Source organism: Trichoplax adhaerens, genomic scaffold (assembly GCF_000150275.1).
Source record: "Trichoplax adhaerens TRIADscaffold_7 genomic scaffold, whole genome shotgun sequence".
NCBI classification, from domain to species: Eukaryota; Metazoa; Placozoa; class Uniplacotomia; order Trichoplacea; family Trichoplacidae; genus Trichoplax; species Trichoplax adhaerens.
Window position 1 is genome coordinate 1,716,941 of NW_002060949.1, and position 60,948 is coordinate 1,777,888.

Sequence of the window (60,948 nt, forward strand, 5' to 3'; positions counted from 1 at the left end):
TTATCATAACCATTGAGTTTCTAGCCATTAAGTATGATAAAATTTTATATCGATTCAATGCTATCCAAAACCCATTTGAATTTTTAATTTCTCTATAATGATCATCTTACACTCAGAATCCCTTAAGCTCTCTATAGCGGTTCTTTTAACAATCAATTATCCAGCTATCTTACAGCATTTTACTTACTTATTAACTTTCATATAAGAATACTAGTACTACTAGTCTTTCGAGTTAGTTTTATTATTGTATCCAAATGTAATGTTTTACTCAGATGGTTTAATATTAGATATATTGTTCAGATATTGCATATTATCTTAGAAATAGTATTGGATATTAACTAGTGTATTTATTTCATATAATATTAAATACACTAACTATATAAGTTATTATAATACCATGAGATTATAATTCAAAGATTTTAATGTTACACAACAGTATAATCGCTTAATAACATTACTGCATAAAAGGCGTATTTAGAACTTATTATAAACAGAAATAAGGAGTAAGTGTCACAACCCTCACTTGTGGCAAAGGAAAGTAAAGAACTCTAGTGTAGTTACTTAAAACTTGGGCTATTTCTCCCAGTACTTTCAGTTTCTATGAGAGAAGTATTTGAGAACTCGATTTCTCGGCTGATCTCCACAGACAACTGACTAATTATTACACTATTCTTCACGATATGAGTCTTGCCGTTTCTTGAGCAATTACTTTCTTTATTCTACAAACACACGCGCTTAAATAGGTTTCTACAGTGAATTCTGGTGTTAACGAGTGAGAATTCATGCTTTACAAGTTACATTAATTAGTATAATACCATTACTAAATATACATGTCGATATTCTCAGACTTAGATAGCTACAAGCTATCAGGTGTTAAGACGCTTAACCTTCGTCCATATACAGCTCAATTTTTAGAGATTAACACAACTTATAAACCTACAGTAAATTAACTGCTAACAACTTCTATTTTTATCTCATTTCTACCATCCTATTATCAGCTACAAGCGCATTAAAACATAGCACATAACCTTATCTTATCTATTCATAAGCATTCATTAATTTACAGTTACTTAATTAGTAACGGCGTACCGTGACAGTAAGAGCAAAAATTTAGTTCATATAACTAGTAATTATAAGTGAAATGGTGTCAATTGTAGTCATTGTCAGTGCTAGAAGCTTGAAAACACAAGTACCGAATTCTTATGACTAAAATTAGCTATAAAGCATTCTCTCGGACAGTACATATTGCACAAAATATGGCAGCTAATTGCTCTTACTTAAATTATAGCTATCTAATACATTCAATACATTGATCGTAACACAAATTAAATATTACCCTAAAATTGTGAAAAAGTGATTTAATTGCCTATTAGTGATGCTATTTGATAAATAAATAATAGAAAAAGGATTCATCATCTGATTTTCTCCTACCTCGAAGAACATAAATACCCAGCTGGTCTAGTTATAAATAACCCTTTGCTAATTTTTTTAATTTAATATGATAAATAGATACAGGAATGATATTTATATTACTTCAAATTTCAGTTACGAAATTACTTTCTAAATCAATTTTATTGCGAAAGTTAAAATCATGCGGTAAATTGGTAATATGTATGCCTACAGTATAGTGTCAAATAAATACGAAGTTTTGATCAATTAACAAATAAAAATTAATTATCATAAGCATTTTTGATAATATCCATTGCAATCTTGTAATGTTTGAGAAGTAAAATGACTTCCTAAACTAAAGATCATTACTAGTATAAACTAGAATTGGTTTTTAATAGATGATATAAAATGCAGGGTCATCGACTGGACAAAAAAATTTTTGCATCATTTTCTACTCAAAAACCTTGAAGTACAATATCTCATCATTCTAGCAGTAAGGTTTAATTTAATCAGTGCATCAGTTTTAGCACATTATTCTTCTAAATAAGTAGAAATCGGTAAAAAATATCGTGAATGTAACCGTTTAAAGATTCATTTCTCCTTCTTTTGCTTAATGGTATCATAAAGTCTTGTTTCTATCGATAATTTTTCACTCCTCTTATCATTGTATTTCAGTATAGAGCTTTCTTAAGTATATATATTATACTGACATATCATAATAATAGCTCTGAATAAATACTCGTAGGCATACGAGTCTCAATCAGTGATATAAAGCTAAAAGCTTACGTATATAAACGTTTGCACCTAATGAAAAAAATCAGTTATATATTATTATTGAGATCAGAACTAATTATTCATTCTTTATACTCTCTGATTGTTTTATTTTTGGCAACATGTACTATCGGTTTAATATTGCTAAGATCTCGATTAATTATTTACTTCTTTTGAAGCGTGTGCAATCTCTGATTTATCATTGATCTTAATCTTAAACCAGGAAATAGCTGTTTTGTTATCCACCCGAGAAATAAATTATTTATTCTTTTCTAAATTTATCGAGCTATAATCCTGGCATGGTATTAAACCACTGTATTTTATTGGGCAATATTCTTGATTGATCGACAATTTCAGTATCAGCTAAAAATCAATTCCAACTTTGTAAGACCAGTATAACAAGCTTGATATCCTGCAATATTGCCTCGTGATATTGATGATGACTTAGTAGAAATAGTAAACGTGACCATATGGTTGAAGTACTGTAGCAATATAGGTAGGGCAGATGATATCTCTGATAATTAAGTAAATAGATCAGATCAACCTCTAGTAAAGATAAGTCGACTCATAAGCCAACATCTGCTTATTAACGAAAGAGATCAAGTCGGCTTGGGTGTTTTAATCTTATTTGATAAATCATAAAATGGAAGGATAATTCTATTTCTTGGGCATTTTTGATCCTTTTTTTCGTCTGAAATAATTATAAACATGGATAAAAAAAGAACATTGGCCATTTTCTTCTTGGTAAGAACTACTTTTAATTTACAGTTTTAAAATAATATTTAAGCACAAACATGGACGTAAAACAGGGATCTACGTAGTTTTGTGTGAGAAATACAGTTTTTACCAGTCAGTTTTATGCAATTTTATTGGAAACGACAGTAATTTAAACCGAAATTCCTGCATAACTTAGACTGATGATTCGATTGTCCATAATAATTTAGAAACTAGGTTTTTATTGATTACCAGATCTAAATAAAATTATTTTGAGTGATTGCTACCGTTAAATAGCTTTAAATACCTTCTTTTTGCATCCGCACAGCTTTATTATTAGACATGTTGTCTTTTATCAGATATAAACGACCATAAGATCACTTTCAAATCGTTAGATGAAAAGTAATATTAGTAGCTCTTTAATAGCAAATTGCACAGGATTAAAATTAGCTAATCTACAGGACTTGATTTTAACTGTACTTTTGTACGTGTCATTAGATATATACATTAAAACTTAGAGCTCAACGTTTTCGTTTTAACATTGAAAAACTTTAATAGAAGGGTAACCATAAATTATGATTATAAATGCTTATAAAAGGAAAACTATCAGTCTTGAGATCGTTGCACTTATCGATAATTTCGTCAATTTTTTGTAGTAAAATACTTAAAGTTGATGTTTTCGTCTTGAAAGTTAAAATCGATTGCACTTCTTGATTCTTTCTTGGATTCTTCAACATTTCTACTGATTATTTTTTATTTCATTCTAACTTATTGATATATATTAAGCAATAATTAATTACTTAAATATGGTTTGTAGATTTATAGTCTATGGACAGGGCAAGTTGATGCGCAGGTATGTAAGAACCGGATATATGATTTTACCAATCCGATTACAGCATTGTTATACAAATTCTATAATTATTTCCATCTATGTTTTTTTTCAGGATCCAATAGATCAAGCTTCAGAAATTATGACCTATCTAGGCTGTTTGATGACTATTCTGAGTTTAATGGCGACAATTTTTACATATGCCATACTTTGGAGGTAATTAGGAACACGGTTTCAATTTCGATCCAAACTATTTACCATCGAGAATAAAATATCGTTTGATATATCGATATGATGGAATATAGAGATTTATTTATTTTACTTGATGTAAATTTGATGTGGCAAGATTTTAAGCTTAGCATTATGTAGATAAAAACATTTAAATTAGAGGAAGCATGAATTGATTGAACTTGATAATTAATATATTCTAAACTGTGCTCATGTTCTTCATCATTTACATATTACCACGGAATTGTGAAATGACTATAGTTACCTGAAGAGTAAGGTTACCATCATACGTCTCAATTTGCATATAACACTCTTGCTGACTAATATTTGCATCATTATTGGAGTTCGGCCTTTTAACGCATTAGTATCACAAGTAAGTTAAGTCAAAGTTCCTAATTATACAATGCCTTTAAATCAGCCTTCTTCCATTAGATTGATCGGTCATTTTATAATGATATAACGTATCGAGCTCATGATGGATTTTTCTACATTCAAATAATATAGATCGAATGTATCATTTTGGCCTGTTCTTCTCAATATCTTTTATTAGCATTCTTCATCTGGATGTTATTGGATAGTTTCGCATTTTACTATTCGGTTATTGGGTCTTATATGAAAGTTCGCTTGTTATGGTTATATGTTTTTGCCTACGGTAAGATTTATTTAATAGCGAGTAGATGGGTGTTTATCATCACTAATCGGTCTTAATCAATCTCTTATAACAATCTATAACGAAGAAATTACACTTATATATACGTATTTATTAATTAGAAATATCTACTTCAATCATACGTATTGCGTCGTCCTTTATGCTAAGGCCAAAACTTGAAATTAGTACCAGCTTTAAATTAATTCTTTGATGCATTTTAAACGCCCTACATGGATTTCATGAATCCATCTCTTTAACTCTTTATAATTAATTAATTAATTATATATATAATTCAAGTCTGTTTCAAATGATGTTGGTCATGATTTTATATGAATCGAAACAATATCTTTCGTCATTCTAGGATTTCCTGGTGCGATCGTAGCCGCAACTCTTGGGATAGTAGGCTATGATAAATTTACGAGTACTGTTGGGTTAGCTAAGATTCTGTTTAATTTGATTGATTTTAAATGACTCCTCCAATAATCTTTGCCCTCTGTACCTATTTTAGATGCTGGCTATCACAAAGGCATTTGGCAGTTTTAGGATTCCTTGCCCCTCTTTCTATAATCTTTATCGTAAGTAGCGAATAAGGCAATATTCCAATTTATGCCTAAGTTGATCGTTGACTGTTAGTCGGTGTCGAATCATCGCTTATAGAATAGCTCTTTCTCCATTAATTATTATTGTTATTATTCTACTTATACATTTATTTCTATTCCCTTTCCATTTTCAAATATAGATTAATATCGTAATCATCATACTGACTTATTATCGAGCTAAAAAACTGGCTACCAAGGATGGGAATTTATCCAAAGATGGCATGAGAGAAATTGGGTAATTGCTTCCGATGAGAGATTTTATTAAGCGCTTGCTTCTATAATCCTTTTAGAATTCAATCAATCCTACATGTTAAAATTATTAAAATAATTAATACCCGGTGGATAATTAATAATTAAATTGATCTTGAATGTATTCATTTCAACAATCCTTTTCTCTATCACTTTTAATGGTCTAGTATCACTTTACGCGATACAGCCATCTTGGTTTTTGTTTGCAATATCGGATGGATTTTAGGTAGTACTACTGAAATTGTTCCAGATCCTGCCGTAATCAATTATATTTTTATGGTTTTTACTTCGTTGCAGGTAAGAAATCATCATCTAAAATGATTGAAGGCATTGCCGTAGTTTAATATTCTATCAAATTAAATTAAAATGCATATTATGACAACATGATTGCTACTGTACTTTCATTTCACTATAGGGATTTTTCATTTTAATCGTTCATTGCCTTAAAAACAACGATGTAAGGATAACTTTTGATTTATGTGTTATCAAATGCAGTGGAAACGAGATGATTTCCTCTTCATCGTTTGCTGCTTATAACCATTTCTTCATACAAATTAATACATAAGACAAATTTAAAGCGTTATCTAATCAAATTTTTTATCCTGGCTATGTTAATGAATATCTCAGATCAGTAATGCTTTTAATAAGAAATTTAGCAAGAAGGAACCAATAAGTGTTGAATTATTAGAAAGACGGCGATCTCAGTAAGGGAATAAATGTACTTCTTATGTTCAGTTGGAATAATTGACAAAAATGGATATACAATAATAAATCTAAAGATCAGCTAATGTTTATTCTATCTATTTTGCTAAACCTAGCAAGATTAACCTGTATATTCTCTCTTGAATAAATGATAGAGCTATCGTTGAATCCGTAGTAGAATCAGCTCGCCCGTCAACTCCGGCACAATTTGTTAGGTAAGGCTTGCTATAATGGAGACAACTGGTTATGAGTATGATGATTAGTTATAACCGCAATATTTAAAGGTGTGGACTGAGTTAGATTGATTACCACTACGCTAGTGATCCTAGAATGGAAGTTTAGAAACAGTTACAAGAAAGATGGATTCAAAGGCATAACTTGGATAAGAGCTTACTATAATTCAGTTAATTATTTATAGCAATCAATTCCATATACAAAATAATTTAAAACTATGAGCGAAGTTAACTTAGATATTATTTCAATTATTAATCGTAATCAATTCCAATTACAATGCGATACTATTTAAAACTATAAGCTAAGTTAACCTGGATATTATTGCAATTTAAAGACAACTTCGTGGGCAATGTATTAAAGTTGAATTTTAAAAACGGACGAGATTTAATTTCATTCTATGTAGTAAAGTAGCATCTACCATCTATCAGCAATCTAAAATAACTTATCCACGTTTGATGTTTTAATTCAGTTCATATTAAATGTTCAGAAGACGGGTACTTATTTTCACTCTTTACAATAAATAACATGAAATTATTCAATATAACTAATTCGTGTTTGATTTTATTTAGACACTTTATACCCAGTAATCAAAATCATGGAGATCAAATCAAATTGCCTGCATTATCCAAATCCTCCGTTCGTAATACCAAAATCAGCTCCAATTTAGCAGTTAATAATAATACTGCCAGAAGGATGAGTGATATTGCAACGTTATTTCAACGTGGAAATAGATCTGGGGACGCTAAGAAAAAATTGGATAGAGAACCTTATGATGATTTAGACGATGATGAACTGGATAATAATTTTTTCTCTGGTCCAGGCTTTCAAACTGATCTAGAAAGTAATAAGCAAGAACAAGAGAAACAAAATTATAATCCCACTCAGAAACCAGTTATCCGATGCCAACCTTATTCATCTCATGATCAACAAAAACATGCCTACACTAATCCTAGTTTTCAGCCGGATGAAGAGCAAAGTAATATCAAGAAGAAAAGTAAGAGAATATCTATCCGAGCTCAATCGCAACCTACGCCATCAACATCATCAGTATCATCTGACGAAGATGTTGATAAATTACCCTTTAATAAATTAACCGCAGCTAATAGAAATGCACTGGAATTTCAAAATGGTAAATCTGATCCATCTGCTGTCATTACTTCACCAGCAATAACTATTACTACTCCCAGTCCAACAACAACGATAACATCTTCAGTAAATGCCGCAAGTCAAGCCAAAAATGCTAATCATGTTAAATTTGATAATCATATTTATAAACTAGAATTAGAGCAACGCTATTCCCATCAGTTAAAACATATTATTTATGAGGATTCAGAAGGAGAAACTAGCGATGGTATTGCTTCACCATATTCGATTGTTTCTACCGTATCTAGTCTTGGTGAAATATCACAAAATGAAATCGAACCTCCTCGGTCACGAATAAAAACATTTTCGGGTGTTGTGGATGTGTTTAAAAAGAAAGCGAGTGATAATGTACGATGTCAAAGTATGTCAAGTAAGAAATCTACCTTTAAAATTGGTAAATTAAGGTCTTAATTCCTTGTTACGAATGGCAGCGGGAATATAGAATGGCTTTGGACATAATTTTGCTAATTAATATAAATAATTCAAGAACGAAAGAAAGTACTGCCTTAGCACATGGAAATAAAGTAAATCCTCTAAGAAATCTGTTATTCTATTTACTAATAATTACTACATGTATAGATATGAATGATCTAAATACTAAAGAAAACTAGTAATTCTATGTGATATCAAAGAATGAACAAGAAGAAATCTTCATCTTTAACTGCTAAAGGGTATCGAAATAACTTTTAGCGGTTATAATTCGTTATTAGTTATCGCATTCGTAAATAGTAAATGATTTAAATATAGGAGAAAGCAAATAATATGCAGTACGAGTTAAAGCATGTTTGTTACTGCTAAGAAGTCTAACTCTAAAGTTGATAATTTGTGATTTTAGTTCCTTATTAATTAATACGATGAATATCAGACGTATAAATGATCATAAATACCTTAGCCAGATAAAATTAATGTAAAATGCCGTAATATGTTCACTTAAAGCATTAAATGCTTGGAATTGATAGTCAGATATATAGTATTAACTTCTACGTGTCATTTTAGTAATAATCCGACTTCAATACTATAGTATTTTAATACTATGCAAGTAGTTAATTGATTTAAGCCACTAATTGATGATCCTACTACTAATTAATACTCAGGACTTATTATACATCTAGTATATTAAGTAAACTAAAGCCGTAAAATCTAAGAGTTCTCACAGATTAAAGTAAATTCGATCAAAATTCTTGCTATTCAATCTCTTCATTTTATTATTATTGTTGACTGTAAATTTTAAAGTAATATCTCGATAATGGTACAATATCGCATATCGTAAAACATTTAGCTAGTTACAAAACTGTAGTCTTTAACATATTCTTAAATATGGATAGCTTTACAATCGATTTCAACAATACTCAAACATAGCTTGTTATATTTAGTTATTCATAGCACCTACAGTGTAGGTGCTACGGTCTTCGCTATTTCATACAATCATTTGCTATTACTTTGTCTATTTATGGTAAATGCCATATCCAATTCTACAATCCTGTTCTCTGTATTTGTTCTATCTCTTTATCTATAAATACCAATGATTTCTGCCTCGGAATTGTTAGTTGCACTTGTAAGTGTTAGTATCTACACTCTTTACTTCACAACAGATTATCCGCTGATCTACCTGTAACCGCCACGCTGTAGCTTATTTATTCTCTACAATAAATATTCCTCTTTCTAGTAAACCCCTGGTGTAATTATTGTGAAACATCTAAAGATTCCACATCCAAAGATTCTTTGAACCCTCCGTCATGAGAGCAGTATTATTTTCCTCGAGATAAATATAGAAAATTTGCTGTTAAGCGTATACTAGTAAATATTAGCACTATTTCAAGATTTTAATGCTAGTTTACAATTAGTATACGTCTATGCACGTAAGAACATATAAGAATATATGAAGCAAACCTAAACAATACAAACATTTCATCCGACAAAACGGCGGTCGAGATAGATTACTATTGCACTCTACGAATAAGTACTTGTTATTAAATAAATTTGAGTAAATAAAAGTATTGCTAATTGCTAAAGCTGCAGTTATTAAAAATTATAATCACATTTCCACTTCTTGAATCTATGATTATTGAAGTATTATCACTATTGAAAACATTTAACAAAAGTGCAGTGATTAATATCTGTTGGCAGACCTGTTATATTAAATAAAATTTCATTAGAATTTCTTATATTACGCGGTATTGGCCGACTCGTATTGGTAACCTTAATGACTAGTAATTCATATACGTGTATATCCATTATCAATTACGCCTTGTATTTAGCCTCAGATTATACCTGGATTCATAAATTCTTCTATCACTTAACGTCTTGAAAAAGATGATAATAAGATAGAATAACAACAGTTATGTTAGTAATGCGAATGTAGATAAGTTAAAATATTCACTCTTTCGATGATGTATACTAAAGAATGATACTAGATTTTATTTATACACGTATTAGAGAATTACAAGAATTGCTGCCTGGGCAATATCAGATCTCCATCATCACTTGGCTTAAATTGAGCGTTGATATTTTCATCAGTGACCTCTTCAAGCGTGGCAGGATCCCATTTTGGGTTATGGTCACGATCGATTAATACAGCTTTAGCTCCTTCATAAAATCTTTGGTCTCCGTCATTCTCTGAGTGATACGGTGTTCTATTAACAAAACATCAGCTAAGCAAGATGCTGTAGCTCTTTTTTGTAAAGTACGAATGGCGACTTTTAATACAGTAGGAGTTAATTTACGATAATGTTTGAGGCAATTTTAGTCCACTCTGAACCATCTTCTTCTAGTAGAGTAAAGATTTCTTCTATAGTTTTTCCATTAAAGCACTTATTGATTGTATTTATATACTTGGAAAGAAAACTCTCCACCTTTATACTATATTTTACCAAGTAACGATGAAATTGATTTTATTAATATTCGTTATGGAGTGATAAAACAAGTATGGCCTTAGTCAATGAGTTAATCTTAAAAAATATAAGACGAAGGGAATGCAAAAGATAATATTGTCATTTGCTATGGAGTAAAAACTGCAGTTATGACTAACTATACAAGTAAAGATTTGGCTTAATTTATTAATATGGTATGATATGGAATTGTCTGAGCATGACTTATTAAACTTTACGTATTCTAAATCGGCTTGTTAGCATATTCTGCATAACGTAAATATAAGTCTACCATAGCACTATTTACGTTACAGTTTTTACTGTTCCTAGCTTACGCAAATCGTTATTCTAGTGTTGATACTCTTTCATTATTGATTAACTTACCTTCATGTGATATTGATTTAGAATTTCTCGATTTATACGATCCGTAATATTATCTTGACTAATAAATTTCTCTTCTAATTCGCAGATATCTTGTGATCGAATATAGTGGGTAGCTATTGCAGCAAAATAAACATCTTTACCTTTTAATCTATTCTCTATTAACGAAAATAGAAAGTTTTACTAAGGAAGGCTATCGTTTTGTATAGTAATATTGGAATTAAATGATTGGATCTAATATTAATTTTTAAAATAACATCGATTTTCTCCTATCGTAATCGCTGTTTTTGCTTGTCTCGGTTCTGATATATAATATAATTTTATAGGCATAGAATGTATATCTATTTAACGCATCATATATGCAATCTGATCACTGCAGCCAAGTGAATTTGTTTCGAGAACACTATTAAACACTTATCATTTTTGAGACTATTCTATCCAAAGTCTTATCAAATATCAATAAGATAAACTTATAACATTCACCTGTAAGGCCTAAATATATGCCCAGTCTACCTTTCAATCGTAGTAAAAAGTACGATCCTTCTACATTCGGATACAGACCTATAGATGTTTTTGGCATGGCAAATATTGTACGTTCGGTTATGACTCGATAGAGCCCATGAACTGACAAGCCAACACTACCACTTATTGTTATTTCATCGATAAGGGCTACAAAAAGAGTCATCGAAATGCCTAGGGTGCAATTATTTGGACGGTGAAAAGAGGACAAAATACTTAAAGTATAACTTGCTAGCTTTTAAAGTCTCGATGAGGCGTTAATAAACGTTAGTTATGTCGTCTCACAGAAAGTACCGATAGACACGATGTTTTAGACGATACTAAATTGCATTCAGATGCAAATTATTTTTACTTATCGAGAAGAAAGAGAAAAGGATGAGAAGGATTAAACTAAGTTAATTCCTGTAGGAGAACTGTATCAACAAGAATAACCACAGATGAATATGGTGATGAATAACAGTAAACAGCAATCCCAGCGGTCGCGATGAAAGTATCATGGACTAACTATGATGACTGGAAAGTATGGCATGATTTACGCACTAGAGTAGATAATCTACCGGCATAGTAACTTGCCGGCCATTAAAACAGGAGTTTAGCATGTCCCACTGAGCAGGGAAAATCAATTATAATCAATTTGTTTAAATGATTGCATTTCTGAATCAATAGATTTGACGAGTATTAGCATCAACTTTACAATCCAGCTACTGTAGGCACAATCTGTGTGTTAAGATGAATATTTGCACTTTACTGTACTTGGATTCTAGAGAAAATGAATATTTCCGCCAGCAAAATATTTCTTTAAGCCTGCAATAAACCTTCGAGTGATCAATAATAAGATGGCCTTCTCACTGTATGATTATATTTGTATCTTTTTGTTTGTTTTAACTATAGCGTGTACTTCGGTTGAAGGTTAAGTTTAATTGGAGACTACACAATTGCAATATAAGAATCCATAGTTTTTCCCTCTCACCTCCGATTGGCCGTGATGGTATTAGCAAAAAATCGACTTCTACTTTACGTATGTTATATCAATTATAACAAGAGTACAGAGCATCGAAAAATTGCAAAAATTGCAAAAGCCATTCGTTGATATTCTATAGTTATTATATCGCCGATCGAACGGTATTAAATAACCTTTTAATCTATTACCCGTAACAAAATGATAAGAATACCATGACAAATAAATTTTTGCATATTCTAATGATTACATTATTGATGATTATAGTTGGCTAGTAACAAGTAACTTTATTCTTTTACTGTTAAAATACGTAGAAAAATTCCATTCATTTACGATATAAATTGAAGACATTAATTAGCATCCCCTTCAGATTGTTAAAACTAGTTATTAATACACATGAGTCTGTAGGTTTATGTGTTATATGAAAGTGAAGATGCTTTACCTAGCCAAATTGGAGCTACAATAGATATTATTATAATACTATATAATTAGCCGCTTCATAATATTTCGTAACTTTAAATAAATCATAAATATTATCTAATTATTGGATTATTTGTTATCACAAATTATAAATATTTATTTTATATCTATCATTATTTTATTGTAATGTAATAAATATATTTTTATTTTAGATATGTATACTTTACATATGAGTAAGAGTTACTCCAGACAGGATAATGAGAAGAAGTATTTTAGTAGATTCGATTTCTTACAAATTGGTATTTACTAAAATTTCATCATTATCCTTAGAAAGTAAATGATATAATTGTCTTGTGTGCTATTCATAATTAACTTCTATGGACAAGTGATAAGACAAATTATATCATCAATTAATGTTACGGGATTTAAATTTTAATCCGTAACTCTGATCAGCTTTTATTGTAATATTAATTACAATTATCATGCGATATGATCATGACAAGGGCTATAGGTAACCTTCATTAAGAGTAGGCATTTTAGTAGCTTTCAACTATAGTTATTCCTTTATCGCGTGTTAAACATTCATCATATTGCTGTTAATGATTATAGTGGAAGTTAAACACAGAATGCTCTAACGACTTGTTCGTATCCATGTCCAACATCAAAACTTCGTCACCTAATTATCTTATTGCTTGATCGCATAATAAATAATATCAATTAAGGTGTTATTCATCTTCGTATTATATAGCTAGCATTTTCGTTACTTAATGTGGGTTCTACCCGTATCGTGGTAAATCTTACACCATAACTTCATCATCACTGGACTGATTATCTTGTTGCTGAGTTTGAGGATCATCAGGTATGGGTATAACAAGAACAGTCGATAATCCTAACTTTGAATAGACCATCTCCGTAGCTTTAGCTGCACTGGATTCTTGATCAAAAGTCAAATAACATGTGCCCATATCATGTTCCTGCCATTGCATTTCTGCTGTTTTTATGCGTCCATACTGACTAAAGACACGCTTTATTTCCTTTTCTGATGTGGTGGCTGCAAAACCGATAATGGCAATCTTCCTCGATGGCTTAATGGACACCATTGCTTTAATAGCCGGCAGTACTTGGATCATTTTATAATCGATTGTGTGTGATTTTGTTACTAAAATACGTTGAAGTGGATCGGCACTTTTAAATTCAATAGTAGTAAAGGATTGGATAGTACCAATAACTTTGTCTAATCGCTTCTTAACCTTATCTATTTTAAAAACTTGACCAAATTGATTAAAATATTCGGTTAATTTGGATTCGTTGGTATTCATACTCAATCCTCCAACGTAAATTTTCTTCTCATCATAACTGTAGCAACTATCTTTTGGTAGTGGAATAGTTTTCCTTTCTTCCTGGCTAGTTTTACGACCAATTGACGAAGTAGTTGCTGCTCTTAAACGGATTTCGTTAATATTACTCTTATTTGATTTAGAATCTTGAGTAGCAGTTGAATTTAGTTGAGTGGCTTTATTGCCGATTAATGAAGTACTTGCCGTCCTTAAACGGGCTTCGTTAATATTGGCCTTGTTTGATTTAGAATCTTGAGCGGCAGCCAAATTCTGCTTCTCTTTCAACGCTGTTGTATTAATATTGATCTTGTTGGATTTATAAGCTGCAGTTGCAGTCGAATTTTGCTTTTCTTCAGATGTAGCTCTATTGTATTTGTGATCTTGAGGAATTATCGATTTCTGCTTTTCTTGAGATCTAACAGGACTAACATTAGTCCTATCAGATTTGTAGTCCTGAGTTGTTGTAGTTCGACTTTGTTTTTCCTCCGATGCCGATTCTTCCTCATGATTCAATTTCTTCTTCTTCAGCGAAGAGACTCTTCTAGGTGGTTGTAGTTGCTGGCTATGTAAAGGCTTACTCGATTTCAGAGCTTGTTTTCCATTATCATCGGCTTGAGATTGGCCCTTTGGTTCTATCCGTTTATTAGATATTGGGTCATTTTTAGCTGTGGCTGCTGGTGTTACAGATTTCTTCTCTTCTACTTTAGCTGAACTTAGTTTAATCCGCTTTAATGAAGATTTTCGTTTTGGTACTATGACTGAAACTGTTGGTTTATCCTTTTCTACTTTTGAATCATCATTCTGTTGAAGTTGATTTTGGTGATTCAAGACTTTCCCCTAATGTAAGTAAAGATAGGATGGCATCAAGAATGGCCTCAATTAGATGAAATGTAGGTAGAGAACTTTAGCTAGAAAAAAGTTAAGACCATTATCATGTCTTGCAAACCTCGATTTTATTATCAGCCACTGGTACTTCATTCAAAGTTCCATTCTAAATTTAGTAGAAATATTGATGGGCTAACATTAGTATCTTTAAAGTTTCAAATTCTCATTTAAAATCATCCTTTAATGTCGGTATACAACCTTAACGATATCAATCGTCTCTAATGACTCCGATAATTGATCGTTAGTGATATCCATTTTACTATCACTTTCATCTCTGCTTATGCTAATTTCAATGTCTGATTCTTGCAATTCCTCTTTGATTTGTCGCTTTGATAAAAATTGGACATTGGATGTAGGCTATACAAAGGATTAATTTGGAATTGTGAAAATCAAAATTCAACAAAAGGAAATTTTCAATTATTTCAAAATATTATTCTAACCATTAATTAAACTCAGTTAACTGTATATAGATAAGCTACATAAAAGATTAATTTAGAGTTAGGAAAATCAAAGTTCAGATAAGGAAATTTTTTATTTTGGCAAAATATTTTTCTAACTATTAATTGAAACTCAGTTAATTGTTTATAGATAAGACTGTATCGCAATAAATCATCGGTTTTATGGAGCTAATTTAATTAAGTAACGTCAATAAAATTACATTTGTTTGCTTGATTTTTTGCATCATGTTAGTGATTTTAGATTTATGTAATTGCGATTCTTGAACTGGTTCATCATCTAATGTTGATGAAAAGGTTACAGCTCTCCTAATTTACATTGGCAAAAGCAAGAAGTTTAGTACGAGATACGCTCAATGAATTAATTTAATATGAAATGATGTTATTTCATCAATTTCTACATTACTAAAAGAGTTATTTACGAGACATGACCATAACTTTACTTGTTTTTAGAGTTAAAATAAACTTGAGTGCATAACAAAGCTCTATAGTTTAGCATGAAAGACAACTATTAATCTTTACCTTTTTGTCTGTGGTGAGTGAGAGGTTGAGTAATTAGATGATGATTTGGGTTGACTGTCAGATTTCTTATTACTTTGACTCCTATCGGAATTAATAGAACAATTTACAGATTGGAATATTATCAATTACCAGTAATTTAAGGTAGGTGGAAAATAGACCTATAGGAAATTAGCCCATACAGGAAATATCTCACTACAGAAATTCGTATACATACGGATTTGTTGGCCTTCTACTTTTACTTTGCGTTTCTCGTCGACTTTTCTTACTTGCAGAATCAAAGGCATCTCGTAACTGTGTGTGTAGAGAATAAAACAGGAATTAATATTAGAGTACAGCAAAGGTAAAAATATTGGAGTCATTCCTAAAGAAGTAAACGGATTAAAATTAATTTATATACTTGATAATTTCTGGCACAGTGGAATACAAATATTATGAATCCCTAAATAGCACAGAATTAAATTTGATGGTTTTAAATCAAGAATTTTCCTACAATTGTCCTAATAGCATATCAAATATCGAAATGTAGCTTGCCTGTAATGAATTGGTTATAGCAAAGATATATTGTAATGCTACGCTATCACTTATAATAGTCAAACTTCCTAATATCCAGCCAACTCCGAGTAATGGTAATAAAACGATGGCTCCTTTAAGGGCAGTTCTAGCATCAATTAGAGAAAATAATAATTAATTTTGTATCAATCTTTATCATAATTACTGTCCAATGATCTTTTGCTATTTAAAATCGATATAGATCTATCAGGAATATGTGCATATATATTCTACCGAATAAAATGAATGATTGCGACAGATGAAAAAAATTAAACATGTATGGAACCAATCTTTATCATAAATATCACCTTTTTATACAAAAATATTCGTATTTGTGTTCATAATTAAAATATCAACCGCATATTAATAAATGTGAATGTTGTATGGTTACTAATAAACAACGAGGTCAGAATTTTATTGCTAGGATTAAGCAGAAGAAGTAATTAATGTCATCCAAACCAAAATGATAAAGCAGAAACTTGGTGATTCGATGATATCGTTGCAAATAAATGTAATTAAAGTAATACTTGAGGTGATTATCAAGTGTAAGTGGAATAAGTTTAGGTACTTAAGATGATAAAATAGAAAGCATACTAATTAGGGAACCAGAATATTCCAAAATCATTACAATTACGGTTATAGTGTAATGATATATCAATAATTAATAGAAGATGATAGCAGGGAAGCAAAGTAATCTATAGGCTTACTTTAACTTTATAAATCGATCTTCTTGTTTAATTTTAGAAATTTTCTGGGTGCTTAGCATTGTTTTGATAGCAATTGCGAAGACAAAGATGTTGATCTATTACATACAAATAAAAAAAGGCATTTTTGTTATGCTGTAAATTAGCCTAGATACCACAGCTGCTGCAATTTTAAAAATTCTAGCAATTGATAATAATGTAAAATTATATGGCAGCGTAATCTTATAATTAAGCTCAGCTTGAATTAAAACTACCGTAGAAGAAATTTTGTCTTTACTGGCTATTATCGTGTTAATATAAGTAATCAGATATGAGAAATAATTATAAGAACATATTAAAAACTATATAAATCAAAATGTTAATGTCAGAACTTACAATTACAATAAGCCCCATAGGAACTACAAAAGCCAAGAATATAGGCGGTTGGCTTGCTAGCCAACAGCTAGAAACGGCGTGAAGCAGTCAGTAGGAATTATATAAGACCTTCATCTTTATGATATTTATGCTTACGAGTATTTAAATAAGCCAGACAGTATATTGAGTAAAGTATAAATAATTATTAAACTTAGTGGCTTGCATACCGACATTAAATTAGAATCTAGCTATGAAAAGATATTGATACATCTACTCGTATATCTGTTGCTACTTAGATACGAAGAATTGTTAAGAAGCAGCTATACAGACATGTATAATGCACTAGATAACAGTAATTGCATCCATTTAAGGATTTTACTTGCAAGTTATAGGGCAATTTTGACTATACATTGCATAGCGATGATAAACTTAATTTCTATGGTGTCTCGTAAATCATGATCCCTTTGAAATATGAGAAATTATTGCAACTTACGCTCTCGGATTCAAGTAACCGTCTATTCCAGATGTACTTAGAGTGATGCCCAATGTTGTTGCAACTATGATCATTGGTATACCTAATATTTAACGTAAAGTATTTGCTTAATTTCCCTCATATGTATAGCTAATAATAGATAAGACCACTGTTTAAATAATTGGAAAGTGAGAGATGTTGCATTGGTCTTAATTTTTCAACTTACCGTAAGCAGGTACGAAATACCATACTAATTTTGAGCTAACGTCGAAAACTTTAACCAGCATTATATACATATAAATTCCTTCATTTAGCATCCACATAAAAGTCGCTAAAAGGACGTAATGTAATACAGCCGCCATAACAGTACAAAATACCTGAAGTAAATATTGGAGTAGGCCAATGAGATTATATAAAGATTGAATAAACGCTCACGGGCACGATAAATTAAAGCAACTTTAGAAAACTACGGTTATGATAGCGAACTTAAAAATTTTGATCCGCATTTATTTGGGATAGGTATTGTGTAAATATATTTACAGTAATAATTGCTACAGTACCTTACCTTATTTTGAACCGCTGTTAAACCGGATATGATCAAGATATTCGCAATAAGGAGATTAACAAATAGGTTCATGTTGATAATATTTTTGGTATTTGAAATTCGCCTATATTATTGAGCATAGAGTAACGGATGAAATGGTTGTATTCAACTATAAGAAATTAGCTGGTGTTGTGATTTGCCCACTCTCTAAATTTTATGATCTATCCATAGATGGGCATATGCATTGCAAGATAAATTTTACAAGTTTTAAAAGTATAGATTTGTATGGTGTTATTATAGAATGAAAATAAACGAGAATGTCAGAAAAAAGTGAAAACGAATAGTTTTATCATAGAATGACAATTTATACGATATATGGTATATGCGTATTTACAAGTTTTTAGTCTAAAAATGAAATAAAATGCCGGTTTAGAAGAAAATAGTAATGAATCAGCTGATAAAGTGTCCAGTAGTTTTTAGTCATAATTCATGTTCATTTTGATTTTTAAAGTATACATAGCTGTAAGCTTATTATTTTATTCCGACAAGCTTTTTAATCATAATTTACCTCCAAAAGACAATATGAGCGATAATGGTAATAAGCAACCCAAGGATAGAGAGTCCACAACCAACGTAAGTAATAATTTGTAATGCTAGTAGATCAGCTTCAGATAGCTGGAAAAAATTATCCCATTTAATAACCATTAATAACTTTATTTTATGCCAGTCTTTATTTCTTAATGGTTAGTAATCTGATAAAGTATGACAGTAAGTAATACTCGTGGGTAAGAAGTATTCCGTATAATTCAATTACCGGTTTATCGGATAATCTTAACAGAACTGCAAAATTAGTTAAATGATTGCAATAGCAGACAGTATGAGTTGTATTCGATTCTTGTCCTTTTTGACAACCTGTTTGCGACCAGCCACCTCCACTGAAATCATTGATAATAATTATTTAAGGTAGCCATTTTTCTATTAAATATTATTTGCTAACATCAAGACTGGTGGGAATGTTGATATGTTCATCTAATTTACTGCCTCCTGCATTCAGTATCGATTCATTCTTCTATTTTGAGTTATTTTAAGTTAAACATTTACAGGTAGAGATGTTCATGTGCTCAATGTAAGGAAAATTTAAAAAATTGGCTTACTAATCCACTCAATGCTGCATATAATACAGAATGATAATTTTAAGCTCAGATCATGAAATCACTATGGAAGAAATTGCTACAATGTAAGTATCGGCTAAATTAGGTGATATTAAACATATTGCACTGTCTAACAAAAGGTTCTATATTATCTAATCATCAAACCTTGCAGAAAATGCCCAAAAACTGCAAGTTACATCAGTATAATTCTGTGCTAGTGTGATCTAAAAAAAAGATTTTTAGTTAAATTTTACACTTTAGGTTGCAATTATGATATCATTATCTAGTTATGATCCATATACATCTTAATTATTTCACTGTAATATCGTTTGGTTTATATTAAATTGTTGTGACTACTAATATCTAAACTATCATATAACTAACATTCAGTAAGTAAATTTAGTCTATTTTGGTAATAGCATCAACTCAAATCTTTCATGCTGATCGCTAAGAGTGATTATTGAAATTACAGCTGTACAGTCTTCGTTATTTCCTACAATCATTTACTATTATATACCCTGTTCTCTGCATGTGTTCTCTCTCTAAAATTATTCAGTTGCACTTGTTAGTGTTAGTATCTACACACGTTACTTCACGATAGCTTACACGCTGATCTATCAGTAACTACCATATTGTACCTAGTTATTCTCTACGATAAATATCTCTCTTTCTAATAACTCCTCGTATCATTATTGTGAAATGCCTAAGGAGTCCACGTCCGCAGACTCTTCGAACCCTCCATCTAAACAGCCATCACTAGACTCTGGCCTACTAGGTCAATTTTTAAGCTTTACTCGTGGCTTCATTAATTGATGTTAATTTTATGAGATTAAAGAAAATTAGTCACTCAAAATTCTGGTTAATTGGGTCAATTCCTAAAATGTCCGTATACTTACATTTTCGTTAACAAATACTAATTTTATAGCGTCCGAGAAATTCCCTTGAATTGCAGGCGTTATAGTAGCCGATAAAATTTTAGAGTTAACAATTTCTGTAGCATTAGTATTCCTAAAGTTAAAGAACAAGAAATACTGTCAAATTTTGTATATGGTTATAGTAATTGTAGGTATTTACGACGATTGTTAAGTATCAATGACTATTTGGTGAATTAAACTAATGTCTACGCTAGACAATTATAATAGAACTTAAACATATATTTTGCTGTATATTATTATCAACGATACTTATATACTAATGAATCTATGTGACTATCATTTTTGTGTTTTACGACAGTTTAGAATATTCTGTTTGTCTATTATAAGCTTTAAAAGTGATAAGAAAAGACCTAAAGCTGCTTTGGATACATATAGATGAAAAGCAACTAAGTGTCAATCTATCATCGTTATTCGATAGAATGTGCCTACAATCAGACATAAAGCATAATATACTGTCCTATGTCTCATTCACTATACTCAGTTTAATTCACGATACCAGCTTATCAAATATTCAATGTTTTTAGCAATCCATGTGGCTGTTAAGAGTTAAAATAATTTTACCTGAAATTATCTTCGCGACGGCTAGGTATAATACTTCCAAGAGTTTTATAAGTAATTACCGATATTTTACCATCTGTTTGAAGGCATATTATTAATCCATATCGAATACTTGAATAGATTGCTCATGTAGCATGAATATTGTAAACATCTAGACTCTGTAAAGTAGCACCTCACTAATATAGTGACTCATTGGCTGTCAGATATCGATTGAATGACTGAAAAGATCAACAAGTACTTACTAATATTTGATGTCAAGTTAGCTGGAAAGATAATTTTTGAATTGCCTAACCATGGATAGAGAGCTTGTTGGAAGTTATCATTACTTTGTAGTTGGGGTAATTCTAACCCATTAGTAGAGTTAGGATTGGTTACAACTACCTGCAAAACTGCGCAGAAAGTACCATAATACATAATGTCAGTTTATAACTTAACTTAATATTAATCAAGGCGGAGAAAGAGAAGCTAGTACCAATGTTATCGGTTGTAATGGATATTGTATTAGCGCTACCAACATCAATCCGATCTGCCATTTCTTCTAAATTTTGCATAATGAATGACGATCCAACTTGTTTCTAGTGATAAAGATACATGATCAGGTATATAGGTGAATGCCGCTTAAACTTATAATTTAAAGAAGTTAAAATCATCATGAGAGGGATTATTAAAATATAAAGATCTAATATCGTGTGCTTTAATGGTATACTATATGATGTTATTATAGTTAAATAATAACTACCTGTTGGATTTGTTTCCACTGAATGGTATTCGAAATATCAAAGAGATTGCTTCCTATACCAAATAGCGTCTACATATTGAAAAATACGAATAATAATTTTAATTAAATTTTAAAATATTTTATACTTCTTATGATGACACATAACGCTAAAAATAGGGAGGACATGCAGACTTCCGTTATTGATAAAAGAGAGAAAATGGGTATTGTAATAAAAGTGACGATAATTGATGATAACGTAAAATGATAAAATTGAATTTATCATGCTAGACTAAATCAAAATATAATTTTATATTGACATCTTGTAACTGTACGTTATCGACCGTTCAGATTTTTAACTTGATGTTCAGAATTCTATGCTGAAATATCTCAAACGATGGTATTTACTTAGTAGAACTCATATGCAAAATTACAGCTAATTCTATAAAAGTTTAACGTAGAATTCTGAGCATCAAGTTAAAAATCTGAACGGCCTACTGTACAAGTATATCGTCGGCTACTAATAGAATTGCCTTTAATTCTGATTCTACTGGTAGGATTAGGACTTCATTAATTCTCTTTAAAACAGTCCCCGATATTAGTAAATCGCCACCCAAGAGGCTAGTTTGATTTGTTGCTTCAAGTAGTGAATTAGATAAAGATTCTACTTGAGTAGGATCAAGTTTTGGATTTTGTGCCTATGTTGATAATTGTAATAGAAATAATTATTAGTTGTAATCTATTGGTTGATTATTTCATATAATCTATGTTTGACCAGAACTAAATTAAAGATTTCAGGTTAATATTAATAACTTTATCAATCTTATTTGGTAGTTATCTTGGATTTGTTGCGCAATATATGAGTTGCTTTCTAAGATAGAATTTTCTATAATCATTACCTTGCCTAAGATGGATACAAAAATAGGTGATTGACATCCTACAGTATTTACATCGCTCCAGGTTGGAAAAGTATCACCAGAAATATGTAAACATTGACGTGTTGCACTTCCTAATACAGATACAGAATAGCTCAGTGTCCAGACTATTTAGATATTAAACAAAACCTAATCAGTTTTGGTAGTAAGTTATGATTACGTTCATACCATTGGCTGGTGAAGGGCATGGCGCTCTAGCAGTTTCGCCAGCAGCTGTTGTAGACCAATTTATATTTGTATTTAGCTCGGCAGGACAATAAAAGGTAGCAGTAGTAGCGTTCTCAGCTGAAATATAAATATATTATCGGTTGTAAGGAGCTTTACAAGACAGTATAAATGGAAATAAGTTTGTTCATGATGTAATGGAACTGTATCAAGCGTAATTAATATAAGGTTGGTTAACGTTGAATGAGGTTTAAATATATTCATACAACATAGCAAATCTATAGTTAACAAAAGGATATATGGTATATTGACATACATACTGTTGTATATATGTTATTATATTAAAATTTACTTGTAATACTTTATCTATAATATAATATGCGAATGTAGCTAACCTATCGGAATATTATGTAAAATATAGAAGGGATGATATGTCGTATAGGTCATGCTAAATCTAAAGTATAAGTGCGCTGTATGAATACGTGGTAAAATTAATTTTATAAGAATCGTAGATAATGTGTGCATATGCAGCATCATATAATATATTGAAAAGTAAAGTAGATTAGAATGATTCCATACTACGTCTGTGAAGAATTGGGGCGTTAACTTACTTGTTTATTAAATTTATTTTATATACTGCATATATAACATGGATGTAATATGCGTTCTCTATATTGAATTTGTATTGCAAGATGTGACATTTGAGTACAGTGCATAAGCAGCCACGATATTGTTTTTGGAGCGAAGATGTTTTAGAGTTATATCTTGTATAGAGAAGGTATTCTAAATATGCTCATATACCTTCAATATTTATAAATATGTGTTACAGCCTAAACCAGTTTAGGCCACCAACTCGCAGTGAAATGTACTAAGTACTGTATGATATGCTTGATTATTAAAATATATTTATTCGAGTCTTATACCTTGTATAGATGATATAGTTGTCGTTGGTATTGATGATGATGATGCTGGCTGAGTGGTCGATATACTGCCTGTATTACTGATGGTGAAGCTTGCAGTTTTATTAAATCTACTTGTACTGGTTACTTGACATTGGACGTAGGTTCTTCCTAAAGGAATATTATTGATGATAAGTCTTGATTTATTTCCTGTAATTGTGATAGACCATGGATAGCCTGGAATTAATCAATAATCCTTAAATTTAATAATTAGACAGCTTTTCCTTATGACCAAATATGTGTATATCGGCATAATAGATATTGCATCTTATTGATAGGTTTTTAAAGCAGAAGATGAATAGTCACGAGGACAGATAGAAGGAAATAAATTATTGTCGAGGAATAATACTTCTATATCCGTAAATTAATATAATTCAACTATGATTTCATAATCTATCATTTCATCGAGATACAGTAAAAGTAAAATTACGCGGATTTTCACCAACCATTTGATTATCTGTTGATATTTTTGAACTTTTTTACTACTATACAAATATTAAATTTTAAAAGGTGATTGCTTCACGTAATTATGATCATTCCAGTATTATTACATATGATGGTCATCGAATTTAAAATGCTATATACGTATGTAATAATGTAAATATATTGCATAGATCAAGATCTAAGAAGAAAAAGTTTTTGCGCCTCTTTGCTCTATATGTATTAGCTGGCTAACGATATCTTTTTGCTTTACATAGACTTGAGCGTAATATAACAACAATTGAATCCACCTGCATAACATTTTGCAAAGTGACCGGGCATTTTGCAAACTACCCGGTCAGTTTACAGGATTGAAAATTTTGCTGCAACAATGGTTGCAATTCCTTCGGATTAAAACATTTAAAATTGTTGTTGCAAAATGACAGCTACTGTAGCTAAAGCATTTGTAAAATGACCATACTGCATAACATTTTGCAAAATGACCGATTTCGCATCCGGTCTCGTATATATATAGTACAATACATATATCATAGGCCAGTGACTTACTTGATGTTATTGCAGTATTATTAATAAACCATCGAAAATTATTAACATAGGTAGGGGATGTTGAGTCTCCAGAAGTGGCCGGTGTTAAAGTGGTAATGCAGTCCAAGGTTACATTATGACCGGTTAAGATGACCGATGGCTTAATTAGCTTAATTTGAATCTGCTGTATTTGCGGTACTAATTCAATGCTATAAGAAATAGTTTGAATCCTGGTTTTTAAAACACAAGTGTAATTGCCAGCATGATTTAATGTTACGGCAGGGATTAGCAATGCTGATTCATTGGAGTAATGCATAATGTTGATACCAGCTTGAGTGGCAATTATTGGTGAGATCGATGTCCCTTTAAAATACCAATTCCATTTGGAGTTTTCAATGGAAAGTGGAGCTCCAAAAGTTAAGCGAAGATCAAAATCTTTCAATATTAGCAATTCTTGTGATGTTGGAACTACTTTGTTATTGATTTGTATTGCCATTTTCGTTACATTAATAATATCTAACGACAAGTGCAAACATTATTTAAGTTAGTAACGAGGAGAAAGTTATCAAATGTGTAATAGGCAGCAAGTGAACATATAATGTAAGATATATAGAGTAAAAGGCTGACATAAATTTTCATTACCTGCTTCATAAGCCATTTCAAATCCTTTACCGGTAATATTAATATCGGTCTTAAAAGCTACATAAGCGATATGATACATGGATGAATAGATTGTCTTTGGGGCAGTATTGCCGCAGAGTCGTGCAATAAGTTGGCCATTACTTCCTGGAATTTCGTTATCAAAAGTATTAAATATCTCCACCCAATCAAAGCGGCATTGATTACTATATTCAATATCTAACACCAATATCTTAAATAAAATCCTGTATGATGTTACAATATTAATTCTCCAGCGGCAATCTTCGCGTGGCGCATAATTTGCAGGATAATTTGGGGAAGTTATCGTTCCAGAATTGTTATAATGTAGGATATCATTTCCACCATTGCATATTGCACTATTTACAGCTATATATTATATGGATAAAAAAATCGGATATGAAAGTCATTGCATTATTGAAACTATTAAGCAGTTAATAAATTACTTTTGCTCCCACCTCTCGGATATCGAATTAGTAATGGATAGCGCCTCTTAGGATAGATAGCTGAACTAGAAAGGACCTAAAAATACAGTTTTAGTTGCTGTTTTGAATATATATCGCATCACCAAATCAAAGGCTAAATTACGACTAATAGTTGAGCAAGGAGGCGTAAAAAAATTATAGAATATGATTATCTTTTTAGTCATTATCGTGATTATGGAGGTTATTGTCCGATCGTGAAAATTAAATACTATATTCATAGAGATAGCGATAAATAGTCGAGCTAAAAGAGGCCCAAATCTAGAAAATGTGACTGAATAATTGGATTTATTCCTTAATTATATGACTGAATGCAAATTACTAAGTTAAAATAAGTTAGGATAAATAGTTAAATCAGAAAGAGCCTAAAAATCGGTAGAATTCTATTATACGCGTATGGACAATCATTGCCTGCTTGCTAAAATAATTAGATTAGGAAAAATACCTAACCACAGCTTAAAGTACTCTGGATAGGATTAGAAAGTAGAAGCTATTGCTACGACTATGGCGATCTTTATTGAGTAATTACATTAAACTAGAATAGGATGGCTTCGGAACTAAAAAGAGCTTCATAAAGATCGTAGTCAATATTATACGTGCAAATCAATCATTTTTTACTATATCCATAACAATTATTAGGTAATGGCTTAGCTAAAATAGATTAATACCTTTACAAATCTTACAGTACTGGCTTAAAATTTATAGTTAAGATATGGGATATCCTATACTTTAACTATATGCATTGCACTGAAAATGAGCTCCTTTAGTGTATTGTACTAACAGGACTCTATAGTTGTTATGAAATATATTATGAAGGAAAGAAAGGCTATCCCAAGTTTTGCAGCAGCTTTGTAATAAGAGATCTTAAATTTCAAGACATTTACGTAGTTATAAAGTTATATCTATTTTTAATTAAACATCGTTGACCATTCTAATTTAAAATATATTACGTTACATCATTCCAATTGTATATTTCTGTGCAATTCACAATACTACTATATGATGTAGAAGCTTTAATTTAATGAAACTAAATCAATATTTTAATGATCGGGTTAGTTGAGAAATTAAAAAAATAACTCGTATTTTGCTTAGATTAATCAGCGTTATTTTACATCGACAGCGGAAGGAGTTATCCCTTTCTTAATCTCTGGTTTAAAATATCTCTATCGATTAATTTTTGCTCTTAATCTAATTTTAATCGATATTAATTTCTCATTAGCAAATGAAGTAACTTCCTCTCACTTAATCTTTTAAATTAGCCGATTAAAATATGTTAATCTCTTGATTTTTATTCTTAATTTACTGAGACTATTATCTGCCATCATAAAATTTGTAGAAGCTTAGGTTATTCAGTCGGTAGAATCACAAATGGACTATAGTCATAACCTGCTTCTCTATCTTGAATTCTAATACTACTATATAAGAGAATGAACTAGTTATCTACTAACATTAACGTGTAAACGACCGAAATTTTAACCATAGTTCGTTCACTAAGGTATAAATTAATCCAATCTATCCCAACATGTGTAAAGTAAAAGGTATAAGTATAGTTGATGCAGTATAGCACGCAAAGTATAACGAGCGAGGGATCGACTGGTTTATCATAATATTTGCATTGGCGAGTAGCAAGAGCCGAGATTTATCGTTGCACGATGCTAGTCCATGTATGTTTGGTCAACCATGTTCAATATAAAGACGACATGAAGACCCGATTTACTCCTTCCAAACGACAGAATATAGTGTAAATACAAGTAGTTTGGCTTTTTCTAAGTTTGAATGAATTTTTATGGCACAGAATTGTGAAGATTATTGTCAAAAGTGATATTTCTCTTTTCAATTAGGCATAATAGCATTGGATTAAAAAAAATTAGCTAAGGTTTTGTTAAGATTTAGGTTAAAAGTAAAATTTCTTACCAAAGTGCTTATTAAGGTGATTAGAATTAAATACCATGGGCATAATTGATTCGTCATGCTATAAATAGAGTAAACGATCGAGTTATTATTACCAAGGCAGTCAGAGGGAGAATATGTATGAATTATGTTTTTTGATCGAGGTTAATTGTAACTAAGAGATACTATCGTAACATTTTATCTTAATATTGATCCAACAGGTTACTTTAAGCTAATCACTTCCAAAGATATTGTTTTTAAACCTGTCGAATTTTCGTAAGCAATATGAAAGCAAATGATATTGAGCAGCCTTGATTTTAAAAAATGATTTGATAAATTAGGTTGGTCACCATTCTTTTAAAACCTTCCAAAAGAGTCTTAAAAATGATCTTGGAATGCAATAGACAGGCAGCCTGATTAAACTAGACTGTTTTTAATATCTTCCTTCTTAGTTTTGGACTAATACTCTAAATCAATTGATTCATATCATTCCTGTAGTTAAGAAATTGGATCCTGATGCTAACGATAGAGCCATAACCCCTTTTCGTGTGACTGCAAGCTGGTGGATTCAAAGTGATATGATTTAGGTAAAAAAACTCCGATTAACTGCATGAAACGTAGCGGCACAACAACTACTTTGACCTATTCGATATACATAAGAATGGATTGATTACATTAATAATATGCACCATTGTCCGTCTATATTGCCGATTGTTTGAAATCGTGAATGTTGGAGGGCGGCACGAGACTAGAGCGATATTTCTTCACAATAGCAACACTAGCGATGAATATGATAGTGGCGTGCGTATACGTATGAAAAACAAGTATGAATACGGTGAATACATTCGTACAGTGGAGCATGTAAATGAATGTGGTGAATAGGGCAATCATTGCTTTGCTCAAGATGGGCCCATACAAGTATTGTACATACTATGATATACGAAGATGTATGATTCATGCGATAACATATACAAAGTTTTGTAAGTAAATATTTTACTACACATTCATCTGATTCAATAGCCCACGATTAGCTTCTTTATTATTTAGAATTAGGACGGTGAATATGTTAATTTGTTTTTCTTCCAGTAATACTACTTTAGATAATTGATTAATTATCACATATTATTATCGATAGTCAGATATCATGAATCTAGTCATGATCTACCAGTCAACATTCTATGTTAACCTAATAATTAGCAGATTTTCGGGAATGTGATGAAAACAAAGTAATGTTATATGCTTAGAATAACAATGTGCAGGAATAATTAGTACATACATACTGGAGTAATAATAATTTAAATGCAACAAATAGATCTAAATCTTCGTCGTTACCATCTATCAATAATTTTGCCACTGTTGTCGGCGATGGTATCTAAAACAATCTCTTTACAAAATATCACATAAAGTTTTCGAAATTATACACATTTTTAAACAATAAACAGCTTCTTTCTCCGCAGAGCACAACTCTCGTGACGAAGAAACAGAATCAATTCAGTAATGTGTAAATCATTTAAGCTAATTAAGCTAATCAAAAAGCAAACTGGATTAATGTCTTGGATTACAACTGCACATAAAATGTTCCAAGTAATACGAGATTATTAAAGTGAAAAATTATACTGAATAAAATGAATACGAAAATTATTATTAACAGCTAACGATTAATTTCCATTAGCATTTAGTAACTGGTCAGCTGCCATCCACCTACTCTTTAGAGATTTTAAGAGCAAACTCTAAAAAATATCGGAGAAGACGCTGGTTAAAAGTGTCATTTATAAGTAGTGGTAACAGTTATTCGATATTTTTGGATATAATTTTAAATTACCTGTTGCTGATTAACGAAATTAGTATTTAACTTATCAACGTCATCATCTTCTAATGTGTTATCTAGTGGTTCGGTAGTATCGTTTGTTGAATTCTGTGCCTGCGCCTGAAAATAAACGAATCTTTATCAATTACATAACAGAAACACGTATTATTCTAATAATGCAGCACAATTGTATACGTGTTATAGTCAAAATAGTACTTATACTACGAGCTATATACGATTACCTGTAGTTGGGAATTATCCGTATTTGTTTGATATGGGTACTGCAAATATTGAGCTTGCTGCATTTGATATTGCCATGCAGCCATATAAGCTTGTTGCATTTGATATTGTGCAAATTGGTCGTAATATTGTTGTTGATGGGGTTGATGCTGTTGCATTTGATTCATTGTTCTACAGTTATTCATCATAAAAAGTGTTACAGTGGTAATTTCGACTACAGATTTGTCATATAATGCAAAAGATATTTACTAATTTTTTAATTGAAGCTATATAATAGATTAATGAGATTTAAAGATACAAGTATAGATAAACAAATACTTTTTTGGCGTCGCCAGGCTGACACGAATTGGTCTTCCACCGCATCCAGAAGCACCCTGCATCTCATTTAAGGCTCTTGTATGCTCGTTTTCATCACCAAAGCGTACAAAGCCATAGCCTCTATAAAATTTCACCAAATTATACTAATTAGTAAGACAATAACTGAAGCAGAAGCTACTGATAGAACAAATTAGAATTTACTCGTATCTGATTCATACCTTGAATTGCCACCTTGATCGATTACCACTGTGAAAAAGTAAATATAAGAAATGACCTTTGATGTTACTTATGCTCAGTAGACCAGAATGTGATAACAATAAATTTATAATGTAGTAAAGTGAATGAGAAGCATTGCTTGTTCGACATCTGAGATTGTAAATATTTTATATTTTATAAAGATAATAATTGACGATACCTTTTGCACCCTTACAAGATGGAAATCTCTCACAGAAAAAATTCTACAAGCAAGGTTGTAAATAGCATTCAATATTCGCTAGAATAATCGATTAAATAATAAGCAGTATTTGAATATTGGTACTTACTCGTAATACAAGATCGGTAACATCCGGGGTTAAATCACCGACAAATATTGAAAATTCCGGGTTACTAACATTGTGATAGCAATAGTCATATTGACATAAAAAATAAATTAATAAATATTAAAGTATCATTCAATTGCATATAGTAATAAGATATCTTTTTGCCTTCTTTGAAATACAGTACGACTCTTATATAGCACTAACCCAGCATCTCTAGCACCATGAGTAGCCCAGTTTAACTTGAACCTCTTTTGCTAGATATTTAAGGAATAACGAGTCAATAACAGATTCTTAGAGTTAAAATTTAACTTCACTGGGTAACATAAACGGAAAAAGCATGATAACTATCTGTAATATGCATTGTCTGGATTAATTTTAAACCAATCATATTTACCGGGTTACTGCCGGGTAATGGTAATCCATTAACTTGCTTCAAGCAATCCTCAGCTGATTGTGGATCGGGGAAATCAACAAAGCAATAGCCCGCCGGACCACTAGGATATGTGTTAACATTCAAAAATTAATGATGGAGAAGATTTTACTTAGGAAAAGTAAATAACTGATTAAAAAATGATAACCATTGCTTCGTGTTAACGCAAGGATCACTGTCATGCGTACCGTACAGATTTCAGTGATATTACAAATAAAATTATAGAAAAGATTTCGCGTACGAAAGCTAGACAATTGACTAATAAAAATATAAACATATCAATAAATGGTAGTACTGAACTGTATCTGTACAAGTTGTAATACGGGTACTGCAGATCCTCTATCCAAAACTACGATGAGGTCATTTTGCATACAGTATCCTAGTTTCTCAAAGCAAATAATCGACTATGATTGCTTACTTAGTATAACCACATTAAGTTGAGAAAAATAGAATTTCATGTATCGTGATGAACTTAATCTATTTATTACTTACCCCACAACGCGATTTCTGATCAATTTAACCGATAAAACAGTTCTACCAACGGATGCAAAGGCATTCCTAATGAATGTTTCATCCATGTACGTCTCCAACTGATACACATAGAAAATAGATCATTAGGGCTTGAATTACATTACGTTTAAGTTGATAGACTTATGGCTACGATTAAAATTACATAAAAAGGTTAAATAGTGCGTGATTGCGATTACAGTTCTTTACCATCAAAGTAATTAGTAACACCTAATAATAACTAATCGAGGATAACTCTCTATGCATACAGATGAAATTGCCATCATTAGCCATTAGTGCATGAGAAAGCTATTTTTACTATTGAAATTAATGTAACAATGCCGATTGAAAGTCATTAGTAGTATGCAGGAAGATGTCGTCATCACTTGGAAGAGGATTTTCTTGCTACAACGTATACAACAACTGAATTCAATACAGTACATGAAGGCTGATATTACTGTATATCGTATTTAGTTGATTAGGCAGAAGTACCTCATAGACAGCTTAAAAATCATGTTTAAGAGAGTAGTGTGATAGGTACGATTTCAAATAAAGATATGAAAACTTCTAATACACTATCATGATTACAGATGTAAGGTTTGACTCATTGTCTAGAAAGATCATATTATCAAATCTAATATGACTTCCCAGTAAAAAGAGCCTTGTAATATTCTACAGAGATGTCGTCATTATTTTGATTGTTAAGAGATTTTTCTGATTTGATTTTTGTAGCTACGTAGAGCAAATTAAAGTATACTACAATTACAGGAGCAATGCTGTCTGGTAGAATGGAACATTGCTTACTGTACATGCAAGTAATTTAGGTACTTCTATAGCATAGGTAGAATGTTAGCTACGAATAAGAATGCATTGCAAAATCAATTCTATCTTAGTTGGATATACTGTACAGAAACATGACTTCATCAATGGTAGCAATAGCGATTACTGAATGAGCCCTTCCAAAAGAACTTGATATTTTAGTCTAAAATGAAAGGCTGATTACATGTCGGATAGGCTTAATGCTAATTAGTATGTAATTATAGCATAGTGTTGAAGCAGAACACGAGAGAGTGTATTATCTTTTCAATAACAAGGTGGCCAAGTTGATGGAAAGAGCAATTTGTAGCAACGCTCGACAAAAGTCACCCTATCCAGAGGAAAAGCTGATGACATGTTACGTAAGCATCCAGCCAACGCTAACTTTGATGTCATCATGCTATGTTTGCAATGGTAGTGACAGTCTGTTTTCACTTTAATAATATGCTGAGCAAATGATGACTATTTAAGGAGAAAAAATATCGAGCCATATTGATGTCAAATTTTTTCTAACGTTGTTCTAGTAGATCGTCTGCGGCCATTTTTGTCAACTGTCTTCAAGTCCATGCAGTGCACACAAGTAGAGTATGTGTACTGTATGTCAGCTATGTTGATAAGATATTAAGGTACAGCTGCAAGGTTAGGTTCTACGGAGGTGTAAAATAACCAATTTACTTTAATCCATGGACTAATTACCATCGTTTATAGACGATTTGGACCTGCAAGGTTTACTAATTGGACTTTTGAACTACCCTACCATGTAGTAGCCATTTTTGTCTAGTATACGCGTATTGAATGATTTCAATGCAATGTGTTTCAAGACTATCCATGATGTTCATAGAATTGCTATGGTAAGGCCGCAGTGGTGTCCATTCTTTCGTAATTGTTATCATTCTAGTTTGAAGGGAAAGTCAATGATATTGCTACAATATGAGCATCATAATTTACTACAATAACTGATTGGTATAACAAGTATGGACGATTTCGACTTGTGAGTTTTAGTATTTGGACTTTTGAACTACTCTATCATTGGAGTCGAATTCACCATAACAACCTGCAATGACCGACAGAAAGTCAAGCCAGAAGATAATGTCATTGTTGCATCATACACCATGAATCCCTTAACGTTAGGACTATCCATCCAATACACTTGATCATTTGCACTCTACAGATTGTAATCAACAAGTAGATTAATCGATAAGAGCTCATTTTTACTTACATCTCCCATCCAAAGGGTGCTCATGATGAATGAATTTGCTTTCAATTTCTTTGAAGTAATTTACAGCAAGGTTCCACTGGAAATGTGCCTTTGATGTCAACGTGTTCCAAGATACAATGCACATGGGCAGTGGAATTGTCTCATCTCTTTATAGTAGGGTACAGCACTGTACACAGTACAGTACAGTATAGCCTTGATGTCTTGTACACAGTACGTGGTTCGCTGACGTAGCACGCACAGTACGTACCGTCGTCTACAGTATTTACTGCAGGGGACATTTGTTTCCAGACGCGCTCCGTACTGTAGCACTTTACGCAGTGTACTGGACTACTAGTACCCATTCAGTGTAGTACAGACTGTACTGTACAGTATAGTCCCTAAGCACCAAAAGTCAAAAGCCCAACTCGGTCTCTCCTTTACCGTACTGTGCACTGTACAGTACAGTACTGTACAGTATGACAGTGACACGGACTTCGCGATCTACAGTAAAAGTACTGTACTGTACGGTACTGTAAGGCTTCTTCTGTGAGTCCTCCAGTACTGTATTGTACTGTACTTGTACTGTATACCTAGCCAGATTTATCAGCAGTGACAAGTTGTTATCACAATGGCGTCAGCTCATGCATCACATGATATGCACATCACTCGCATCAAAGGCTATATTGTTTGCCACAAATCGCTCGTGGGAATATTCGCGCTTGACAGTACCGAAGCGCATCATCACTTTCGAGTCAACCACTTGACGCACACATGCTAACCTGAGACAATCTCTTCTAAGAAAAATTTGTCAACGGTAGTGATTTCCGTTTTTTCGGCCATTTTGATGACTGAAAAATTGGCTTCCATTCTAATATAAGATAGAATTTACTACATTACATGTACAATCTCCTCCATACATTACAAGTAGAAAGACATCAGACTATTTACAATTTACCGTGCGCGTATGGTCTGTAACTTGGAACGATTTTGATTTGTTAAGAATTGACTTATTTCCTTGGTATCGCCTTGACATCCTGCAGACGGTAGTTCTGGGTCCACTGTACACTGTGTACAGTGATATCATTTCTTTGATATGATTATTATTATTATTTAACTTGCTGTCAAAGTAAATTTCCATTTTACAAAAGTTGGTTCAATGAGCGATGGTGGACTACCCAATAAAATGTCCTATACACTAGTATACAGTATATTACAAGTAGAAAGCGATCAGATAATTGAGAATTTGCTGTGCGCGTTTAAATGATTTTTGGTTAAAACTGGACTGATTTCTTTGGTGTCACCTTGAAATCGTGTAGACGACACTGTAGAGATATCGCGTTTCGTTGATATTATTTTATTTTCTTTTTCCTGTCAAGTAAATTATACAAAATTGAGTTGAATGAGCAATACTACGCCTGTATTAATAATTTCCTCTACAGTCTCGTCTATTACAAGTATTTCCAGTACTGTACAAAGAGATTACAGTATTTGGAATTTGCCGTGCGCCTCTGCTACCGTGACTGTGAATGATTTTGGTTTCAAAATTGCCTAATTTACTTTATGCTAATCCTAACCCTAACCCTTGATATCCTATTGTCCTGCGTGCAGTGAGTAATGGGTTTCGTTGATATACGGATATTAATTCAAGTAAATTGTCATTTTACACAGTATATATGTAATTGCCATTCTAGAAACTTCCTTAATCCGAAGGCAGTGACTGACTACGTGTGTAATAGAAAAAGAATAAAATATAGATCAATAAATTACAGTAGTATGGTAGTACTGTATACTTTCTTGATTGTAAACTACCTGTATTAAACAACATGATGTACAGTATTAATATACGAGTCTATGCGCATATACAGTACGATGAACGGGAATTTACTTAATAATCAACAATTCAACATCACTCTTGAAATACGCTCTACTGTGTAAATTGATGTATTATATGTACTGTACTACAAATAATATACATATTATTAACGATATTCATTTAGATAGCTCATAAGGAAATGGCCCTGAACAATCAAACGGATTTTCCCCAAGGTGCCATTGCTGATTGATTTATACGCGCCTAAATCTCTAGATTGAAATATTCTCTTATTTTTTTCAGAGTAAAAAATCAAACGCTCTTATATGACGTTATTTTCCATTTGTCTTCGTACTTTATTGATACGTTCATATTACTAATAATAATAATTAAATTATTAATTAAACAAAATTGAAATTTTCAAAATTTTTCTTATAATTAATTATTAGTTAGCAAAATACCCGACAATGAAGGACTGTTTGCGCAAGGTAAATGGACGTATAGTATTTTCATTTTTAACGGATCAGTGAAATAATTTGATGTACATACCTTACTTTGGCTTCTTTTGGTACTATTATTTCTCTTCATAGTCCTGGGTACTATGTCTGTATGAGTTATAGTAATACATCAATCGTATTAAGATAGACGAGCACTATGCATACTTTAAATTCAATTGAATCACTCAATGTACTTTATTACGACTAAAATACGTACTTGCCGATCCAATTTGCTATTTCCTTACACTAAAACGCCAATTTTAACCGACTTTGAAACTCCATTATTCCGCATGTGCTACTACGAGTATTGAAGGTATAGATTCGTAAAAAGCGCTATCTTTACTCTACTAGCGGTATTTTTAGTGATAAAATGCAACACTGTGTACTTTTACTTGCACTAACAGTTCTCAAGACACTCTTATTTATTAGTAAAGTAAAGCACAATGTTTACTGGCTGTATTCAATGCAACAGTGTTGCTTTTTGACTCTTTATTTGTACTTGCACCACTAGCATTGAAGCCATTTGCTAGCAGAGTAAAACACAATATTTACTGGCTGTATTAAATGCAACAGTGTTGCTTTTTGACTCTTTTATTTGTACTTGCACTAACTAGCATTGAAGCCATTTACTAGCAGAGTAAAACACAATGTTTGCTTGCTGTATTTCCAATGACAAAATTTATCAGAGTTGCAAGACTGTGTACTTTTACTGTACTGTAAAATGTATATGCAAAAATTTCAAGTAACTACATTGTAGATGACGAAAGCACTACATTATTTCTCTGCTTTTACTAGTTAATACAGTATTGTATCTGTACAGTAAATGTGTTCTGCGATTTTAGATGAATTATAACTTCTCTCAATCAGTATTAAAATAACAAGGCTATTTTGTTTATTTCGTTGCGGTAATAGTTGAGACTTTAAATATTAAGCTTTTAAATACGCGTCAATACACGTCAATACGATATTGTACGTGGATGAATGTGACTTAAAAATAGGCTACTGCAACCCAAGTAAATTGTGCAGTCTTACTGTGTAAGGTGTAGTAATAACAAAATAACTAAATTATATCGAGTATTGTAGTTAATCATTGCCGTCTCCACAAAAAATGGTAGAACCAACAGTAATGTAGATTCATATACATTCTATTACTATAGAGATTAGAGATGAAATGGGAGTACTTCTTATCCGACTATGTTTAACTGCAAATAATTATGCAATTGATACTTTTACTTACTATTAATGACATGCAGAAGTTCCCGTTTCCAAACAAGCACCAAAGATGGGTAGCTTAAACTTTAAATAAATATGATAAAAAATATTCTAGGCTTTAATAGAGACTCTTGTAAACTGCAGAAAAACTTCCTAGCTTACTTATAAAAATTGGTAATGTTGAGCCTAAATTTTTTAAAACTATAGCTACTGTAGTAGAGACGGTACTAGATAATATTTATATTTACAATTTATGACTAGTATCATTTCTTTCCAGGATCTTTATATTGTTCGATGAAACGCGATTCCTTAGGGTCTGTTGCTGGACGGGTGAGTAGTTTTATAATACCGTACTGTAATCTTCGTCAAACAATTTTAACAAACCCTAAATTGTGTATTTAACTTACTTATTAGTTAGATTCTCTTCTTTCTACTGTTCATTACTATTTTCTTATGTTTATCTTATTATTTTAATAGTATTTAACAAAAATAATTTGTAAATCTTGTAAATAAATCGAAATATTTGCCATTGTAAATATGATTCTATTTGGTACTGCAGAAATCTGTCAGATCTAATAATTGGTATAGGAAATACGGAGGTACATCCAGTTGGTATTAGCCTTTTATACGAATTCTATGATACATGAACTGTCGTCTATTCAGATCTTAATGATAGGATTAATAAATGAAGATAGTAAGAAAGAAATTACTGTACATAACCGTCTTTTTCTACTGTTATGTATTACAATAGCACGTTATTACTAAATTCGAATATGCGTATATAATTTGCAAGTTCATACTTTATCATTGGCACTAAATATTTTTACAGTTTGATTCGCACGGAACAGTGCTTAATTACTTTTCTCGAAGTATACATCACCATATTTTTTGCCACTTTGCAGGAATGACTTATGATCATGGACCATTGCGAGCTCTTATAGGACTAGTACGGGTGTTTGTTATAATAATTTATACAATTTCGGCACTGATTATATATACCGATGCTGTTTTAATAATAAAGTGAGTGTAGCAATATTAGCTCGCGATCCCGAAAATAACTTATTTTCTTTCGATGAGACCTTTTAATGTTGACTGCCTTGTCCAATCCTACTGACTTTGCACTAACTGCAGTTATCCAGACACTATTCGTCTATTCGATTAATTTTAATTACCAGCCTCCCCTCATCAATACATTCTTTTCTATTCTTAACTCAGGATTAAAGGTATCATCAAGACGGCATTCATGCTTCCTTTGTATCCATCGCTTAATATCAAGACGGTAAGATTTATGTTACTCATAGTAAAAATGTCTAGCAATGATAAATATTTTGATGAGTATAGTGCATTTGCATAGACAGAACAAAACTTGATTAGATATTGCTTACTAATGTATTACTCCTTTTTCTAAACAGTCACATAAGACACCTACTCAAACCACTCTGAATGCTTCATTATCCTTAGCAATAATAGGTATGTACAGTACGTATCATGAACCTGTTTACTTTATAAATTCAAGTAATATATTGATTATTATCCATTTTTCTACCATTTCTAAAATTGTTATGATGGAGTTCAGTATTAGAATTTACGATGCTACTACTGTATTAGATTATTAAATTATTATGTTGATTAAATAATTAAGCTAATTTCAGTAGTAGGTCTTACGTGTACCATTGCTGTCTTTATCTATCCTGTTACCTTCCAAAAAATTCAATCTGTTTCGGTAAGGTGTCACTTACATAATAAAATATAATATATGTACACAGTTTAGATTTCTATTATCACCATTTCGTTTTATTGTGATACCATATATCGGCTAATTTTCTGCTCAACGATGCGATCAAAATCCGTCAATTATATCCATTTTAGGATGTTATGTGTCATTATAGAGTGACAAAGACGCAAGATGTCGATCTGTTTAATAAAACTGTATGCTCGAATAATTTCTACGATTCAACTGTTACTGTAATGACCAGGTTATATAACAAGTTCTCGTTTCTAAAATTGTAAGTATTTTGTGTTGTAGCTAGCGTGTTATTATTTATTGCTACCGTGTCTCATTATATTTTCTGAATAGTAATCGGAATATATGATTCCAAATTATTGCTTATTTAGTGAAAAGACTAAAAGAGGCGAATCTATGGTCAAAAGCATTCGCAATTTGGACGATATAAAGGCAAATAAATGCAAATGATGTAGTACACTGTATAGTTTGATATCCTTGCTCTTGATATTATTAGCATTAGCATTGCAAGGTATCTGTTTTAAGTTGATACGCTGCTTTCAATTTGATCTATAACTATGAATTTAATTTTTACATTTAAAGAGTACGCTACTTACCAAATCTAGCGGAGATCCTGTAATTAAGGATACGAATAACACAAACTGTCTGAATGGTATTGGCGATAGGTAAAATTTAGTGCTAGAGTATTTGACTAATAATAATTCTACTAAAGTTTTATTCATTAACGATACCATAAACTTCCTATTTTAGAATCCGAATTCGTGAGCTTGAAGCTGTCATTATGCAGCTTAAGTCTGAGATTCAAGAAATCAAAAGTTATCCACGCCAAAAAGTAATTCTAAGTCAGGTATTTGTAGCTTAGTCTAAGAAGATCGTGGTACAGAAAATCAATTATGGATAATATTTTTCATTACCTAAATACGTAGGACATCACATTCAATATTCCACAAACACTCAATCGTGTATATTTGATGATTAACTACTTGGAAGATAACTTGAAAGAGTTAAAGAAATCAATGATTAGCAAAGAGGTCCGGTAGTGTGTCTTAAATTTGACTCCATATTTCTATTAAGGAAGAATAATTAATCTACCAGATACTTATCGATAGATTGTAGAACAAATTGTAAATTCAGCTCTTAAATTATACGATGAAGATAAAATTGGTTTAGCCGATTATGCATTATACCCCGCAGGTATGTGGTGAATATAACCAATACTTATATAAGTCTCCAATTAGGGAGATTGATCTATGCATTTATATTTACGTTCTTAGGTGGGAGAGTGATTTCTATAGGAAATACGAAGCCGTATTTGAATTCAGAAGGAAAACCTTTTCATTCGCCTAATATCATGATCCAAGTAAAACATTAATGCTATTGTATTAAACAGATAGATATTTTCTTGCATTTATAGCTATTAAAAAGCATTAAGCAGCTTTATAATAAAGTTTTTTATTCTTTAATTAGCCGGATCTGCAACCTGGGAATTGTTGGGCATTTGAGGGTAGAATGGGGGAAGTTACAATACAGGTATTATTTCAAAGATTTCTATAATTTTACCGTGCTATTAGATACTTTCAACTAACTAGTTATTTGGCAGTTATCGAATATAATCTGGATTACCGAGTTTACTTTGGAACATATACCGAAAACAATAGCTCCAGCCTCAGTTACTAGTGCACCCAAGCAATTTAGTGTTTTTGTAAGATCGATTTTATGTCGAGGTCATTTTAAATTACCGAATATTAATTTTGCACTCTTTAAAGGGCCTAGATGATATTTATGCTCACGAAAAGTTACTACTTGGGTCTTTTACTTTCGAAGATAGCAATGTAATGAATTTGCAGCGGTTTACAGTACAGGTGGCTCAATTTTTGTTATTTCACTTACCAAAAATCATAAAACCTGATGCTTTTGTTCCATTTTTATATTTCAGCATTTTCCGAATAGACCGTTTAATTTAATCAAGATTATATTTACATCTAATCACGGAAGTAGTTATACATGTGTTTATCGATTTCGTGTTCACGGATTTTTAGAGAAATCTACGCTCTAAAACGAAAGGATGAAGTTGTCATATGGACGTTATTCTACATTTGTTACTGATTTCATATTACGTAATGCAAGATTGGTACGATAATTACCAAAGCTACTACTGTAACTGTAATTTGCTAGTGTTTTTGAAATGATAATCATTTATGAAGCTAATTAAATTTTGCTACTTATTGAAGCTATCCGTTGTGAATGGAAATGTTGTTATCCGAAATTTTTGTATTTTGCTTCGTAAGGTTTCTGATATCTTTGAAAGGTTCTACCGACCGTCATTGATTTAAAAAAGCGTTTTTAGCTTTCATCAGCTGTTTTACGGTCTTCATATACAGTAATATTGTTATGAGAATTGAGAAGATAGATTATACTGACTCGTTTATTAAACACTAAAATTAATGCTACGTTTTGATGAAATACTATCATTGATTTCGGTTAGACTACTGGATCTTGTAGCTTCTTCAATTAAAGTAGACCTTCACATTAGAGGTAAAAATTATTGAAACTTTCTTTCTGGAATTAAATTGCGATGTATTGATTCATTATTCCAAGTATCGTTACTATAATTCTGAGGCAACTGTTTAAGTACAATCAATAGGATTAGCCATTGCGATTACAGCGCAATCATGAGTATCGTTCACGTATGGAATTTAGTAACAGGTAATTATAATCGTAAGTTAATACAATTACATCAATCTTATTAGTTAATTAAGTATTTCAATCAGTAGTTAAGCAGTAACAATTCTACTGTATATTACACACTATAGTACTGTAATTTTATTTTTAAGGGTTTCTTAACTTCGACATGAGAGATATAATTGTGATACTACTGTATAATAATTAAGCCAACAAATGATTACGACAACATGGATGGCTAACCTCATAGCCAGACGACTCCCTAATGAATGTCAGGCTGACAGATAGGTGGTTATTGGCAAGCCCAGTCGATGACCTTATCAGAACGGACTGTTTGGTACAGTAATGCCAACGGTAGAACGCTTACGCAACTCGCAGTTCGAGACTGGTTGGAACATACGGTAAAGTAGAGCAGACTGTCACAGACTCGCATTCCCATACAGTAATTAGTACTGCTACATTGGTTTGGGAGATAGTGTTAAGTCTAGCTATATTCTATTGGATGAACCACTGTATATTTCCTGTGGTTGCGAGCAAAAAGGGTTTACTCTGGACACCTCCACGTTCAACTGCTAACCAATGGCTACTATCGATGACGATGGAGATCTAGATACTTCTAAAAACGATCGATCAACTGCCAACGAAAGCAATTCTGCTAGGTATGCAAGTATACAATAAGATAAGATGAATATTAAATCGTTGCAGTGTAATTCTATAGACTTAAATCCGGACTTTTGCTCCTTTTTAACTGAATCATTTTACTCTTGATACTTTATCCTGTTCATCTTTCAAGATGTTATGAGAATAGAGATAGAGAGCTAACGTGGGTAGACGATTGGCAATATTTTTCACTACTGTTGTTTAGTATGATAACGTACAGAAGTGTATGACTTAGACATTAATGCCACTGCATCATATTGTGTTCATTATTACTGATTAACGGATGTACTGAAACCTTTAAATATCGTTGTATAGCTGTAAATTAGTGCGTAAATTATTTAATTTTGGTGTCAAAAGGTAGTTCACTTTATTCAGATCTTGTTTTAAACATCGGGAGAATCGGCAATCAATCCCTATCCCTAATATTACATTTGTTTAACATGCTGATGACCTATTTTACTAAGCCAAAATTTGGCTCTGGTCACATCTAATTGCCATAGTAAAGCACTTAAAAGGTTAAGTTAATCAATTAAATTTCATCAGTATTACGTACACTACATACAATCAAGTATATTAATAGCCTCAGTGCCTTGACACAAGAGATTGATGACTTTCTGGTAACGATTTAGTAGGTAATGAACACTGTACAGTATTGTAGATACAGGTATAATCGGAAAAGAATATCCAGGAACTTGTAATATGGCTACTGTGCTATATATTACAAATTTGGAATCAATATCAATTGCAGGGGCGACATAGGAGATTCGTAATGTATATTGATGTTGATCCCAAATTTATACTCTATCAACAACACTTTAGGAATAGCATGTCCGAAACTTGATGCATTACTTGAAATGTCAGCTAGCAGATTAATTGATTGGTTCATTTTATGTTACAGCCATGAATTACTTAAGAATTTCTGACTATCCCCATCAATTAGGTATGCGGCATAATGCTGCCATACTGTACTACTAGTAAAGAACAGGAAAGCTGAGTCTTAAAGCAGTTCCCTTACCTTCCTCTATTTATCAGCTACGTGTACTTCCAACCTCTAGTCGTAAGTCCATTACTATAGAGATACCTTAGTTATAATAAAGTATTATAAGGTTCAATGCATGCTAGCATGACATCTGATGCAGGAATACATATTGTAATGACTTGCAACATTATTATTAGTGACCTTCAGTTAGCTGTCCACTTATATAGTAAATTACGAGCATATACTGTACGCGTAATTGATCATGGATTAAGATGATTTAAATCTTTTTCTAAAGAGTTTAAATGCTGTGTACAATCAGTATCATTATTGCGTATGGTCATTGATATACTAGTAATATTATTTACTTTTCTTTCCAGCGGTAGTTTTGATAATGGAAGAAGCAATAAAGGCAAAACGATGCAGAAATCAACGTCGTCGGGGTCCATTTTAAATAATGACTCTAGATCTCCACCAAGGTTGATCACCAGCAGTAATAGAACTATCTATACAGCTGGTCGTCCACCTTGGTATAACGCTGCTGGACAATTTGAACAAGCTTTCGTAATAGGTGCGTGATAATTGTTAATAGAGTAGTTGATCTTATTATTCTTTAACCTATTACTTGATTTTATATTGTATTCGCTCACAGGTTTATGTGGAGGCAGTGCATCTGGGAAAACTTCTCTGGCAAGAAAGATTATAGAATCACTAAATGTGCCTTGGGTGACAATGCTTTCAATGGATGCTTTCTACAAGGTAGGATTGGCTATATTGAACAACACATATAGCGCATCAGGCCTTTGGCGATTAACTTGCCGTAGATATTTATGAAATAAGAACTATTTCAATTGATTCATATTCTGCTTGCCAAAGGTAAACTACAATTCTGTTACTATAGGTCTTATCAGAAGAAAAGCATCTTTTAGCAAATCAAAATGAATACAACTTCGATTGTCCAGGTACAGTGCAAGTTATTAACTTCACGATAATGCTTAAGGTCGCTAATACCACTGATGTATCGTCCAATAATATTACAGGTGCTGTATATCGGTCTCACATTTTATTTAAATCTTACTAGATGCAATCGATTACGATGTTGCTGTATCTACCTTAAGAAAATTAAAGGAAGGAAAGCAAGTTGAGGTATAATTATGATATAAGTAAACTTAGGCAGTGTAGGAATCTTATCCAAGTCTATTTTATTTTAACGATGTTGTTGTGAGATCGACAATATAAGGGCAATTAAAGCTGATTTCTAGAGTACTGCTGGCATATCTTATAGTATGGATAAAATTTTTTTAACAGATTCCAGTATATGACTTTACAACACATACGCGACTCGAAGAAACGGTATTTAGCTCATTTATTAATTTTTACCTTTTATAAGTTATAATTTACTATTTCGGAATTGCAGTGATGACTTTCTTACCATGGACTACTTGTGAAATGTGATTTAATCAATTTTTCAGAAAACTGTTTATGGTGCCAATGTGATTATTTTTGAAGGAATTGTATCGTTTTGTAACAAAGAATTATTAGAAGTAAGCATGCATATTATTCTTATACTATAATTACATTTATGAATAAGTATCTAATGAAAAATAAAGAGTATATTGATTCTTAGCAATATGTTATATCATCTACCATGTATCTAAGTTAATCTTACCTATATTTCATAGTTGATGGATATGAAGATATTCGTAGATGCTGATTCCGATATAAGACTAGCAAGAAGGTTATTGTAGTATTATAATGCCAATTTTAGACAATAGAAATATCAACAATTTATTTAAACTGGATAAAAATAGGTTAAGGCGTGATATCTATGAAAGAGGGAGAGATTTGGAAGGAATCCTTAAGCAGTATCATAAATCTGTTAAGCCGGTAATATAAATATGAGATAAATAGGTTTAATAGTTATAATTTATTACTAGTACATAGTATATTAGTTATTCCAATGGAATATTCTATGTCTTGATAAGAACTTCAATCTCATTCCTTAAACATTTTTACTTAAATCCATTTAGTCTTATGAAGAGTATATTGCTCCATCGCGAAAGTTTGCGGATATTGTTGTCCCTCGTGGCTCAGAAAATGACGTAGCTATAGATCTTATAGTCCATCATGTTAACAAACAGTTAGCAAAGGTATGGAGGGAAATCTGTTGGTGTATCGTTTATTCTAGGAATTTTAGCTTGTGATTATTGTATAGAATAATATTCATTATTTGCATTAACCGCGTCATTCTTTCTGCATCTGCTATTTAGCGGGGATATAATTTCAGGTAATGGAAAGTAATATCTTCATAATTCATGTTTTGCTCTATCAAATATCGAGACTGAATAGAATAACGATAATACGTATTACTTAGGGCTGAATTAAAATGTGCACACCGTGGTCAGCCATTACCAAGTAGTTTATACATTGTGGAAAAATCCCCTCAAGTAACAGGCATTCATACAAAAATTAGGTCAATATATGATATTTTTTCGTAAAATTGAAGAAATTGAGTGAAGAGAATTTTAGTTATCAATGAAACAGTTAATTTTAAGCCATGCATGTAAACGTAAATAATTTTTGGATGTCGTTTTTATTCTGCAATTAAAGGTCGAAGGAAACAAATCGGGACGACTTTATTTTCTACTCTAAGAGGCTAATGAGACTTTTATTTGAGTACACATTATCTCTGTTACCATTTGATGTATGTGATGATTACATTATTTTCTCTTACGTAAAAACTGACATGCCTTAGACAATTAATTTGTAAAGCTATTACTGTATGTATATATAAATCCTATAAATCTAACGCTTGTAAAAGGTGGATAATAGTAATAATATTGCTAGATGGTCTTATGATACCTTAGAGATTAAATAATTTGATACACATGGCTCTCAAGTACTGTAGTTACGCCTGTTTATATAAACATTTATTGATATTATGCACTCGTCCATCCAAGTTTTTGCTCAGTTAAGATGGTCGAGAACGAAACTGCAGACAATTCAAATTTTATCATAACCAGATGTAACACGATTTTTGATAGAATATTACTGTACAGACTCCCTATGGTACTCCGTATGTAGGGAAAAGATTTAATGGTAGCGTAAGTAACAAAGATATATGATGTAAACAACATTACTTTAACTATGAACATAGTGTTTAATGACGTAAAACTTTTCATAATTCTTATTTTCTAGATATGTGGTGTTTCTATCTTACGTGCTGGGGAAACCATGGAAGCAGCTTTATGTTCAATCTGTAAGGACGTTCGTGTTGGTAAGATTTTAATTCAAACCAATGAAGAAACTGATGAGCCGGAGGTACTAGTTTTCACTGAAATTTACGCATATACATAATTTGACCACTATTGTTTATCATAACAATATTATAGGTATTAGACTGATTATGTAATTATTACAGTATATATTTTTCCCTTCGCTGTTTGTAGTTGCACTATTTACAACTTCCAAAGAATATTGATAGGGATTATGTTATTTTAATGGATGCAACCTTGGCTACTGGAGCGGCAGGTACTTTGATAAAGAATTTTATTAATATTGATGACAGGATCTGAACTCAATATTATCCCTATTCTCTGATTATACTTATAGCTCTTATGGCCATTAGAGTTTTATTGGTAAGATTGTAAGAATTATTTATTAACCAACGTCGTAAATTGACGTTGTAAGAAATAATCAAACTTTAATGCTTTATTATTAAAGGATCATGAAGTACAAGAAGAAAAGATATTCTTTGTATCCATGATTGCTGCAGAATCCGGTGATTACATAGCATAATCTATGCACCATTGTACATGTAAAATTTTCTGTCACTCGGTTAAAAATAAGTTTAATAATTTATCGTCTAATATTTTTGATATTATGCTATTTTACCTGATTTTATGCTTGAAACAAGATCAAGTTTATGTTTTAAATCTTTACGCTGTATGAGTTCTATTACATGCAATCAAAATCCATAAATTCGCGAAGGAATTTAGATTTAAGTATCCAACATTTATCTTATAACTGGCTAGGCACTCATACTATTGCCTACGCATTTCCGAAAGTGAAGATCGTTACGACCGCTGTCGATCCTGAATTAAACGATTATTTTCATATTCTGCCTGGGATAGGTATCTTAATCTGCCTGATAAATTTCAATGTTGTAGTTGATTCGTTGTATTGAAGTTACATGCAGTCTGAGCTTGACTGGTGTTACAACTTTTCATTTATCTGTATTATCTATTATTTATTTATGTAGGGAACTTTGGTGACAGATTCTTTGGTACTTAAATCTTTGGTTTTACAGACATCATACAGTAATGAATAGGATGAAGTAGTTATGTTATATCGTGATAGCTTCTGAAATCATGAACGTAAATTAGATAATGATGGATAGTAAATTGCAGTGACCTGGTACCTTGTTGTTGCAGGCCTTTAACTAGTTTGTTAAAGGAGTTAGAATTTCAGATATGCGTATACTCCGTAGAATAGTCATAATTGTATTGGACTGTATTTATCCATAAATACTAAGAACTTTGATATACGAGTATTCTATGATATATGCAATTGATAGGATAATGTTCGGTGGATGAAACATTTCGTTTATTCGAAGTTGCTTCTTAATGGGAATCACAATAGTTTTATTTATGCAGCTTTGTAGATTGCTTTAAATGAACGAGATTTCATGATGCCTACGTGCTGCAACTACTGCAACGCTAATGCACAGTCATCGACATTTTAGTACTGATTTAATTTTCGAAATACATATAAATGTCTAAGTTATTAAATATGGCATGTCAAGCTCAGGATTTGAACTATTGCGATTATACATATGGTTTAGAACTTTAATAAGGCATTAAAAAATTTTTACGGGCTTTTTCTAGAAGTATTATTTGCCTTTACTATTGCGGAAGACTATTATTATCAAGTAGACTGTAAGAGTTACTAAAATACCTATATAGAAAACTGTACATTAGGAGAAACATATAGGATACGTACATTAAGAACCAAAATACACGCGTGTAAAAATTTCACCGTGGAGATAGTACAGCATTAATATACAAAGCCCATCGGATAGTTTGCTTCTTGAATATTAGGTACTTGGCAGGTGTAATGCGTGCTAAAATAGTGGTACAACAAGAGCGTTAACTTTAAATTTATCAGAGTTAAGAAATTTCATATCAATAACTACTCACGATAATTCTTTTAGGAGTACCAACATTTTCTGTAGCCGGGTAGTCTAAGATATAAACACAGCGTTAGCATGTAATTTCAATCAGTTTTCCCGCAAATACTAAGTAAAAGTATTGAAGATTACTGCATTATTCTCAGCAAATTAATTACTTTTTCGTCCGCGTTATGGATAATATCTTCAATCGTCATAGCTTTAAATTTTTCAATAGCTATAGAATTATTATCGTACTTCTTTTCGTCGATATCCACTAATGTAACGACATAAAAATATAGGAGTTAAACACTCTCCTAACAACATTACAAATGAATTAAGTATTGTACAATATAAAGCTAAGCTTGTATAACTTACAGATTGCCGATTTCATTTTACTAAAAGTTATCAATTCACTGACGTGTCGCCTCTATAATACAGCATAAAACCGAAAAGTTTAGTCTATTAATAAGCTACGCAATGATTGTCATTTCAGCGGTAAATTAGGAATTATCATGTCAATAATTTCAGAATAACCTTTGGGACAAGAGGTGAACTACCCTCATCGATTACTACAGGTATACTTGTGTATTCGTTGATGCTCAATGTGCTTGTACCACCTATGATTGGAACCCAGCAACAAAGAAACAGACAACGAATAAGAATGGATAACAGTTAATTTTTCGACATTTTTATGACAGCAGTATTGTATAACCAAATTTATGGCTGAATCATCGAATAGTACTGGCCTGTAATTGGTTTATAGTCCGTAATATCATTTACGCTAATCTTTTCGGTATCAAATCCATCAATGTTAAGAGCTTCGATGACTCCGTTGATATCAACCAAGTGCTTATGATTTATAGGTCGGCTATCGTCATCGCTATAAACGGAACTATTCATTATATTAGAACTGTGAATTTATCTAAATACCTTACATATTCGAATCAGTCTACCTTCTCTTTTGGGCATGAGCAATAAAAGTTTTCATTGGTAGTAAATGTTTAGCCTCTTCTTGCCGTAAAGTAATTGTCTTAATTGGTAAAGTAGATCAATAGTTAAAACTCTAATTTAAAATTCCGTACACGGTAGCAGTAATAAAATCTAAAACAAATAAGATTTAATTAACAACCTTGGCTATCAATTTTTCTAAAGCTTGCAGTAGCTGTAAATGGGCGATTAAATGAAAGATGGCTAATACAACACTATGGATAGCCGCTACACAACTTGCAGATGTCATTCCATTGTTTCTAGTTGCAAAATTCTATTGGCATGAAATTTTTAATAGTTACTTATTAGATAAGGAGTAGATCATCGCAAACTGTTATATAATTTATTATTGCCAAGACAAAATACGTCGATAAATACCTGCAATGTCATTGCAATTCTGATAAATTCGATAATGATATCACTACTGTTGACTTCAATAAGTATTAAGGCTGATGTCCGATAGAGCGCAAAGATGTTATCAGGTTTATTGTCTCTGTCTTGAAAGCTTTCAAAAATGTTATTAAATAAATCGACCCCTGCCTATTAAAACATTAATTAACTGATATTTAATTTCATATTATACGCACTATCTAATTATTTGCAATAACTTTTACTACAATATGATGTCATAGTTTACTTACCCTTTTCATAAACATAAGATCCTGATGAGAGCACTTTTCTACATTTAGATCCCACTCTGACTTTGGAAGTAAGATTCTGTGTTTCCATTCATATACAGTAAGAAAAATTAGAAAATGCAATTTGACATACATACTGCTTTGAAGATCATTAATAGTTTAAGTAACCTTGAGGGGGTTAATCTCGGTAAGTTCTCATGACGGTCGAGCAGTCTATGAAAAACTTTCTGTACCTTTAATCTGACTCCTGTAGTATTAGATAAAAAGATCGTTAAAAATGCAGTTAACGTCATGGTATCTAACACCCACAGAAGTCTCTGACGTTTCCTACCTGAGTCAGATGAACGAGATAATCGTAAAAGGGGTTCCAATAATGATCTAGGAAATACGCTTGAAAGATTTGAGGTTTTAAGACCTTCACTAATCTAAATATAAGAACAATTAATTTAGAAAGCGAGCCATTAAATTTTTGTGGCATGTATTACTGTTCAAACATACCAATCGTTTAGTTAATTACCTTCACAAGGCACTGTAGATACTTGCTTTGAAGAAAGTATTCATTTGAATCTCTACAAATCAGTTTACGCAATTATATGATGTTTTTCGTACAGATTGATATAACGAAGGAAAATTTTTATGCGATGCTTCTTAACACTAAAAGCGAACTAAGGACGTAAAAGAAATAAATAACACACTATCTGTACTTACATTGGGATATTGTCATCGTATACCTCACTAACTGTTGGTATTTTACATGTAATAAATGTCATAACTTCAATTTTCTGGTAAGCTGGAAGAGTAGCACCAAAAGCCCCTAAAACGTATAGATTATATTATAAAAGGTAATGATACTAACTACTTCAAATCAACAAAATCGCGTGTTACGGTTATATTATCAACATGTTATACTATACGTACCCACAACATTAGTAACTGCTTCTTGAAATTTTTTTTCATCTTCAGGAGGAAATGACTAATCGGAGAGAAATTTAATTAACAATTGTAACTGCTAACTAAGAGATAGATGGCCCATTAATTTTGGCCGCTCAACATTAACAAACTTTTAAAGTTACAGTAACACTTTCATGACGAAATGGGAATATTACCGGTATATCTTTCCGTCGATATTGATTGGAAAAGACAGCAACTGATGATTTCAGATGAAATAGTAGAGTATTGAATACCTCAAAGATTGACGAACCTATAAAATAGGCGTATATGTAAATGTAACAAAGCGTTCATACAAGTTATAGCAGCACCGTTTACGAGATGAGTGAGCCAGGAATACTGATACTTGCTCTGTCTGTCTATATTCTATCAAATATATCAAATAAGCTGAAAAAATACCTATAGCACCACCGGCAGCTATTGCAATAGCTTCACCTAAGGCCTCTAAAAGGCTAGTTTTAATTTTCGGATTGTGTTTCGATATATCATTTAGATGGTTAAGTAGGACTTCAATGGCGACATATGAATGCTGGCTTTGTACCGAACACAAAACCAACTTAAAGCATTGAATGGCAAATGCGTTAGGAAGCCAAAGTTCACAATTATCTAAATGCCTGTAACATATTAGAACGTTGTAGAAATTTGTAGATGGTAATAGTTTAACATACACCAACGTTGTAGAGGTACCAAAAGTAAATAAATAATTGATTACTGTTATTTTGTAATTTATAGTACATTATAAAAAATACGATATTATCCATACGTTAGTAGAGGTGTTAATACAGCTTTAACGTTAGCGTAATTTGTTCGCGCTAGTAATTCTCTGAGGCAAAATTCAGCTAGCTTTCCAGGGCTGCTGTCTTCTCCAACAGGTAAGGAGAATTGTTCATCAGCTCGTTCTAAATAACTGTAGAATTTTAAAATTGAGTGACGTTAACAATCGTATTTTAAAGTTTTTAAATTTCTTTTTGTACCTATCAGATAAATGATCTTGAACAATAAAGAGTAATGATGGGATGATCTTATTCATGTGAGCGCTGTCCCAAATGTCGACTTGGAGATCATCGGAAACGGTTTTACGAACAACACCTTGCAAGCCTCGTACTCCTGCTAATCGCTTTCTAGAAGTGATAAAGAAATTACATTTTATCAACAAAGAACAATTATAAATTTAATACTGATAATGAGGTAACTGTTACACGAATTAAATTGTTAGAAACGCACATACGTAAATTTACAACTAGCGATTATACTTTATCTACGTATTATATAATCGAAACCGGTGTTACGATTGAAGAATGTTATCATACAGCGATTTGTAATTACTTATTTCTAATTTCTTCATTATTGTTAGTATCCCAACACATGGAGCTAAATTTAGATATGAAAAAGTCATATTTCCGATGATACGATGCCGTATCTTCTTCTATGTTTGAAAAGGCAACAAACTACAGAAAAGAAAGCATTTTTAAATTAGGAGAACAAGTACATGGCATATTTCAATTTCTTAGTTATTTCTTACTTGTTAAAATCATTATTGGATATCACGCTATCCAACTTACGTACCGAAGCATTTTAAGAGTTTAATTGTAGTAGATATGATTGCAATTTTGTCTATGTTGTTATATTTGTGCATATAAACATAATATATATATTGTAAATATATATGGGCTTTATTCTGTATATGAGAATCTGCGTTAATATGAAGGAGACACTGCGGCTAGAATATCTAGTTAGAGTCGTAGATACTGTAGTTTTATAATTTTTTCATTATTGCTTCATTTAGTAATCTCGTTTCTCATTGGCATTTTTACAGGGAATTAAAGTTAAATATTTCGATTTATATCATACTAAAACTCAGAAGTTATTACTTGCATATAAAAACTGATATTGGCGCCATTATCATTTGGATTATAACGTATCTTTTGCAATCCCAAAAGTTTATTAGTCAGTTAAAGTAAAGTGCGGTGGAATACATCACTAAATCTTTTATGGCATTAACATTAGTAAAATGGGTCAATGACTAGATGTTATATCCAAGCAATTGTTAAAGTTCTAAATTGCTAAAAGAATAATAAATATTACGAGAAAGCCAGAAACAATTACCCGCAATTATGGCTATCTGAAAAGGTTGTGAGTTTCCAGTAGAGTAACTATTACTGTATGTCAGCAGTATACTTGCATACCTGAGCTAGCATGAATTCAGAATTCGCTACAATAGAGTATCTGTAATAGTATGCTACTTCAAATGTTTTTGTATAGAAGTGTGGATATATCTACGAAAGTCAAATGGTGCACTATAAATCTGTAATAACCATGCTACAATTGTAATAAGGTGTTATAATATCCAGTCATCAAAATGTCTGTGATTCTAGTAAGGTTCTATTGCAGCAGCATAGACGACTATTTCATCAACAATTATAAAGTATATCATTTATTCTTATTAGATCAATAGTAACTAATAGTAACTATGGTAGTGCAATGGATCATTAGCCAATCAAGAGCCTATCTATTGGGATATAATAACCTGTACACTAATCATGAAACACTACTAATAACTTCATATTAAGTAAGCATAGCGGCTTGATCAATTAAAACTAAACATGGTAGTTGGTTGACATTGGTATCGATTATGATAATATAATTGTTATTCCTTTGCCACATACCGAATTAGTTCCTAAGACTTGTAATTCAACATCTTGGGATTCTAGTAGTTTTTCAATCATTTTTAAAAAACTACCGATAAAAAGATTTAGGCTAGGTGCATGACAAGCCATTAATAACCTATCCATAGCAGCCACAGTAATACAGGCATATCTAGATAAAAGGATAGGATTAGAGTTGAATAAGAATAAGAGGCAAGATAATGACATACGCGTAGTGTACAACTGAACATGTATTTGTTATCGCTAGTTTGTATGTTATTTTAATATCAGGTATTTTCTACTTCAAATAGAAATGAACATTGATTTTGTATGGTCTGATAAAAGTGACTAGTACTGTATAAGGCTTACAATTTATACATAAAATGTTGTGAACAATTGATATATGATGAAAAATGATCACTGTACGGCATGGATTCATCGTATAGTTGTCATAATGGACAGGCTTGTGATATTCACATACTGTACTATCCATTGTCGTGTTCTCATCCTCTACACGAATGGAATCTAGGAGTTTATTGTATCTAATTGATTTTATAAACATGTTACAGCTCAATATAGGTAAAAAAAAGTAGGTGATCGCTTTAAATTTGTCGATATTGACTATGAATTGTGGAGCCTTTTTTTAAAAATCGGAATAGTTGTCTAATCGCTCTATTATCATTATCGTAGTTATTGTCTGTTGTATCTAATTAACTATGTAGAGCATAGAATAAGTCCGACAAAATGCAACTATTATAAAGAAAGGAGATTGCTGTTAGCCTGTACTATGTTTAATTGAATAGTCATGAGTTGGCTTTTTATAATTTATATTGATAGTAGAAATATCTAGTATCGTCTTATCATCAGCTTGTGACAGCAGGATCAGTCCTATCAGTATTATCCAGTAGATTGTAATCAATTCTATGAATTATTATTATTATTATGGATTCTACCTGGCCCGGTTGCGGTATAAATCTCGACATAATCGCTGATACATATACTTGGCAATTCGATCTAATTTTTGATGATGTGATAAAGCGTAGAAGAGTAATTTTTCCATGTTATTCTTGATTAGGCCTTCAGAAGGATCAGCTGGGTAGATATTATTAACCAGGCGTTTATAACGTGCGCGAAATCGAGGACAAGTACACCGTAAGCATGCCATGTTCTACTCGCTGTCAATTTGGCCGGACTAGGTGATCTTCTTGTTAATGAGTGAATAGTTGTTCAACTTGTGGTAGCCTTAGAATTGCCCTACTACAGTAGTAAGATCTTCTCATCCACTAGAACATAATACAGTAAGGACAGAATTTGGGTCAAATTGTGTGGAGTTTGCGCCTGAAATAGTCTCAGATATTCATTGAAAAATGGACCATTTTCCTCAAACCATGGTAGCCATTGGCAGTGTAATGCTGCAGTTGGCTTGCTGTGCAGTACGCACACTCGACCGTATCCAGTACTGGAACTGCAATCTGGAGACAAGCGTGCTTCGTACTGTAGCCTGAAGACTTTTAACTGTAGCTTTTCGGACCAAGGCGTCAGTATTTCAGACAGACGGACGAAGGTTCCCTCTACATTATTCGACCAAAGGGAGTCGTTGGTTTGGTCTGAATCCTCTCGAAGGGACTCAGTTTTGCACAGTCCATTGATTGACTTTGGGTCGATGAACTGATTAGCTATTACCTGTTTATTATTCATTCTAGCCGCAATACGTCGCACCGCCAAAGCTGCGCCATTTTATTTCAACAGGGTTTGTTGGCAACATTCCATCTTTAGTCTGTCTGTCTGAAACACAGTACTGTACACTGTACAGTGTTCAGTACACTATACTACAGTACAGTACTGTTCTATAAAAACATTGGTTTTATAGTACAGGAAAGTCCCTAGATAGTCATGGTGCAGTACTGTACAGTAGTGATTTTTGGTGAAAAATAGAATACTGTACACTGTTTATTTTCTCTTTAGATATACAGTACTGTACTGTACACACACATCGTCTTTAATTTCGTTTTAGATACTTTAACCGGGAAAAAATGGAACGAAAATTAACGTGCAAATACAGTAGTTTATACCAATATCTAGCAATCAATTTCGTTTATACAGTATACTGTACGGTACAGTACCGAACAGTACAACCCCAGCAGTCACTTTCCTGTACTGTACTGTACAGTACAGTACCGTACCTGAAAGTGCATGGTATGATCTGGTCCGGTCCGGACAGTCTGTACTCAGGTAGCGCCAGTGAGCCACCATCCTTCCTGCTTGCCCATCCGTATTGGAAATGAAGCACGCATTCGCAATGATCGATCGATAGTATGACGTAACACGATGATAGCCAATCAAATTATCGATTCTGAAACCGCGAAAATTAATAGTTGGCAATCCTCTATTGACGAGGACGCAACATCAAGCTAAAAATAATGGTCAAATGAGCCTAAACAGATCGATGTATGCGTATTACTATAGCCAATTATCCACATCAATTCGGCTACAATAAAGTGGTGCTAAACAGGAACGAACTCGTACTAGGCGCGCTTTAATAAACAACGAATCAATTCCATTTGCATCTTTCGATGCAAAGCGTGGCAGGTAGTAGCAACCCAGTACTGGATTAGTAGTCGTATGACAGCCATCTTTCACTGCGGAAAGCCAAAGAAATTGCGACTTCTTCTATCCAAATCTGCTTTGATTGTGTGAAATTTTACAAGCAAACTTGTAAATTGTAGAGTTTGGCCTTTCTCAACTACGAAACGAGTAAGTAAACGTTAAAAATTTGCCAACAATGATCATGTCATTCTGGGAAAGATGAAAATTCCCATCATGGAGTGATTTCATTTTTATGGATTGCACGCAAGCCTTCGTAACTTGTCATCGATTATAGCAGATCGATAGTAATTTCGTGAACTATTTTACACAAGTCTCTATTCATTAGTCGATATGATTGTATTATGATAGAGGACTAGATTGTATAAAAGAGTGCAGAATTCCTGAAAGGAGTACGAATGATATTGACAATGTATCACCTTGTTTGCATTGAATTCGAATGCCTACGGGCAACGATAGAATACTGTAACTGCAGTAGGAGCTATCAATTTTCCTAATCATTCTTATTGACTGTCATTTTTTTCCTTACCAATTAAGGAATAGAAATTGACATTGGAATCCTTAATACTGTAAAATGCTTCCTCATCAACAACAAGTAAACTCATCATCATCAGGTACGTACTGTAGATACGTGGACGATCATTATCGACGATAGGCTGAACTCATGTTATGATCCACGTTGATACAGATAATATTGATAATAATCCGATGGCCTTAACCCTATTACTAGGATAGGTTCTAGATTTAAATTACATCATTACAGTTGTTATAACATATCGTGACTACGTATGTTTGCAGTACATCTGTCTCGTAACTTGCAGGCACATCTACATCAAGAGACATATCATGAAATCAACGTGACAAAAACTCAAATAAGACACTTAGCATTGAATGGAACATGTTGAAGCGTTTATGAATAGTTCAGTTTTGATACAGTATATAATCAGTATTGTCCAAAAGCTTCATTAGATACGATATTAAAATTACGTTCTAACTAATTCACAGTAGTGAATAGTTTATACCTGGATTATACTAGATAGATATTATTCACTCTATCTCAATAATGCATTTACGAATTATTCATTCACACAGGAATTTTATCTGATGTTGTCGCCTATGTTGAAGTGCGATCCAGCCAGGAAGATCGTAGTGCTAGCGTTAATCATCAGCTTATGAATATGGGAGCAGAAGTAAGTATACCGATTGTAATCAGTAATGGATTGATCATATAATTGTTACTAGGTATCTGCACTCATATCGTATCATACAATGCATAACATGCTCATAAGCTATGGCTTGGCTTAACTTATGCTATTAATTATCAGCAGATCGAAGAAGAGGGCAACAGCGCTGTACCTTGTGTTCTCTAACTTACAGTACACTGGTATCAATTATTATGATGCAAAGTTAGCAAAAGGCTTACATTGTTATCAAGCAGTTATACAAAAGCTGGAGATTGTTAGCGAAAACATTAAATCTTGAAACTACATTACTCTATTATACTCGTAATTAATGTTTCACATGACCATCGTATTTTAGTTACCGTGAAAACACAAGGAATTGTGGAAAAAAACGTATGCATCACTTTTTGATAAACAGGATAAAAAGTTCAAACTGATCCTCTTAACTTTTACTCTTATTGATGTGATATAACTACAGTAATAATTAATTCATCACTGCGGCATTAATGATTTAGCCAGCATATGACTAGAGGGTTATTATAAATCTTGAAAGGTCAATTGCAAAGGATTTTACTGGACAGCTTTAGTATGAGTGCTCTATGTACTGTATAGCACCCAAAGTATGTCATGAATACATTAATTATTATGTTCTCATAGGCTTGTTAACTCATTGCGTTACTTGCAATTAACAATGGATTCTTTCATTTTGTTCGCAGGTTGTTAACAAACTATCCAAGCGAGTGACACACATTGTAAATCTTTAGTAATAAAATTTTACATCTACTTTTCAAGTAGTACATTTTGATTACATTCATAATTATAGCGCTCTCTATTTTAAGGTTTACAAAACCGGTAAGAAATCAACAGTTGAAACTGCCCGAAAAAACAGTACTCCGTTACTCAATGTTCTGTGGGTTGATAGGTATAAACGCATAGATTGCTTTCCATAGTATAGAAGAAATAATGAGATTCAAAAGTTGGGAAAGATTGCTGTTGATTTACGCGTACTTATTCCTTTCGTTTAGTTGTAAACAAAGCAGCGAGAAAGTATCTATTGACAATTTCATTATAGACTATGATGATGCTCTATCTACCAGTACGAATAAGGTATTCCTTGCTATATTAGCAACTTTTTAGAAGTGGCACAGATCTTAACAGCTGTAGACAATACGAAGGAATAAGTTTTTGATTATATCTTATCGCAGAGACTTCGTCCAACGTTGGAAATTTCGTCTAGTAAAAGATCTAAAGTACCGCCCGGAAAGGATAAAATTGAAAAGCAATCGAAAACTCCAGTGTCTGCAACTAGTTCGGAAAGTAAATTACAAAAGCGGACAACGTTAGAGAAAGAAAATAAAAACACTGCAGAATCTACTCCTAAGCCAAAGAAATCTTTATCTTTATCAAAGAAATCATGGAAGAAACAGAATGGAACTCCTTCTGCAAGTTTCAAACCAGGTATCTATCTCATCATTCTGTAAAAAATAACGGAAATTTTAAAAATGGTATAATGGCGATACTATGATCCGACAAAATCATCCCTGCTAAGCGCTGATTAGAAGCCTCTTTTCTTAAAACCTTCTGATTGTTTTACTAGCTTCAATTGCAATTTTGTGCGAAGAAACTCAAGATATTTCCCTACAAGTACGTCAAAATAATTTTCGTGTTTCGTCGGTAGCCATATTCACGTAACCGGAGTTAGTATTTATGTCAATATCATTTTTTCGTGATATACAATACTATCTAGAGCGCTGGTACGCCATCTCAGCCTGGAAAACCAATACCCGTAACACCTGACGAAAGCTCTGGTGGAGGTAAGATAGCAGAAATAGGTGATAGTATTCATATAATCTCTTGTAATTTATTCTAATTATTTCTTTCTCTACACCTAAATTTTACCCGAAAAGGAGATGCAGTTTCCGAAAGTGTTAAATCTAACGAATCCGAAAAATCATCTCTTAACCTTAAACGACGACTCAACTTTAAAGGTTGATGGTGCATAATTCTTTAGCACAATTCTTAACTAATACAGTTTAGGTGATATATCTTTCAAATTTTTAACTAATAGAGACCGTAACTACTGGAAAGGTTAAAAAGGCTAGAAAAATAACTAAAAGTTAGTTATTGTTAGCTTATCATCCTATTTCTTGAGTTCAATTTCATGCATGCTGTAGTTAAGTCGTATCGTTGCACTGCACAATTTTTTAGCAACAGACGTAAAAGAAGAACAGAGCAATAAAGAAAGTCAAGAGATTGTCGCAGAAAGCGTCTATATGGAAGATGGCGGATTATCTTCACAAGAGAACAATGCTCTTCTAGGCAACACTCCCTCCAAATTTCCGGGTTCGCGGCGGGATATTCGAGAAATCTTAAAAAAAACCAAAAAAGTAAAAAGACCAAAGGAAAAGGTACAGTATTTGATTTAGGGTAATACGCCATATGCGTATAGCAAATATTGAGTTCTATCCGAATTTTTTCAATTATTATTATTATTATTATTACAGCAGTTATTAGCAATAAGGTCTTCTTCTTTAAATGTAATCACTGCTAAATGACCTCATTTATGGATAGGTAAAGAAGCATTTGGTATTAAGTTGTATGCAGCTTAAGTAAGTTTCAAAATACTTCATATTACCTTATATAGTCTATTTATATGTTTAACGCATGGCAAATGTTTGTTATACAGTGATCGGAAAATGGCGCAAGAAATTGTAGATAAACTAGGATTATTTAAAATCATAGAAAGTGTGGACGAAAAGACGACGCATGTTGTTACTGGTACATCTCGGCGAACGCTCAATGTCATCTATGCAATGCTTCGTGGCTGTTGGGTCCTTTCGATAGATTGGTTGTTTCACTCTATATGTAAAGAGAGATGGGCTGACGAGAGAGAATTTCAATTAGCCGATGATTTTCCAGCTCTACAGAAGTATCGACTGGAAGATCGGTCGCAGTCGGAGAGTACCTTAAAAAAGTTATTTTCATCATACAACAACGCGATTTATGTGTGCAAAAAATGTCAACCTCCTCGCGATGATATCATTAATATCTTAAATCTATGCTCAATCAAAACGTCTAATACTTTTAGAAATGCTGCGCTGGTGATCGGTAACGAGAGCTTTCCCAAGTGGTACAATGTGCCTTGTGTTTCTGAAAGATGGATTTTGGGTTAGTACTAACACTAATAGGAATCTATTGAAGCTTTATTCACGACTACGCTTAACCTATCTACATTAAGCACATATTATTATACCATATCTGAAAGTAGTTCTTTCATTGTCGCCAGTGGTATTATATCAATACAGCAGTACTTAAATTTAGTTGAACTATCTGAAACATTTGCTAAATTGATGGTGACATCCGCTTTTGCATTCCAACACGAATATGAGAGTGTGATAAAGTGATCTTCAAAACAATAAATCAAGAACTACAGTTTCTTGCAAATTTCACTT

The 60,948-nt window shown here is 32.2% G+C and overlaps 7 protein-coding genes across 7 annotated transcripts; 4 read left to right on the forward strand and 3 right to left on the reverse strand.

Moving 5' to 3' along the window:
- Positions 1 to 2,868: 2,868 nt before the first annotated feature.
- TRIADDRAFT_57964 (uncharacterized protein) lies at positions 2,869 to 7,918 on the forward strand (the record flags this gene model as incomplete). The annotated part of the gene is made up of 13 exons (XM_002113944.1): positions 2,869 to 2,904; positions 3,692 to 3,727; positions 3,819 to 3,919; positions 4,193 to 4,304; positions 4,436 to 4,583; positions 4,942 to 5,011; positions 5,089 to 5,155; positions 5,320 to 5,414; positions 5,596 to 5,725; positions 5,844 to 5,885; positions 6,056 to 6,132; positions 6,286 to 6,345; positions 6,934 to 7,918. The coding sequence occupies 13 exons, from the start codon at positions 2,869 to 2,871 to the stop codon at positions 7,916 to 7,918; spliced, it is 1,959 nt and encodes a 652-aa protein (XP_002113980.1).
- A 2,029-nt stretch (positions 7,919 to 9,947) lies between these two features.
- TRIADDRAFT_57965 (uncharacterized protein) lies at positions 9,948 to 11,440 on the reverse strand (the record flags this gene model as incomplete). Its single annotated transcript, XM_002114263.1, has 3 exons — positions 9,948 to 10,121; positions 10,759 to 10,913; positions 11,239 to 11,440. The coding sequence occupies 3 exons, from the start codon at positions 11,438 to 11,440 to the stop codon at positions 9,948 to 9,950; spliced, it is 531 nt and encodes a 176-aa protein (XP_002114299.1).
- A 16,966-nt stretch (positions 11,441 to 28,406) lies between these two features.
- On the reverse strand, positions 28,407 to 33,787 carry TRIADDRAFT_57967 (uncharacterized protein; the record flags this gene model as incomplete). Its single annotated transcript, XM_002114264.1, has 12 exons — positions 28,407 to 28,529; positions 29,710 to 29,814; positions 29,937 to 30,105; positions 30,253 to 30,372; positions 30,471 to 30,498; positions 30,668 to 30,710; positions 30,795 to 30,858; positions 30,996 to 31,045; positions 31,186 to 31,285; positions 31,714 to 31,811; positions 33,599 to 33,709; positions 33,764 to 33,787. 12 exons carry the CDS (start codon positions 33,785 to 33,787, stop codon positions 28,407 to 28,409), a joined length of 1,035 nt encoding a protein of 344 aa, XP_002114300.1.
- A 1,967-nt stretch (positions 33,788 to 35,754) lies between these two features.
- Positions 35,755 to 41,061, forward strand: TRIADDRAFT_57968 (uncharacterized protein; the record flags this gene model as incomplete). Its single annotated transcript, XM_002113945.1, has 16 exons — positions 35,755 to 35,788; positions 36,002 to 36,040; positions 37,539 to 37,591; positions 37,821 to 37,860; positions 38,164 to 38,281; positions 38,477 to 38,540; positions 38,674 to 38,731; positions 38,914 to 38,984; positions 39,588 to 39,670; positions 39,756 to 39,852; positions 39,932 to 40,036; positions 40,115 to 40,199; positions 40,280 to 40,365; positions 40,473 to 40,535; positions 40,772 to 40,867; positions 40,942 to 41,061. The coding sequence occupies 16 exons, from the start codon at positions 35,755 to 35,757 to the stop codon at positions 41,059 to 41,061; spliced, it is 1,212 nt and encodes a 403-aa protein (XP_002113981.1).
- A 2,682-nt stretch (positions 41,062 to 43,743) lies between these two features.
- On the forward strand, positions 43,744 to 47,616 carry TRIADDRAFT_50478 (uncharacterized protein; the record flags this gene model as incomplete). Its single annotated transcript, XM_002113946.1, has 18 exons — positions 43,744 to 43,894; positions 43,976 to 44,082; positions 44,225 to 44,285; positions 44,405 to 44,469; positions 44,632 to 44,676; positions 44,796 to 44,867; positions 45,006 to 45,061; positions 45,135 to 45,210; positions 45,354 to 45,493; positions 45,698 to 45,796; positions 45,934 to 46,027; positions 46,368 to 46,427; positions 46,522 to 46,644; positions 46,773 to 46,854; positions 46,936 to 46,961; positions 47,047 to 47,104; positions 47,358 to 47,456; positions 47,585 to 47,616. 18 exons carry the CDS (start codon positions 43,744 to 43,746, stop codon positions 47,614 to 47,616), a joined length of 1,446 nt encoding a protein of 481 aa, XP_002113982.1.
- Positions 47,617 to 49,801: 2,185 nt separating this feature from the next.
- TRIADDRAFT_27697 (uncharacterized protein) lies at positions 49,802 to 54,876 on the reverse strand (the record flags this gene model as incomplete). The annotated part of the gene is made up of 12 exons (XM_002114265.1): positions 49,802 to 50,020; positions 50,122 to 50,197; positions 50,287 to 50,543; positions 50,850 to 50,932; positions 51,037 to 51,091; positions 51,180 to 51,319; positions 51,466 to 51,680; positions 51,830 to 51,973; positions 52,041 to 52,187; positions 52,393 to 52,514; positions 53,733 to 53,883; positions 54,665 to 54,876. 12 exons carry the CDS (start codon positions 54,874 to 54,876, stop codon positions 49,802 to 49,804), a joined length of 1,821 nt encoding a protein of 606 aa, XP_002114301.1.
- Positions 54,877 to 56,889: 2,013 nt separating this feature from the next.
- TRIADDRAFT_57971 (uncharacterized protein) lies at positions 56,890 to 60,669 on the forward strand (the record flags this gene model as incomplete). The annotated part of the gene is made up of 12 exons (XM_002113947.1): positions 56,890 to 56,929; positions 57,408 to 57,505; positions 58,336 to 58,418; positions 58,522 to 58,603; positions 58,702 to 58,954; positions 59,094 to 59,140; positions 59,244 to 59,310; positions 59,404 to 59,484; positions 59,565 to 59,612; positions 59,705 to 59,904; positions 60,068 to 60,105; positions 60,141 to 60,669. The coding sequence occupies 12 exons, from the start codon at positions 56,890 to 56,892 to the stop codon at positions 60,667 to 60,669; spliced, it is 1,566 nt and encodes a 521-aa protein (XP_002113983.1).
- Between the last annotated feature and the right edge of the window lie 279 nt (positions 60,670 to 60,948).